We start from the raw sequence: 69,888 nt of genomic DNA, 5'->3' as shown, positions 1-69,888 counted from the left end.
TAAGATCATCAGGTAGGACACAGTCACTATGCCCCTCAGGGCTCACAATCTAAAAAGGAGGGAGAACAGGTATTGACACCCCATTTTACAGATGAGGATGAAGGAACTGAGGCAGCGAGGTAACTGGCCCCAGGTCACTCAGTAGGCAAGTGGTGGAGCCAGGATTAGAACCCAGGTCCCCTTAATCCCAGGTCCGGGCTCTTTCCATGCTGCTTCCCTGCTCTTCTCAGGGAGCAGCCACAGGAATGATCTGGTTCAAGGCATCTAACCCCCGATTCAAACAGTCTCTCCCTGCCCCTTCCTTCACTCCAGATGGCAGAATGTGAGAGGGCCGGCATTCTGTCCTCCATCAGCATGGTAGGGGTAGAGGTAGGGACGGAGTGGCTTGGCTGGCAGGCTGGTGAAGGTGTAGAGGTGAGAGCGGGCATTGACATTGTAGAAGGAGAGCTCCCCAGCTGGGATATCCAAAAAGACACCAACGCGTCGGGGACGTTCCCTCACATGCAGAGTGGTCCAGGGGGAGGTCAACACCATGTACTCATCTCCATTGCGCAGATACGCTGCCCAATAGCCTGTCTTGGGCGAGAGAGTGATTTCTCCCTGACGGCTGGCCGCCTCCAGGCACACACCGATAGCCCAACGTGTCTTCTCGCCCACCTCCACTTCCCAGTAGCTGCGTCCAGCTGAGAAGACCTGGGCCCCCAGCACCATGGAACAGTGGCTGAAGCGGGAGGGACTCGGGGTGACATCCTGTGGTTTGTCGCCACAAGTCACGCTCCGGAGGTCTGGGGAGAGGATTAGGTTGGGATGAGCTGTGGAGGGGTCCAGCGTCACTTCCACTAGGAAGGAAAAGGAAAGACACATCAGCTTTGGCAGCCACATCGTTGTCCAAGGTTAGTCATGCTCGGGTTTCTATTCCTAGTTTCCTTTCCCTTCTCCTGCCTCCCTTCTCCTGCCTGTCTCTGGGCCCCCCACCCTGTTTCTTCCTTTGTAACATGGTAAGGATTGGGGCCAGGGGGAGAGATGAGAATCACTCAAAAGCGCTCTACTGAGCACCTACTTTGTGCAGAGCACTGTACTCAGAGCTTGGGGGAATACAATAAAAAAACCCTTGTGATATAGGAAAGAGTGGAGAGGTGACCCAAAGAGATTTGTCCTCTCCTTCCCTGGAGATGTATACATCGTGCTTAGATATGTCGCTGTCCAGGACAGATGGGGTTCAAAAGAAAACCCTCTCTTGACCCCACCTCACCTTCTAGTTATCGTCCATATCCCTCCTACCATTCCTTTCCAAACTCCTTGAACGAGTTGTCTACACGCGCTGCCTAGAATTCCTCAACAACAACTCTCTCCTCGACCCCCTCCAATCTGGCTTCCGTCCCCTTCATTCCACGGAAACTGCCCTCTCAAAGGTCACCAATGACCTCCTGCTTGCCAAATCCAATGGCTCATACTCTGTCCTAATCCTCCTCGACCTCTCAGCTGCCTTTGACACTGTGGACCACCCCCTTCTCCTCAACACGCTATCTGACCTTGGCTTCACAGACTCCGTCCTCTCCTGGTTCTCCTCTTATCTCTCCGGTCGTTCTTTCTCAGTCTCTTTTGCAGGCTCCTCCTCCCACTCCCATCCTCTTACTGTGGGGGTTCCCCAAGGTTCAGTGCTTTGTCCCCTTCTGTTCTCAATCTACACGCACTCCCTTGGTGACCTCATTCGCTCCCACGGCTTCAATTATCATCTCTACGCTGATGACACCCAGATCTACATCTCTGCCCCTACTCTCTCCCCCTCTCTCCAGGCTCGCATCTCCTCCTGCCTTCAGGACATCTCCATCTGGATGTCTGCCCGCCACCTAAAGTTCAACATGTCGAAGACTGAACTCCTTGTCTTCCCTCCCAAACCTTGTCCTCTCCCTGACTTTCCCATCTCTGTTGACGGCACTACCATCCTTCCCGTCTCACAAGCCCGCAACCTTGGTGTCATCCTCGACTCCGCTCTCTCATTCACCCCTCACATCCAAGCCGTCACCAAAACCTGCCGGTCTCAGCTCCGCAACATTGCCAAGATCCGCCCTTTCCTCTCCATCCAAACTGCTACCCTGCTCATTCAAGCTCTCATCCTATCCCGTCTGGACTACTGCATCAGCCTTCTCTCTGATCTCCCATCCTCGTGTCTCTCCCCACTTCAATCCATACTTCATGCTGCTGCCCGGATTATCTTTGTCCAGAAACGCTCTGGGCATATTACTCCCCTCCTCAAAAACCTCCAATGGCTACCAATCAATCTGCGCATCAGGCAGAAACTCCTCACCCTGGGCTTCAAGGCTCTCCATCACCTCGCCCCCTCCTACCTCACCTCCCTTCTCTCCTTCTACTGCCCAGCCCGCACCCTCTGCTCCTCTGCCGCTAATCTCCTCACCGTACCTCGTTCTCGCCTGTCCCGCCATCGACCCCCGGCCCACGTCATCCCCCGGGCCTGGAATGCCCTCCCTCTGCCCATCCGCCAAGCTAGCTCTCTTCCTCCCTTCAAGGCCCTGCTGAGAGCTCACCCCCTCCAGGAGGCCTTCCCAGACTGAGCCCCTTCCTTCCTCTCCCCCTCGTCCCCCTCTCCATCCGCCCCATCTTACCTCCTTCCCTTCCCCACAGCACCTGTATATATGTATATATGGTTGTACATATTTATTACTCTATTTATTTACTTATTTATTTTACTTGTAATATCTATCCTATTTATTTTATTTTGTTAGTATGTTTGGTTTTGTTCTCTGTCTCCCCCTTTCAGACTGTGAGCCCACTGTTGGGTAGGGACTGTCTCTATATGTTGCCAATTTTTACTTCCCAAGCGCTTAGTACAGTGCTCTGCACATAGTAAGCGCTCAATAAATACGATTGATGATGATGATGATGATGATGATGATGATTGGATGATTTTGACCTTGGTTCCTTCCAAACCTGAGGTTCTGTGGTCTAAGTAGATGGATGGGTCCAATCCTAAAGCGGCTGGGAAATTCAAGGCACAAGGGTCTCTTGACCCTTCTCCTTTCCTTACCTGAATAGGTGCGGGCTCTTTGGAAACCTATGGACAAAGAAACAGGCACAGAGCAGCTCTAAATCCAAAGTCAGTGTCAGGATCAATATCAATGGTATTTATGTGGTTAGGGCACATAAAGAAGCAGTAAAAGACACAGTCCCTGCCTTCCTGGAGTTTACAGTATCAGGGAGGAGACGGCAGACGCAAGTGGATAAATATAATCCAGTTAAGAATAAAAGAAGGGACATAAATCATAGCCCCATTAAATACATTAGTAAATAATAAACAATGCCAAAGTGGCTGATGGGATAGCATAACCAGGAAAATGGATGATTCCTCAGGGAAGGCCTCCTAGAGGAAATGACTTTTGGGAAGGATTTTTAGAAGGGGACAGATGGTCTCCCAGGCACGGAGAAAGAGGAAAGTAATGGGCCAAAGTGAGAGAAATCAATGTAAGGGAAAGTTGGAGGTTGCTTGGGAAGGGAAAAATATAGGAACTCACCCAGCTCTGCCAGCAGCATCCGGGGAAACAAAGAAAAAGAAATTTGTCAACAAGCAGCCATTTTCATTTGACTGCAAATATGTTATTCAGGCATCCCAGCATCATTAAGGGACAGCCCAGAGTCTAAAGCACTGTCCGTCGCAGCCCAATCCTGAAACTTTTCCAGGGCCTGGAGAATGTTTTCTCTAGGCCTTGTGCCCTGGAAACTGTGTCTGATACACTGGGGACTCAGAAGAATCGCAGGGATCAGGAGTTGGTGGAGAACCCAGAGATCTCTGAAGTTTTCTGACCTAGGGAGTCGCAGAGCCCCTCTCTCTGACCTCTCTGCTCCCACTCCCCAAAACAAAACCACAATAGTAGCACCCAGGGAAGGCCTGAGCTCCTGATAGACAATCAAAGATTATTCACTGATGGCGACCCCAAAGAGAAACATGTATATACCTTTCTCTGCCAGAAGTTCCCCTAAGAGAGAAAAAAGACTAACATAAGGGGAGAAGCAGAGAGGATCTCAGACTGTCACAACCCAGGCTTCCCAGTACCCTCTGCCCTGAAGACAACTTCCCCTTAGAGGGAATCTCTTTCATTCCCTTTCTCCTCCCCCATCCCCTTTGCCCACTTAAATTTGCCCACCACTTCTCCCCTGCCAACTCATCTCCTTGACCTTTACAGTACGCACCTCTGTCGGCCAAGAGTTTCTCTGCAACACAAAAACCCAGAGTTAATGAGACAGGAGAGTAGTGTAGATCCACCCCAACCAGCCCATGGTAAGCCTGGGGTTGGCTAGCCCTGGAAACCCTCTGTCACATTAGGATCTTGTTGTGAGGCTGACCATTTCCATGGGCACCAAGATCTTTACTTCTACATCAGCCACCATCTGCCTTGGGAAATCACTGATGCCACTCGGAAAGGCCAGAGGTGACCCAACTAGATCATAATGAACCTAGGGTCGGGGCCCAGGCTTCTAACCCCCTTACTGGGATGCTAATGTATCCTCTAGTCTTCACCCAGGTATTGTCAAAGCAGGCGACCATCACCGAGTCGCCTCAAGGATCCTGGTGCCACCATCAGAGACAGAATACTGGGCTTGGGCTGACCCAATAATGTGGTCTTATTTCAGGTTATATTCAGGATGCTGGGTACAGTACTGAGGAATGGTGAGACCCGTGCGTTGTGAGCCCGTCTCTAGACTGTGAGCCTGTTGTTGGGCAGGAACCGTCTCTATATGTTGCTGACTTGTACTTCCCAAACACTTAGTCCAGTGCTCTAGCACACAGTAAGCACTCAATAAATACAATTGAATGAATGAATGAATGTTAGCAGGGAGAGAGCAGTCAGGGAAATACCTGGCTGAGGCCACACCATTAATACTATCCTCCCTGTCACTGCTCTTGTTGACAATAGTCATTGTGATTCGCCTCCATGCCGAACAGCTTGGAAGGCCCATGGACAAGGAAATCTGTGTCCCAGGGCTTCCTCCCAAGCCAAGGAACAGTTCTCTGGAATTTTGCCAGCCTTCAAAGAGCAGCCCTGATTAACCAACTGCTGGAAAGTGAAGTTTACGTAGCAAGGTGGGGGGTGGGTGAGGTAAGGGAGGATGCTGCGATTGTGTTTTTAACAACAAATCAGAAGGAGAAATGAGAAGCTACAGTGCGCCTGTTGAGTGATTTATTCCTCCGGGCCCATCCCCATAGCGGTAAATGGGTTTCCAGCTTTGTACCCAAACAACCTCTCTCCCCAATCCCTGCAAAGACAGACATGGCACCCAAGAAGGATTCTCAGTAGCAAGGTTTTGGAGAGTAATAATAATAATAACTATTATTATCAATTGCTAATAATAAAGCTGTTGGAGGAATAGAATTCAGGCACCCTGACTTCCCAGCCCTGAGCTTGTTTCCTCTATGTCCTGTTCTCTCAAGAAAACCAGCACTGAGAAGTCTTTTTCCTGAAGAACCATCTTTCAGCACCCACCTCACCACACAGTAATCAGCAACACTCACCATTCTCAAAAACAAGGTTCTCTGCACATAGGTAAAAAGAGGGCGAAAAGAACAGAGAGAAATGTCAGTGTCCTAATCCCACCATCCCCCCTCATACCCCCACCCCAGCTCTTCCAATTCCTAACCCTTCAGAACTTCCATTCCCATAAATTCAGAGTCCTCAGAAAGTGGCTGATGCAAGAGGCTGCTCCACTGTCAATCATTAAGCAGGCAGGAGGAAGCCACGTTTACTGAGCAGGAGGAAGGACTGTGCTACTAAGACCAGACCAAAATTTCAAAAGGCCCACCCCCCCCCCATCCTACTAGAGAAGAGAGGGGGGGGCCTGAAACCCAGAGCCTCACCTGGTTCTCCCCACCCCCAGAAAATAGAATCTCTCTCCTCCAAAAAAAAAAAATATCCTGGTGCAGTTAGTTCCTCCTGGACACTACCCTGGACCTTTGCCCAGGGTACCCAGTAGGTATTTCTCCTCAAATGAGCCAGAGGCTCAGACCTGTAAGAAGTGAGGACCATCATCGAAGTCAGACACCTAAGAGCCCTGGGAAAGGTAATTGAGAACAACAGATCATGGATCTATGAGACGGAATGGCTTAAGTTGTTAAAATCAACTTACGTTTTTCCTCCAAAAGTGTTTCTAAAGGCACAGAAGGATAATAATAATTAATAATTATGGTATTTGTTAAGCCCTTACCATGGGCCAACCACTGTACTAAGCACTGGGGTGAACACAAGCAAATCGGGGTGGACACAGTCTCTGTCCCATGTGGGGCTCACAGTCTCGATCCCCATTTGACAGATGAGGGAACTGAGGCACAGAAAAGTGAAGTGACTTGCCCAAGGTCACACAGCAGACAAGTGGAGGAGCCAGGATTAAATCCCATGACCTTCTGACTCCTAGGCCCGTGCTCGATCCATTACGCCATGCTGCTTCTCTATTATGCATTATTCTTCATCCTGTCCCCAGCTTCCCACCCAACGGGGCACACTCACCTCACTCACATTTTGACCATCCCTCTGAAATCAAGGGTCATTCATGGAGAGCCCACCCCATGGTGAGGAAGAGAGATCAATGGGAAGGAAAATGGAATCAAAGAGGAGAGGAAAACACCAGAGAGAAGGCAAAAATAGGGGAGGGGTAGAAAAGAGAGGAAGGTCATGCACAAGGAGGGTGACAGGGGAAGAAGATGAGGAAAGGAAGGAGAAAAAGGAAGGGAGAGTTGAAGGAGAGGATAAAGAGGGCTAAAGAGGAAGAGTAGGAAGGAAGAGGAGACTGAAGTAGGAGGAGAGGAGGATACATTCCCCATCACTCTGCCCACTTACCCTTTTCTTTCCGGTATGTTTCTGAAAGAAATCAACAAACCGGGTTACTCTCGGGGACCTTTCTTCCCTCCCACTCTCCATGCTGCTCCTCTATCTCTGGGTTACTTACGCTGCTCGGCTGAGAAGGCCTCTGAAACCAAACAGAGAGAAGTGGCTGGTGAGGAGAGGACAGATTTGGGGAACACGGTCTTGAGCCAAGGACAAGCCCAGGGTGAAGACCCAGCTCTCCCTCAATCCCAGCCCCACCCAGCTCCTGCCCACCCCCGACACTCCCTCACCTCGGGATTTCCAGTGCTTCCAGAATAAAATAGCCACCAACAGAGTGAGGGTGAGGAAAATTGCCAGGACGACAGCAAGGGACACCAGACAATAAGAGAACTTGGGGAAAAAGAGACCTGCAAGAGAGAAGGAAGTCAGGAGTCCATCCTAGGAGTGCTGACCCACAGTGTGGGAGAAGAGAGCAGAGAGAGCTCCCCAGGGTGGGCCATGATAAGGAGATCATTGCATCCTACCAGCCCCTACCCCAGGCTCACAACCATCACATGTACATATCTATAATTCTATTTATTTATATTAATGCCTGTTTACTTGTTTTGATGTGTATATATCTATAATTCTATTTACTTATACTGATGCTATTGATGCCTGTTTACTTGTTTTGATGTCTGTCTCCCCTGTTCTAGACTGTAAGCCTGTTATGGGCAGGGATTCTCTCTCTTTGTTGCCGAATTGTACTTTCCAAGCGCTAAGTACAGTGCTCTGCACACAGTAAGCACTCAATAAATACGACTGAATGAATGACAAACTCAGGCTCGGGGTGAGAGCCGATGGAACAGCACTTACAACTGTGTAGCACAAAAGCCAGATACCCCAAAAGACAAACTGATCAGGATGACTTGCCTGGACTTTAGGGCTAAGGCTAGAGCTAGTGATCGAGATTAATTTAGAAATAAGATGAATTTAGGAATAAAGTTACTTGCTAGGGATTAGGGAAACTCTTCTTCACGTAACGTGAGGCTAGTGGTGAAAACTAGGTAACATACGCTTCATTGTTTATTATTTCATCCCCACTGCAAACTGCACCGTGCGGCTGCTCTGGCCCTCCCATTAACCACACGGGCCGTGGCTGAGGAGATGTTAGGGACTACACCCAGCCCCTGCCCCTGCTGTGGCTTCCTCAACACAGCCTTCCATCGCCATCTTCCCCCGCCACCCAGAACAAAGCTTGCTGTCTGCCACTCCCCAAGATGCCCCATCTGCACACTCTTCCCAGTTAAAAATGCCTTTTTTGGATCTTTGGCTTTTGACTATATTATGTTGTAGGTTTACCACTCTTCAGTTCCTGAGGCTTGGCCATCCCTGGATTAGAGGTTGGCACTACATACAGTGCTCTGCACACAGTAGGTGCTTGCTAGATACCACTCATTGATTAGGGTTGAGTTTAGAGTTGGGGAACAGGGCAAAGTTGCAAAATTATCCCTTCATGCCCTCCCCCAGCCATTTTTCCAACGCCTCCTGGGGAAAGTGAAAGAAGGTGTGCTGACAGGGATGGTGACTTGCCTCCCCAGACCTGACCCTTGACAATCCCCTTATCTCCCAGACACACTCCTCTCCCTCAAACAATTGTTCCCACACTGGGCCACTGCCACCACACCTGTTGCTGATTTTTAAAAAAAGGCCACGGTCAGAAGAGGTACTGGTGGCACAAGGAATTTTCCTCTTCCCCCTTGTAACTGCAGGGCTGGGGGCACGGTGACTCAGAGCTTCAGTGGTTTCATATTGCCCCACCTTCACCTCATCTATAATGGGGAGCAATAGGAGATGAGGGAAGAGGAGGTCCATGAAGAAAGAGGCTCAAGGCAGCTGGAGCCACAGCAGCGTGGAGAAGCAGCGTGGCTCAGTGGAAAGAGCCCGGGCTTTGGAGTCAGAGGTCATGGGTTCAAATCCCGGCTCCACCAATTGTCAGCGGTGTGACTTTGGGCAAGTCACTTAACTTCTCTTGGCCTCAGTTACCTCATCTGTAAAATGGGGATTAAGACTGTGAGCCCCCCGTGAGACACCCTGATCACCTTGTAACTTCCCCAGCACTTAGAACAGTGCTTTGCACATAGTAAACGCTTAATAAATGCCTTATAAAAAAAACCCTGTAAAACTCACCTGCTAGGTAGACACGGGATTCAGCACTGAGGTTCCGCTGGGCGATGCTCACATGGCAGGCTACAGTGTAGTTGGCTTCCTCCATGAGAATCAGGGAACTCTGCACCCTGAACAGGCCCCGGCTGACCTGAGGTTGCAACTCCATCTGAGCAGGCAAGACACGGCCCCCTTGCTCCCGCCACTCCAGATTCGGCTTGGGGTACCAGCCTTCTGAGGAGCACATCAGCAGCACCCCGCCGGCCTCATGCCCCGCAACCTGGAGCAAAGGGGCTGGGCCCAAGCCTAAAAAAAGAAAAGAACAATGTCTAGCTCGGGCAAGAACAGCGTCCAAATCCCTCCATGTCTCTGGGACAGTCCCTTCACTTCTCTGTGCCTCTGTTTCTCCATTCTGGAGACTCGGAACCCCGCTCCACCCCACCCAACTGCTACCATCACTAAGAACCATTATTTTTTCACTTGGCATCTCAGCGGAAATCTACTAGATAAAGCCCTGGGTCTCCTGGGATTCCTCTTCCATGTCTTCCACTAATAGAAGAACATAAGCATTGCCACTGCTGGGTGAGATCCATGGTCCATTCAGCTCAGTATCCAGTCTCTGACAACATTGTTGGAGGCACCATATGGTGGGCACCCTTCTAGACCATCTATACCCCTTACTCTTCCAATGGCAACCTATTATGGACTTCTCATCCAGGAACGTAGCCAAACCCCTTGTTAACATCAATTTTATCAGCTGCACAACTTCCTGCCATAACAGATTCAGTGGATTTATTACCCACCGTGTAAAGAAATGCTCCCTTCGGTTTGTTCGGAACCCACTAACTTCAAGCTTCAGTGGATGGCCCCTCTTCCTGGCAGGTAGGATCTGGTGAACAATAATTCTGTGTTCACCCAGATTACTCCCATCATGACTTTTCAGTTCCTCTTCCTATACTGAGAAGTCCTGGTCTTTTCATCCCCATTTTTATAGGGATGTGTCTCTATCCCATTGATCGCTTTGGCTGCTCTTCTCTGCACTTTCTCCAGCTCTGTTATGTCTTCCCTGAGATGCAGCAAGCAGAACTGCACATGGTATTCCAGGTATGGTCACACCAAGCAGCATGGTAGTGTATAGAGCAAAGGCCTGGGAGTCAGAAGGTCATGAGTTCTAATCCCGGCTCTACCACTTGTCTGCTGTGTGACCTTGGGTAAATCACGTCACTTCTCTGTGCCTCAGATACCTCATCTGTAAAATAAGGATTGAGACTGTGAGCCCCACATAGGGCAGGGACTGTGTCCAACCCAATTTGCTTGTATCCACATCAGTGCTCAGTAAAGTGTCTGGCATATAGTAAATGCTTAACAAATATCATTATTATTATTATTATTATTATTATTATATACTGGAAGACCCTGCCTTTGGTTTGGTTTCCTATCTCTTTTCCCATGGTGCCCAACATTCAGTTGGAATTTGGAAACAAACCCGGAAGATCTTCTCTCTGAAGCCCTCTGAGACCATCAAGTTGGAGGCTGCCCAGGTTAATACATCTCTCCTCAGCCCCTGCACTTTTTTTTCTTATAGTATTTGTTAAGCACTCACTCTGTGCCAGGCACTGTACTAAGCACTGGGGTAGATACAAGCCAATCAGGTTGGACACAGCCCATGCCACATGGGGCTTACAGTCTTAAACCCCATTCTACAGTTGAGGTAACTGAGGCCTCTCTGGGCCCAAGGCCACAGAGCAGACAAGTGCCAGAGTCAGATCAGAACCCAGGCCCGTGCTCTATCCACTAAGCCATTCTGCTTGACTCCTATCCTCAGCACTTATGTACCTATGTATATTTTATTTGTTTATTGAAATATTTCAGTACAGTCTAGTGGAAAGAGCATGGGACTGGGAGTCAGGAAATCCAGATTTCACTCTCAGCTCTGCCACCGCACTGACCAGCTGGGTGATCTGGGGCAAGCCACCCAACCACTCCGACCCTCGGTTTCTGCCTCTCAGCACAGGGCTCTCCTCCCTCAGACCCCAATCCCTCAGGCCCTCGACAAGTCCCAACACCCGGGCCCCAGCCTCACCAGTGACACTCAGCTCGACAACAGCTTGCTCATAGAAGTCCCGGGAGCGGAAAAAGCAGGTGTAGTTGCCCTCGTCCTCAGGCCGCAGGTCTCCGAGCTGCAGAGTCACGACGCCATCCCCGTTGTCCCCGGAGAGCAAGTGGCTACGACCCCGGTACTGGGGAAGCTGGGGCCCTGGCTGATCGACCCCTTCCTCCTTCAGCACCACCACGACCTCGTAGCTTCCACGGAACCAGCGCACCTCTAGGTTAGCTAGGTTCTGTGGAGGGGTCAGGAGGCAGGACAGCTTGGCCACATCACCCACCAACCCCGCCACACTGGGAACCTGGGCTCTGGCTGAGAACTGACCTATGGTTTGGGGGAAGAGGAAAGGAAGGATCCTCATCGTCACCACCATTGCCATCATCAGTATCACTCAATCAATCAATCAATCAATCCAGCGTATTTATTGAATGCTTACTGTGTGCAGGGCACTGTGCTAAGCATTTGGGAGTGTATCAATCAATCCATTGTATTTATTGGGTGCTTACTGTGTGCAGAGCACTGTACTAAGAGCTTAGGAGAATCCAGTATAACAAGAGTTGGTAGGCATGTTCCCTGCACACAATGAGCTTACAGTCTAGAGAGGGAGAAATACATTACTATAAATAAATAAATTATGGAAGAAGTGCTGTGGGCCCAAGTGGGGGGTGAATAAAAGGTGCAAATCCAAGCAAGGGTGACACAGAAGGAAGTGGGAGAAGAGGGAAGGCCTCTTGGAGGAGATGTGCTTTTAATAAGATTTTGAAGTTGGGGAGAGTGGTCGTCTGTTGGCTATGAATAGGGAGGGTGTTCCAGGCCAGTATTTATTGATCTTAAGAGCCTCTGGGAGGCAGAGGACCTGGGTTCTTATCCCAGCTCTGCTACTTGTCTGCTGCGTGACCTTAGGCAAGTCACTTAACTTCTCCGGGCCTCAATTTCCTCATCTGATTCTAGGAGAACCCGTCCCAGACTGTGAGCCCCATGTGGAATGGGGACCTGGTTATCTTGTAATAATAACAATAATAATAATGGCATTTATTAAGTGCTTACTATGTGCAAAGCACTGTTCTAAGTGCTGGGGAGTTTACAAGGTGATCAGGTGGTCCCACGTGGGGCTCACAGTCTTAATCCCCATTTTACAGATGAGGTAACTGAGGCACAGAGAAGTTAAGTGACTTGCCCAAAGTCACACAGCTGACAAGAGGCAGAACCGGGATTTGAACTAATAACCTCTGACTCCAAAGCCCATGCTCTTTCCACTGAGCCACGCAGTGCTTGGGCAAGTCCCTTAACTTCTCTGTGCCTCCATTCCCTCATCTGCAAAATGGGGATTCAATACCTGTTCTCCCTCCTACTTAGCCTGTGAACCCCATGTATGACCTGATTATCTTATATCTATTGCTTCATAAGAAGCAGCATGGCATAGTGGATAAAGCACAGGCCTGGGAGTCAGAAGGTCATGGGTTCTAATCCCAGCTCTGCCACTTGTCTGCTGTGTGACCTTGGGCAAGTCACCTCATCTGTAAAGTAAGGATTGAGACTGTGAGCCCCACGTGGGACAGGGCCTGTGTCCAACCGGAGCTTGCATTATACCCCAATGCTTAATCCAGGGCCTGGCACATAGTAAGTGCTTAACAAATACCATTATTATTATTATAATTATTACCCCAGAGCTTCATACAGTGCTTGGTAAATAGTAAGAGTTTAACAAATGCTACAATTATTATTATTATTACCTGGTATCTGGGGGTTTGGGGAGTGAGTTAGGCTTGAGAGCAGGACTGGGATAGTGATCTGGGTAAAAACCATGAAAGTATGGCCAGGAAGAGTAGGGAAAGGATAAGAAGCTAGTGCTAGATGCTTCCATGAAGGCTACAGAGAGCTAAGAGGGGCTGAAAGGCAGACTGCCTTGAATCCATTGTTCTTGAAAATGTGACAAGGCATGAAGACAGTTAAAGGCTGGGTGAATGTAGAGGGAGAGGCAGCAAAGGGGGTACTGTTCTTAGCAGGGTAGACCTGTTTTTGTCTAAGAGGAATCTGCAGCAGTGATAGGAAGAAACAGGCCCTTCCTGGAGGCAAGCTAGTGCTAGAGATGCACAACCCAGAGGCCCCACTTGGGGTCACAACTGACAGCAAAACAGGGGTGATCCCTACCTGAAACGGAGCTCCAAGGAAACAGATGGCTCAGGAGGAACAGGAGGCCTGAGGCTGAAGCACGAATGCAGGGGCCAGGTTGCTGGGACTTCCCAGCCAGAGCTGGAAAGGGGAGAAAGAGAAGGGGACTGAGGATGAGGGGAACTGGGCCCACAGCCTACTTAGGTTGTTGACAGTCTGGGCTATGCCAAGCTTTTCCTGGGCACCTCCATGACACCAGAAGCCAGCTCCAATCCTGAAGGATCGCTGAGGATTCTTTCTGCCCTTGACTCTCAGCTTCACCTTCTTGCCCTTTCCCCTTGGGCTCAAGGAATTCTGAGGTTCCGTGGAAATGGAAACAGGCAGACATAAGTAATGCTTTCAAAACCTTGGAATGGGGAGGATGGAAGATTCAACTTGCATCTCCACCCAACCATGATCTCGCCATCAGTTTTCAAGCAACTTATCTTCACCACTGACATTTCTCAATGTTCCTCAGTTGCCAGCCATGGGAAAGAACAGTTTTCTTTTTAGTCCCTGCCTCGTCCCTCTCCAGGAAGGAAACTGGGGAAGCTGAGGCACAGAGAGAGGAAAGAACTGGCCTCAAGGCACCCAGCAACTGGGGGATGAAAAATGGGAACAGAACCCACAAAATCTGCCCCCCTCCTCCTCATTCTCTCTCCCTCCAGCCTTGTTTCTACAAATTGTCAGATCGCGATGAGTCATTCGGTAGATGTCGCCATCCCCCAACCCCACCCCAGAAGGGAAATTAGAAATTTGAGTGGAGATACAGTGCTGGAGCCCAAGAAACTGAATGATCCAAGGATTTACTCCCAGCTAGAGAGTAGTGCTCCCCAGTAGAGTCACAAGAGCCCATCCCACGAGATAACACATCCAGGTAACAGAGGCACAAAGAAAAGGCTCAAAGAGTAACCAGTGGTATTTAGTGAGCACCCACTGTGTGCACTGGACTAAGCGCTGGGGAGAGAATATAACAGAGTTGGTAGACACATTCCCGGCACGCAGCTGTCTCTCATATGAACTGCTGACACTCACTCACACACACCATCCCATCCCATTTGTCAATCAATTACCCGCCCAGTCCAGATGCCACTCACATGCCATTCCCAGTGATCAGCTCCTGCAGCCCACGACACTCGTCTCCCTCGGCCCCTCCGTGGCTCAGGTACAGTGAGGGAGCTGCTTCTTAGTATGGGCTTCCTGGGCTTTACACTCTGTGCTGTTGTGTAAGAACTGGTTTCCCCAAGAAACCAACACCCTTTGAGGCTGGCAGGAAATCAAGAGTCAAGAAAAAACGCACCCAGAGCAAGAAATGAGTCAGCTCTGGGCTTGATTTCCTTATTGAGAAGAGGAGGAGCCTGGGAGGCAGGACCTTGAAAGCCGGAACTCTGGAATCCCAGTCATCCCTCCCTATGCCTCAGTGTCACCCTCTAGAGCAGCCCCCAGTGGTGAAAATTGAAGGGTCTGCCGGATGAAACTATAGACAGAGAAATGGAGCTTCTCTTGCCGCATTCCGCCTCTCCGTGTGACCCAGAGTTATTCCCTGCGCCGCTCCCGGCTAACGTTTCCTCCTTCGGCACCGCAGAGAAAATGTCTGCCACCCGGGAGAGTTGGAAGAAGCAGCCTGTGCTTTGAGATCCTCATGAGAGCCGGCAGAGTGAAATGGCCCTACCGGGCCACAGGAGGGCGATGCTGTCTCACTTAGGGAATCCCTTCCCTATCTGCTAGGTGCAACAGCACCAGCCTCCTGTGGCTTCTTGGCGCTACTTCACCCTATCAGCTGATTGGCAGGAACTGGCCGTTGACACGTCGTCCACCTTAGAATTTCCCCCACTCATTCATTCAATCGTATTTATTGAGCGCTTACTGTGTGCAGAGCACTGTACTGAGCGCTTGGGAAGTACAAGTTGGCAACATATAGAGACGGTCCCTACCCAACAGCGGGCTCACAGTCTAGAACGTGACAGGGGAGCCTGGTTGGAGGATATTTGGACCTCTGGCTCGCCATCCACCGGAGTTTGGGATTGGAGTTTACGGTCCCTGTGGTAACCACTCCCTACTGAGGCTGTGTGATTAGGGATTAATGAATATTTATGAAGCTGGAGATCCCCACAGCTTCTCCTTCCCCATGGGAAACAGACACTAAAGACAGGCTGGAGAGTTCTTCTAAGGGGAGAAACGTCCCACAGACCTCACCAGCTTTCTCACCCGCTGCCCGTAGGGACTTGCCCCACATACCAGAAACCTGCTGCCCTATCAAATGACACACAACTCATTCCCGTGACAGTGAGTACCCACTTCAGAACATTTCTCAAGGGGCCCCCAGCAGAGGGAATTGCTGAGAGAGCAGCAGGCCGTCTTAGACCTGATCCTGAGGGGCATGCAAGGGAAATAGGAAAAGGCACATGCCGTTCCCTCCAAAACACTTCTGTAGTTTGGCGGAAAAGTGAAATCGTGGCGGAAAGATTGGGGGCAGAACGGAAGATTTGAGCAAGGAAACTCAGAAACACGATTCTGGGAAAATAACAATTTATTGCCATCTCAGCTTCTTCCAAAGGATTTGACTGTCCCCGACTCATCCCTGTAGAGAAAGAGGGAGCCTACTCCTCCAACTGCAAAGGAAAATTGAGGCCCCAAAATGGAAACAGGGCAAGACTACCGAGTGGTGGGCATGTCTGTAACCAAATGGCATAGGTGCCAACTCTATGGGGACAGTGGGGACTTGCCTCCCTAGGTTCCCACTGTGAGGTGGGAAGGCAAAGCCGTTGTTTTAATCCCTCCTCCTAGAGCCATGAGACAAAACGAAAGGACGGAAAATCACGTCTCCCTCAACATTTGCTTCTTTGATGTTAGCTTGCCATTCCCAAGCACCAGCCTGCTTGCTCCCCTTCTAAAAGCCCTCCGCCTTTTTGCTGCTGCATTTAAAATGAAAAGCTGGCAACTATGATCCTGAGGGCACCCCAGTAAGCTCTAGGAAAGAGCTGTGGTTAGAACCCAGCTGCCTTACCCCTTCATCACACTAGCTGGGGCCATGAAGGGAGGAGGTCTCATTGCTATTGTAGTAGGAAACCTATAACACGGATATTGTGATAGCCAAATTGTGGGGATTCCTAAACCCCTTTTCCATCTGTTTAAGATGCCCTGATGGTCTCTTTTCTTAGAGGGCAGTCGCCCCCTTCCAGGTGAAAGAGTAATTGATGGCCCTAGAGAGGAACCTAAGTGTAGGGGAAAGATAGATGGTCCCCCACATAGTGGAATCTTCCCTGAACAGTTCATCTGGGGATTCCATTTCCCCTGCCTGCCCTGAGACAGGCTCAGCAGATCTGTTTCTTCTCACAAATCCAGTTATCAGAGTCACTTGTGCAGCGAAAGTCGTTCCAGCGGCCATGGGTCAGCATCATGACACAATCCTCTACCCCTCGAGAGTCATTGGGCTCCCCAGTGTTCCAGTAACTGCAGGGAGACCCCATAGTTGTGTAAAGAAAGGTGGTCCTGCCACACCGATTGGGGTTCTGGACTTAGGAACACACCACTCAATTTCTAGATTTAGATACATGCAATCCAGAAGAGTTCTGGACTTCACCCTGGGTCAGACCCAAGGACATTCTGCCAACTGAGGCTTTTGATTCAGGGATGTTTGAGAACTTCAATCTGTCAATTTTATGACAGGGCAGGATAGAACAGAAGTTCTGTCCTCTGGGAATTCCCGCCATCCCACCATCCCACCCCTCCCGTTAACTCCACCCATTCTCCAGCCTGCCCATTCAATCTGACTCACTTTTCCACTTGCATTTTACTTTTGAACTTGTTGAGTTGCTTCATACAAGTTGATGGTGTATCTGACTTTCCTCCCCCCTTAAACTTTAAGTGCCACAAGGAAGAGATCTATTCTCTAACCTGAGCTCCAAGAAGCTAGTACAGATCCTACCTGCACATTTCATTCCCTGGTCCTGCCACCATAAGAAGTCTGAGGATAGACCTGCAAAGAGTCCTGCTTTCAGCTGAGACTAGAGCACTAGTGAGAACTCTGGAAAGTCTAATCAATGATATTTATTGAGTACTTGTGTGCAGAGCACTGTACTAAGCAAATGGGCACTGCAGAGTAGAGGAGAAGATAAAATAAAGCTACAGTTGCTGCCACCCACAGCTTGCCAAAGTGTTGAGCTCTGTCAGCCTGAGAGAGATAAGCTCCTTGAGGGCAAGGACTATCTTCTATTTTTAATGTATGGCCCCAGATGCCTAGGACAATGCTGAACATACAATAAGCATTCAATATTGATGATGTGTCTGTAAATGTGCACATCAGCATGTGTGTATGTGGCCCTCATTTCTATGTCTCTCCAAATCTTTCACTCTCTGAATCTGTCTCCTTTCCTTTACTTCCTCCACCTTCCACCTCTCCCCCCACCTGCTTTTGATCATTGACTCCATTTCCTGGAAATCCCATCTTGAATTCCAAAAAATCTGGTTATTTTATATCTGCCTTAGATCCCTTACACGGAGAAACAGAAAGTGATAAAGCAAGAAGATGAGACTGGAAACAGGGGTTACATTTCCACCTGATCCTGAGTTTCAGTTAGCCTACCCAGGTCTCCATAGGGAAACTCAAGCATCAGGGTTGGTCAGCAAAAAACACTCACGTAAAAGTAAGGTCAGTGCCATCAATCCACTTGTGTGTTCCTTCCGACTCCATATCCGTGAGTCCGATCCAGTACCCTTTGCCATCATTCTGGGTCAGGAAATCCTTGGTGGAGAGAAGTTGGATTTTCGAGAAAATCCTCGAAAATCAAAATGCCTCTACCTCCCCATCCCTCACTCTCCTGACCCAGTGGTCTCACCTGTTCGTGTTGATTGTTGATGATGACCAGATGAGCTCCATGTTCAATGCAGTTATCTTTGGCCTGGGGCCAGAGAAGAGTGGTGGAGGAAAAGAAGTAACAGGACCCTTCAAAGTTCCTCCAACCAGGGGGGCAAGGCTTGCAAGAGGAGGCTGGGTGGGGGGGGGGGATGAGGGGTGGGGGGACAGGAGATTATCAGACCCAATAAAAGTTCACCATGGTAATTGGAGATCTCCTTCCCCTGAAGAATCTTGAGCAGACCTCATGTCTTCTGCCCTCCCCTGATGTCATTCAAGGTGGAAGCAAAGGGGACACTTAGCTGCTCAGGGAGAATCAGGATTCACTTATGTACATATCTGTAATTTATTTATATTAATGTCTATCTCCCCATCTAGACTGGGAGCTCATTGTGGTCAGGGAATGAATCTGTTGTTATATTGTACTCTCTCAAGCACTTAGTACAATGCTCTGCACAAAATAAGCACTCAATAGATTTAGAGAGGAGAATGGGTTCTCGGGGATGGGTGGAGGTTTGACCTGAGGAAAGCCGGGTCCTGCCCTATCCCCAACGGGAACACCCAGGGGTGACCACCTTAGAGTCTTAGACGCTGCTCTTTTTGCACCTGAAGATTGGCATCTGTATGTGCCTACCCACCCCCAGTCATGAGTGGGAGCTGCTGACCCCTTCTCAGCTTCTCCACAAAGACTCACCATTGCCACTCTGTGAGGCACCCACGACCCGGAACATCTCGCTGCGGAGGTCCTCTAGGGCTTTCCCAGTCTGATCCAGCTCCTTGGTCACTGGGAGAGAACAGGGTGCTGGGATCTGGGGGGCAGGCTGGGAGGAATGGGGGGCATGGGGAGAACAATGGCAGGGAGATTAAGGTTGAAATAGTCAGTGGTATTCGGGGGTTTACTGTATGCCAAGCACTGTATTAGGTGCTTAAAAATCGATTCTGAGAAGGGGATTTGGGTTAGAAATAAGGTCTAATGGCATAACAATGAGGAAAATAGATATTCTAGGCCTAAGGTGGAGCTCAAGCTCAGATTTGAACAAAGAATGCATACCTCTGGTACTCAACCTGGACTGCTCGTCCTGCAGTCGCCTCAGAGCTTCAGATCTGGTGGAGGCTGGAAAGAGCCAACAGAAAACCCAGTCTTGTCATTGTCCCCTTCTGCAGATGTGGTGGGTAAGTAAAGTTCTCTCTAGGCCCTCACTCTAACCTCACCACCCTTGGGTCCATATCCTTATATTCCTTTGTATTTATTGAGCACTTATTGTGTGCAGAGCACTGTACTAAGTGCTTTGGAGAATACACTACAATAAACAGACCTCTGCAAGTAACCTTGCAGAGAACCTGGTAGGTTTTTATTCCTCACTGATGAATTGAAAGGTCTCATTTCTAAAGTCTTTCTTTCCCACTTCTTGGCTTACCCTGGGATTTGATCTCCAGATGCTGGCTCCCCAGTACCTCCAGTTTCCTCTTGATGGTCTCCAGCTGCTGAGTGCTCAGAGCCTCCAGTTTCTGCTTGGACTCCTGCTGTTGGCTGCCCATTGTCTCCAGTTTCTTCTTGATGGTCTCCAGCTGCTCCAACATCTCAGAACCTGGGAGAAAGAGAAACCTTTGGCCAGGCTGCTGGACAAAGTTCTGTCCTGGAGGTCTGTGTGGGTGCTTTCCCACACCCTCACTCCCACTCTCCTGCTGTGAAACAGCCATGCAGGGCCTGAGCTCTGAGATCCCCACTGAAGGGTGGAGGAGCAGGAGGAAATGACTTCAGGGTGCCTTTTCCAGGAGTTGGGGAGAGCTCTGTGGCCAAATTACTGAGCTCCGTGGAGGAATCTGTTTCTGCCCCCTTCCCATAATTCAATTTCCCATTCTGTTGACCACTTCAGTGCCCAGTTCCTTATGGTTGGTAAGCAGCATGGCCTAATGGATAGAGCACGGGCCTAGGAGTCAGAAGGACCTGGGTTCTAATCCTGGCTCTGCCACTTGTCTGCTGTGTGACCTTGAGCAAGTCACTTCACTGTGCTTCAGTTACCTCATCTGTAAAATGGGAATTAAGACTTTGGGACATGGACTGTGTCCACCCTGATTAGCTTGCATCTACCCTAGCACTTAGGACAGTGTTTGATACATAGTAGGCACTCAACAAATATCATTATTATTGCCCATCACTACTTGTGACTGACTGCTTATGACTGGATTCTTGATGGTGACCAGGAAAAAAAAACTCCATGGGGTGATGGGATTGCCTTACCAGAGAGAAGAATTGGTTGGAGGGGCAAGGGGGAGGACAGAACCCAGATGTGCTATCTCCCAAGTCAGAGTACCCTGAGCGAGGAAACAGGATGTCAAGGGGAGTGGGGGCTGCAGAAGCCATTTAGGGACCCAGGAGCACTGGAGGGGTGTTATGTCATACCATTTGTGCTCAGCCTGTTCTGCTCCTCCTGCAGCAGCCCAAGCTCCACGGATGTTTCAGAGCCTGGGGAGGGAGAGATACAAGCCTATGATCCCACCCTTTCCTCTACTCTGAAGAGGGGCAAAGGGGTTGCATGTCCTCTCTGGGACCCATAGAATACATTTCCCTTTAAGGCACACCATGAAGATGGTCAGAGCCTGAACAGGACCCGAGGCTCAACTTGTTCCAGCTCAGATGCACCTAACTAGGGTGGGGGGAGGGTACTGTTGCTGACTGTAACCCAGTGCTCCAATTAGCTGAGAACTTGGGAATCCAACCACCTCATCAAGTGGAGCTATTGCAAATGGCGACAGACAGGAATATCTTGCTATGACAACTTAGCACAGAAGCAATTTAGACTAATTTGTCAGATCTCGTCCTTAACTAATTCTCTGGTCTGTAGGCTCCTGGGGAGCAGGGATCATGTCTATCTACTGTATTGTACTCTCTCAAGCATTTAGTACAGTGCTCTGTACACAGTAAGTGCCCAATAAATGCCATTGACTGATTCTGTCCCACTCTCTCACTTGTGGCCCTTCTCATTTCATCTCCCACTTCCTGTCCCACCAATCCCTCCTTCTGTCTAATTAACTGGCCTCTCCCAACTGCCCCACCACATACCTCACAACTCTTCCAATCTCCCCCTTTCCCAGCACTCCCCTCTCCTGAACTCCATCAGCTCAGAAAGTGGGGAACCCAGGGACTACCATCCCTCTCCCACTTACCCTTGGTCAGCATGATGCTGAGGAGGCTTCCCCAGAGGATCAAGGTCACGACCATAACCAGGTAGCGGGGTAGTGTGGCCCAGCACCCCATGAGCAGCAGCCTGGACCCTGCTGGGGAGAAATATTGGGGGAAAGCAAAGCAAGTGGGGCTGAGGAAGAGAGGGGGCTGAAGTGAAAGCTTGGTCTTTGATCCTTGACCCTGGAATGGGAGCAGAGGCTAATGGGAAGCACAGGAGGCTAGGGAGCTCACTGTGGGAACTTGAACAAGTCCCATCCTCAACTGGGACATGAGACTCCAGGGGCAGGAGGATCAGAGGAAGTCCCAGAACCAGAGGGGTTGACTGTAACCTCATTATAGGCAGGATACATGTCTGCTAATTCTGTTGCATTGTACTCTCCCAGGTGCATAGAACAATGCTCTGCACATAGTAAGCACTCAACAAATACCACTGATTTATTGATATGAAGAGATGGAGGTTGAGGGCTGAAAGGGAGAGGGGGAACTCATTTTCAGAGGAGGAAAAGCTGTCAAAGAGCGGGGAAGGGAGCTTGCCTAGGATCATGTGGTAGTAGAAGAAATTAGATCTTGGACACTCCAGCCCCCACCCTCATGTAAACACAACTTCTCAGTGCTAAGGACAGAACCCAGTCCTCCCAGGCATCTTGCCTCCCCGCTTACCAGCACTCCAGGACTTGGAGGAGGACTTGGGTTCAGCCAAGGAAAGTTGATCAGTATCTTTCCACTCGCTGTAGCCCACCCGTTCCATGATGGGCTGAGAATGGAGCGTTCTGATCTGGGCAGGGGGTTAGTACAGTTCAGGAGATTCAACTGCGTCACTTGGAAGGAAGTGCACCACAAATACCCCTCCCTCCACTTCAGAATCTCCTTTCCTCCTAGGTTATGATTGCCCTGAATCAGCACAAAATTCTTGTGACTCTGGAAAGTACCAAATCACTGAAAAGGGGAGAGATAAGGGGATCCTTGGGCCAAAAGTTAGGATTCCTGGGTCCTGTTTCTGGGTTTGGGAAAGTCTCAGAAGCTGGTGAAATCACACCTAGGATGCCAGGAGTCTGTTCCCAGCTCAACTCTCTTTGTGCCCCAGGCCCAATCCTAACCCTTCCTGGCCCTCAATTGCCCCCTTCTCTGTGCCTCCATTTCTAAAGCATAGTAGGCCATGGCTGGAGAGGTGGCACTCTCAGATTCAAAGCAGGCAAGGCCCCATCTTACTTACGAAAGCTGTCGCTGTGCTTCAATTCCACCCATGTGCGATTGTTCCAACTTCTCTCTATGTGGATAGGTCTGTGACAAACTACGTGAAGCTAAACCCCTACATTCCAGTATGGGCAAATCAATCACTTAATGCTGAGTAGCTGACAGCCCAATTACCTAAACTACCAATTGTTAGCAGGAGCAGGAGACCACAGTTCAAAAATAGCAATCACTTTGCAAATGCAAAAAGAGATGCAGCGTGGCTTAGTGGCAAGAGCCGGGGCTTGGGACTCAGAGGTCTAATTCCAGCTCCACCACTTTCATCTGGGTGACTTTGGGCAAGTCACTTAGCTTTTCTGTGCCTCATTTCCTTCATCTGTAAAATGGGGATTAAGACTGTAAGCCCCATAAGCCCCAGTGGGACAACCTAATTACCTTGTACCTACCCCAGCACTTAGAACAATGCTTGGCAAATAGTAAGCGCTTAACAAGTACCATTATTATTATTATGAATATCTGGAGTCTCATTCAATGGAGGCCCATTCAAGCCTTATTTCGAATAGTTGGTTGAAGCTCTCTCCTTTCACTTTCTCATCCCTTCCTTTCCCTTTGCTCTTTCTACCCTTTCAGCAGCCCCCACCAACTCTGCTTAAGTTTAAGCTTAAGCTTCAGTCCCAACCTGAAGAACCACAGCCCTTCTCTTTCTCATCCTGGTCTATCCATTTCCTGTGGCGAGCCCACAGCAAGCTGCCTTTTTAATGACTGTTTGTGATCCAGCTAACAACAATGAGGAAGAGAATTTGCAAAGGCACTGATGGGCTCTACCTGAGGCAGATGATTGTTGGCCTGTGGGGGGCGGAGCATGGAGGGAGGCAGGACTTTCCCTGTTCTACCCGGTAATGGGCTTGGACCAATCATTGACTGCCATGTAGAGCCACAGCTGCCATGTCTAAGGCAGGTAAAAGGCGATTGCTTTGGGGGCACACAAGGGGGTATGCTGCGGCGGAAGCATGCAGAGAAGTAAGCAAGCTGTGAGCCGTAGGAGAGCAGCACTGGAAAGCAGCAGCACTTGGAAGCAGAAAGAAGAAGCATTGGCAGAAAGGGCTCCTTTGACCACAGACTGGTATTGGACCCTTGGTGGAGTGAGTAAGTGTGCGTATGTGTCACTCCCTTGCACATCGATAAAACTAAGTAAAAACTTTCCACAGTAACCTTGGTGATCAGAGATGTGGTTTGAACTCTACACTGAGGCTTCCCCAGGTTCAGGAAGGTCCTGGTTTGTACGAACCGGGTGGGTTCATGACATTTCCCTTCTTCTATGTCCATACCTGGGCCTGAGAATCAAGAGGCCTGTGTTCTAATCCTGGCTCTGCCAGTTACCTGCTGGATATCCTTGGCAAATCACTCCACTTCTCTGGGCCTTGATTTCCTCATCTGAAAAATGTTGAAACAGAGGTAAGAGTCCTGGATAGTGGCCACGTTATAGGGGCTTGAGGGACAGGGATGATGGAGTCATTTTCTTCTTCAATCCATCAATAGTATTTATTGATCCCCTTACCCTGTGCAGAGCATTGAACTAAGCACCGGGGAGAGTACAATACAACTGAGTTGGTAGACATGTTCCCTGCCTACAAGGAGCTTACAGTCCAGAGGGGGAGACAGATATTAAAATAAATTATGAATATGTACAGAAGTGGTATAGGGCTAAGAGTGGGGTGAATATCAAGTACTTAAAGGGTACCAATCCAAGTTCAAGGGCAAGCAGAAAGAAAAGACATAGGAGAAATGAGAGCTTAATTAGGGAAGGCCTCTTGAAGGAGATGTGATTTTAATTAGACTTTGAAAATGGGGAGAATGGTGGTTTGTCAGATATGATGGGGGAGGGAGTTCCAAGCAAGAGGGAGGATATGGGCAAGAGGTTGGCGGTGAAATAGATGAGTGGAAAGAACACAGGCCTAGGAATCAGAAGGATCTGGGTTCTAATCCCTGCTCTGCCACTTGTCTGCTGTGTGATCTTGGGCAAGTCACTTCACTTCTCTGTGTCTCAGTTACCTCATCTGCAAAATGGGGATTAAGACTGTGAGCCCCATGTGGGACATGAACTGTGTCCAACCTAATCCTCCTCGACCTCTCAGCTGCCTTCGACACTGTGGACCATCCCCTTCTCCTCAACACGCTATCCAACCTTGGCTTCACAGACTTCATCCTCTCCTGGTTCTCCTCTTATCTCTCTGGTCATTCATTCTCAGTTTCTTTTCAGGCTTCTCCTCCCGCTCCCATCCCCTTACTGTGGGGGTTCCTCAAGGATCAGTTCTTGGTCCCCTTCTGTTCTCGATCTACACTCACTCCCTTGGTGACCTCATTCGCTCCCACAGTTTCAACTATCATCTCTACGCTGATGACACTCAAATCTACATCTCTGCCCCTGCTCTCTCCCCCTCCCTCCAGGCTCGCATCTCCTCCTGCCTTCAGGACATCTCCATCTGGATGTCTGCCTGCCACCTAAAACTCAACATGTCCAAGACTGAACTCCTTGTCTTCCCTCCCAAACCCTGCCCTCTCCCGGACGTTCCCATCACTGTTGATGGCACTACCATCCTTCCCATTTCACAAGCCCGCAACCTTGGTGTCATCTTCAACTCCGCTCTCTCGTTCACCCCTCACATCCAAGCCGTCACCAAAACCTGCCGGTCTCAGCTCCACAACATTGCTAAGATCCGCCCTTTCCTCTCCATCCAAACAGCTACCCTGCTCGTTCAAGCTCTCATCCTATCCCGTCTGGACTACTGTATCAGCCTCCTCTCTGATCTCCCATCCTCTTGTCTCTCCCCACTTCAATCCATACTTCACCCTGCTGCCCGGATTGTCTTTGTCCAGAAACGCTCTGGGCATGTTACTCCCCTCCTCAAAAATCTCCAGTGGCTACCAATCAACCTACGCATCAGGCAGAAACTCCTCACCCTCGGCTTCAAAGCTCTCCATCACCTCGCCCCCTCCTACCTCACCTCCCTTCTCTCCTTCTCCTGCCCAGCCTGCACCCTCTGCTCCTCTGCCGCTAATCTCCTCACCGTGCCTCGTTCTCGCCTGTCCCACCATCGATCCCTGGCCTACGTCATCCCCCTGGCCTGGAATGCCCTCCCTCCCCACATCCGCCAAGCTAGCTCTCTTCCTCCCTTCAAGGCCCTACTGAAAGCTCACCTCCTCCAGGAGGCCTTCCCAGACTGAGCCCCTTCCTTCCTCTCCCCCTCCTCTCCCTCTCCATCCCCCCCGCCTTTCCTCCTTCCCTTCCCCACAGCACCTGTATATATGTTTGTACGTATTTATTACTCTATTTATTTATTTTACTTGTACATATCTATTCTATTTATTTTATTTTGTTAATATGTTTTGTTTTGTTCTCTGTCTCCCCCTTCTAGACTGTGAGCCCACTGTTGGGTAGGGACTGTCTCTATATGTTGCCAACTTGTACTTCCCAAGCGCTTAGTACAGTGCTCTGCACACAGTAAGTGCTCAATAAATATGATTGATTAGCTTGTACCTACTCCAGCACTTAGTACACAGTAAACATTTAACAAATACCATATTTTTTTTGAAGCATGGGGAGGTGTGCACAAATGTCATTTTAGAAGGATGATGCAGGCAGAAGAGTGAAGCATGGAATGAAAAGGAGGGAGGCCAGTAAGGAGGCTGATACAATAATCTGGTCAGGATGTGAAGAAGGCCTGAACCAGAGTTGTGGCCATTACAGTGAAGAGGAAGGGGTGGATTGTGGCGAGGTTGTGGGGGAAGAACCAACTGGATTTGGGAGTTGAAAGAGAGGTAGGAGTCTTGGATAGTGGCAAAGTTATGGGGGCTTGAGGGACAGGGATGATGGAGGTATTTTCAAGAGTGATGGGAAAGTTAAGTGGAGAAGAGGATTTTTGGAGAGCCGATGAGGAGTTCAGCTGTAGATCTACTGAGCTGAAGGTGCTGAAGGGCCAGCCAAGTGGAGATGTCCTAGCGGCAAGGGGAAATGCAAGACTGTAGAGGATATGAATAGATTTGAGTCATTGCACGGAGGTGGTAGCTAAAGCAGTGGGAATGGATAATAATAATGATGGTATTTGTTAAGCACTTACTATGTGCAAAGCACTGTTCTAAGCACTTGGGGGATACATAGTAATCAGGTTGTCCCACGTGGGACTCACAGTCTTAATCCCCATTTTACAGATGAGGGAACTGAGACCCAGAGAAGTTGAATGGCTTGCCCAAGGTCACACAGCTGACAAGTGGTGGAGCCAGGATTCGAACCCATGACTTCTGACTCCCAAGCCCGTGCTCTTTCCACTGAGCCACGCTGAGTATAAAGGGCAAAGCAGAGGAGTCCCAGAAGAGTTAGAGGGCAAGAAGCGGAAAAGGAGCCAGCTGACAACGACTGGGAATTGACTTTGGTGGGAATGTAGGGAGGGTTAGGCTACCAATCCCTGCTGATCTAGGCTCTGCCACTTGTCTGCTGAATGGCCTTGGGCAAATTGCTTCACTTCTCTGTGCCACAGTTACCTCATCTGTAAAATGGGGATTAAATCCTACTCCCTCCTATTTAGACTGTGAGCCCCTTGTGGGACAGGGACTGTGTCCAACCTGATGATTTTGTATCTACTCCAGCAGTTAATACAATGCTGGAACATAGTAAGTACTTAACAAGCATCATAATTGTTATTTCTTCCCAACCAACTCCCTGAAACTGCATGACCATAAAGCAGTGTTCTCATTGGAGGCCAGGGATTCTTGTCCAGATGTGGAACAGATGTGAAAAGGTATGAATGGCATTATTTCCTGGAGCATGGAGGTATGAGTGACTGCTGGCCCAAAACATGTTTCTGTATTCTGTGTTAAGCTTTGAGATCCTGTAGGAACCATTCTTCATTCTCCGGGTGTTTTTTTCTGGTATTTAAGTGCTTACTTTGTGCCAGGCACTGTACAAAATGCTGGGGTAGATACAAGCTAATCAGATAGAACACAGTCCCTGTTCCACATGGGGCTCACAGTCTTAATCCCCATTTTACAGATGAGGGAACAGAGAACTTAAGTGACTTGCCTAAAGTCAAACAGAAGGCAAGTGGCAGAGCCTGGATTAGAAACCAGATCTTTCTGAATCCCAGGCCTGGGCTCTATCCACTAGGGCATGCTGCTTTTGAGGACTGTTCTTCCAGGAGACACAGGGAGAATCCACTAGCTCTTCTAACTCATTCCCATCCTTGGATTGGGGGTGAAGGATGGAGGGGGCTGGGGAGACCATCCGTGGCCCATGGGCACCTGTCTCTATTTGGAAAAATCAATTTTGAAATACGGAAAATGTGACAATGAGGGCCATAAAAATAAGCCCTGACCACTGTGTCCAGGCCCTAAAAGGAAATTATCCAGAGAACCTAAAAGAAATTCATGCCTTCAGTTGCTCCTTTGTGTTCATTTTATTTTATTTATGGAATTTGTTAAGCACTTATTAGGCATCAAGCACTGCTCTAAGTGCTGAGGTAGATATAAGTCAACCAGGTCAAATGCAGTCCCTATCCCATATGGGACTCACTGTGCAAGTAGGAGGGAGAACAGGTTTTGAATCCCCATTTTTCAGATGAGGGAACCGAGGCACAGGGAAGTGAAGTGACTTGCCCAAGTTCACAGCAGGCAACTGGCAAAGCCAGGATTAAAACCCAGGTCCTCTGACTCCCAAATCCATGTTCTTTCCAACTAGGCCATGCTGCTTACTTTTTTGTTTGGTTTTCTTGAAACTCAATGGTGGCAGGAGGTTGGGGGTGCTGGGAGGGTGGTGGAAGAGAGGTAAGGGCATTTGCCATTGGAAGACCCGGGAAACAAGAGAAAGAGATACTAGTGTGGGTGAGGTCACCGCAGATTTTGTGGACCAAGTATAATTTTTGCTGACTAATGATTTTGGAAAATGATTACCAAAGATGGAATCAATATTTTGTATCTCCTAGGAATTGTGTTACTGTGGAATACACTAACAAATGTCTGATGTAGAATTTTCATGATTCCTCCACTGTGGAACAGGGTCATGAATTCTATTCGAGAAGCAGCCAGTTCGGCAAACCCATTTTCCCAAGACTTGGAGGTTCAAACTCAACCCTCAGCCAACGACAGTTTAAGTAGAAAAACAGGAAATCGAGTCCGGAAATTGAGAATGGCCATTCAGCTGGACCTGTATTAGGTTCTCCTTTAGAGATTTCCCCTTGGGGCCCCAGAGCCCGGAAAATTCAGAGATTAAATGAAAAAGGCCAAGGAAACGGAAATGAACTGCAGGAGTGCCCATTCAAAGCTCAGCTGGGATGATGTGAACACGAGTCTTGCCTTTCACCAGCAAGGAGGGGTCTCAGCTGGGTGGGCTCTGTCCCGTTTCGTTGACCCTCCCTATTGGCTATGGACTTGGCCATCTCTTACAGAGCCACTGCTGCTCATCACGGATTTGGTGGAAGGGGGTGATGACCGGGAAATGGAGACCCAGAGAAGAGAAGGGGATAGTACAAAGTCAGCTGGGAAAGCAGCCTGGCCCCCAGCTCTCTCCAATGGCCCTAGCTGCCCCAGTTACCTGGGGAGAAGTGAAGGAGCTGGAAGGCTGTGTTAAGACTGTGTTTAGAGCAAAATCCAGGAACCCCTCAGCCTATTGCTTAAGTCGGCATATGTTCATTCTCTAGCATAAAGCTAGGATCCAAATATGACTACTGTGATGATCCATTCATTGTCATTTATTGAGTGCTTACTGTGTGCAGAGCATTATACTAAGTTCTTGGCAGAGTACAATATAAAATTAAGCAGACACCTTCCCTGCTCACAGTGATCTTATAGTCTACAGGGGAAGACAAACATTCATATAAATAAATAAATTACAGATATGTACATAAGTGCTGTGGGGCTGGAAGGGGGGATGAATAAAAGGAGCAACTTAGGGTGACGCAGAAGGGAGTGGGAGAAGAAGAAAGGAGAGCTTAGTCAGGAAAGGCCTCTTGGAGGAGCTGTGCCTTCAATAAGGCTTTGAAGGGGGGAAGAGTCATTTTTTGTCAGATTTGAGGAGGGAGGGTGTTCCAGGCCAGAGGCAGAATGTGGGCTAGGGGTCAGCGGCAAGATAGATGAGATCAAAGTACAGCGAGAAAGTTGTCGTTAGAGGAGCGAAGTATGTGAGCTGTGTTGTAGTAGGAGAGTAGCAAGGTGAGGTAGGAGGGGGCAAGGTGATTGAGTGCCTTAAAGCCTATGGTAAGGAGTTTTTGTTTGATGCGAAGGTGGATGGGCAACCACTGGAGTTTCTTGAGGAGTGGGGAAACATATCCTGAACATTCTTGTAGGAAAATGAGCCAGGCAGCAGAGTGAAGTATGGACCAGAGTGGGAAAAGACAGAAGGCTGGAAGGTCAGCAAGGAGGCTGTTAAAGTAATCCAGGCAGGATAGGATAGGTAATTGTATTAATGTGGTAGCAGTTTGTATGGAGAGGAAAGGGTGGATTTTAGTGATGTTGTGAAGGTGGAACTGACAGAATTTAGTGATGGACTGAATATAATAATAATAATGGCATTTGTTAAGTGCTCACTACTAAGCACTGGAGTAGATACAAAATAATCCGGTTGGACACAGTCCCTGTCCCACATGAGGCTCACAGTCTTAATCCTCATTTTACAGATGAGGGAACTGAGGCACAGAAAAGTTAAGTGACTTGCCCAAGGTCACACAGCAGAAAACTGGAGGACCAGAGATTAGAACCCATGACCTTCTAGTTCCCAGGCCTGTGCTCTATCAACTAAATGGGTTGAATGAGAGAGAGGAGTCAAGAATAATGCCAACCCCCCCCCCCCCCCAACCACTTCCAGCATTTCTCTTGCCAAACCCAGCCATCCTCCCAGAGCCCAAGAATTCCTCCCCTAAAATTCTAGCCCTTTGCCTAGACAAGGGGGTGGCAAAGAAACAGCAGTGACTTAGTAGCTCACACCAGAGTAGTTCCCTGCCGCATAGGAAGAAACTGAAATGGAGAGAATAGAAGCCTCAGGTCCAGGGCAACAAATTTCTAGAGACTTGGTGACAATCCAGATTCCATTACCTCTTTGTGAGTCCAGACGGCTTTCATGGCAGTGGGACTACTCCCCCTCTTTCCTCTCCCCATCCCCCCGCCTTACCTCCTTCCCTTCCCCACAGCACCTGTATATATGTATATATGTTTGTACGTATTTATTACTCTATTTTACTTGTACATATCTATTCTATTTACTTTATTTTGTTAATATGTTTGGTTTTGTTCTCTGTCTCCCCCTTCTAGACTGTGAGCCCACTGTTGGGTAGGGTCCGTCTCTATATGTTGCCAACTTGTACTTCCCAAGCGCTTAGTACAGTGCTCTGCACACAGTAAGCTCTCAATAAATATGATTGATTGATTGATTGACTCCTGAATCTAATGGAGTGTTGGGAGCAATGACAGGGTGTCCCCAGCAGGTGGCCGCACTAACTCGGGCGACAGCCCCGAAATCACTACGGGTGGCACTGCCCAGCCCTGGACAGCTCTCGTTGCCGGTCATAGTCTACTGGCACGGGAGCTGACTCAGATTTATCTATTGTTTAACAACACGGAAAGAAAAGTCCATGACCAGAGACTTTTCAGTTTCCTCTCCCGATAATCTCCAAGTCCCAATGGTGGCATATGTGGGCGGTCAGGGCAGACAGGAAAAATGCCATGTATGGGAAAGCCTCAGCGTTGCCCTTTTAGAGATGCCAGTAGGAGAAAAATCAGGTGGCAGGGGACCTGGGTGTGGTCCTGGCAGGGCTCGGTTCTAAGGGAATGGTTGTGCAAGCAAGCAACTCCACTCTAATTCCCCCCAAAGGCAAAAGCAGCCCACCAAAACAAAATGGAAAACAAGAGTTGAAGACCAAAAAGCCCCATTCAAACCTTAGCTCCCTCCTCCCCATCTGCCCTGTGCCCCAGAAAAGAGCCTTTAGCTCCTTCAGGGGTGCACAGCTCCCCAGGTGATTAATCAGGTGAGAATTAACCCAGGCCTGAATTAAGGCTCTGGAGAAGGGGGTGGATTTGGGAGACACTGTGAAAGAAGTTGCAGAATTTGGCATGTAAACTGTCCTGGAAGAGTACAGGTTCTGGGGACTTTAAAACTTCTCTGACCTGGTGGCCTTGGCCATTGTGATGAGAAATGGTGGTAGATGAGATGTTCCTGACAAATTTAGTTGACTTCTGCCATAATGACAATGATCCAGGGACTAGCCCAAGGGGGACAGAAGATGCTTCTTCCCTGAAGGCGCCCAAAATGTGATTATTATCTGACTGAACATTTTAACCTGAAAAACAGAGCTCTGGAGTGCGTGTATGCGCATACACAGACACATACACACACTCCATTTTTTACCTGTTCCCGCTGTGTCTTGACATTACTGGGGAGCAAAGTGAATCCCTAAGCTCCTTCTGACTGCCAGTTGTCCTTCAAGATCAACAGAAAGAGGGACCCATCAGATATGGACCAAAGCATTTTTATTTCTTATTAGCACAGCAATTCATTCATTCATTCAATCGTATTTATTGAGCGCTTACTGTGTGCAGAGCATTGTACTAAGTGCTTGGGAAGTACAAGTTTGTAACATATAGAGATGGTCCCTACCCAACAGCGGTCCCACAGTCTAGAAGCAATCACAACCAACTACAGTTTGGTAAGCTTGGACTGGTCACTTTCTGACCAGGTCGGCTGGCTCTTCCATTCCTTGCTCCAGGGATGGGGCTGACCTGGCCTGAGGGGGATCCCTACATCCCCAACTCAGTGCTGGGCCTGCAGAGGCTCCACCTTCAGCCACAGCCCTTTCTCCGCTCGCAGGATCAGCTCCGGCTTCCGTCGGGGTGCGGCCTCTCCGTTGGGCAGCACCCGGAAATGTAAAAGGGTCAGGGCCACCATTACCTTCATCTCAGACATGGCAAACGTCTGGCCGATGCAGTTTCTGCCAAGCAAGGGGAAGGTTTGTTTGGAGTCACCAACACCAGCCTCCTTGAATCTTGGTCTCCAACCAACTTCTGGGGAAACCCAGGAGCCATCCTGGGGTTCTGGGAGCAGCCCTGATATCCCTGGGGCCACCTCAAGGTGGGGGCAGGGGGGAGGACAAGGCAGAGAGTTACCTGGGCCCGGCTGAAAAGGGCACAAACGCCAGTGGTGACCTCTTCTCAGAGTTGTTAGGATCAAAGCGGTATGGATTATACACCTAGAGGGGCAATGGCCAGAGGGTTATGTCCCAGAAGCTAGTAACCATCAACGGTTTTCCTCCTTTGCAAGCCAAGGGCTGGTTTGGGCTAATCTGAAACTTTTGGTTCAGGTAGGGACTGGTCTAGTCCAGTTTCCTGGGGAAAGCTGAACCTGAACACGGCCGATCTCCAGTTCTGAGGACACATGGTAAATGGGTAAGGTCCAAGCCTCCCCTCACCCCTCATCCACCCCCCACCCCCAATCTTGGGTTTAAGTCACACTCAATTAGCTCTCTCCCTTCTACTTGTCAACTGTTTTCTCCTCAACTCTGTTCCTCTCAAGATAACATTTGTTTTTGCTGCTCTCACCACTGACCTCTTGCTCACACTGTCCCCCTTGCCTGGAACTCCCCCCCTGTTCATATCCAACAGACCTCCGAATTCACCATCTCCAAAGCCCTCCTCTGATCACATCTCCTCCAGGAGGCCTTCCCCGATTAATCTCTCATCTCCCCACTTTATAACCCCTAATCACGTCAGCCTTTCCATGCCACCTAAGCAGGTAAGTCCTCATAACCCCCAAGGGACTTATCTAATACACATATCTTATGTACGTATCTTATACATTCCATTGCGTCCTCCTAATTCATTCATTCATTCAATCGTATTTGAGTGCTTACTGTGTGCAGGGCACTGTACTAAGCACTTGGGAAGTACAAATCAGCAACATATAGAGATGGTCCCTACCCAACAAAGGGCTCACAGTCCTAATTTATTTGTGTTGGTGTCTACCCCAACCCCAACCACCAGATTGTAGGATCCTTGAGGGCAAGAATCATTGTCTACTAATTTTATTTTACCCTCCCAAACACATAATACAGTAGGTGCTCTCTAAATACTATTAATTGATGAATTGGTAAATACCAGTCTCTTGCACAGACTGAGAGCCAGGACACCTGGTGAAAAGAGGCTTAAAATAAAGAAGATTTTGGTTGGTTACAAGAAAGAATTTCTTGATGATCAAGATGATCAAATACTGGAAGGGCTACTAATAATAAAAATAATAATTGTGGTCTTTGTTAACCACTTACTATGTACCAAGCACTGGGGTAGATAGAAGATAATCAAGCCAAACACACATGGGGCTCACAGTCTAAGTAGGGGGCAGCATAGGTATTGTATCCCTGTTTTACAGATGAGGAAACAGAGGGCCAAAGCACTGAAGTGACTTGCCCGAGGTCATACAGCAGGCAAGTGGGGAAGGTGGGTTTAGAACCCAGGTCCTCTGACTTCCAGTTCTGTGCTCTTTCCAATAGGCCATGCCACTTGTCATCATTAACAAGGAGGTTGTGGTGGCTCCATCTTTGGAGAGCTTTAGGGAAAGCTTAGCCCCCATTTGTCTTGGAGACAGGGGGCTAGACCTGATGATTTCTCAAGGGGCCTTCCAATTCCCCGATTCTGCTTCTCCTTCTAACCCAGTATGTAATGATGAACCAGCCCCCCTCCTCGCTGAGCTGCCATCTCTCCCTGTGAAAGTGCACAAGGCCAATTAGGGTGGCCAATGATGATGATGATGTTGGTATTCTTTAAGCACTTACTATGTGCTAAGCACTGGGGGGATATAAGGTTATCTGGTTGTCCTATGTGGGGCTTACAGTCTTAATCCCCATTTTACAGATGAGGTAACTGAGGCACAGAGAAGTTAAGTGACTTGCCCAAAGTCACACAGCTGACAAGTGGCAGAGCGGGGATTAGAACCCAAGACCTCTGACTCCCAAGCCCATGCTCTTTCCACTAAGCCACACTGCTTCTCGAACCTCCTCCCCGGCTCCAATCCAGGACAGGGACAGACCAGTTACAAACCAGACAAATGACCATCCTAGCCCCTGTTCTTGGACTCCAGCCCTTGGGAGGGGGACCATGCTCTGCGAATATTTTTAGGGTGTGAAGATTGGAACAGCCATTGCCAAAAGGAAAAAAGGCCTGGTAACCATGGAAATGGAATTAGGACGAACCAAACTTGGATGACAGTTGACTGTCTCTGAAGAAGGAAAGTTGATAAAAGTAGGTTATCTGTGTGACATGGGGAAGGAGGGATCAGTCAGTCAGTCAATTGTATTTATTGAGCACTTACTGTGTGCAGAGCACTATACTAAGTACTTGGTGAGAGTACAATATAACAGGCACATTCCCTGCCCACAATGAGCTTACAGTCTAGAGGATCATCCATCTACAAAAAATGTTCAGGACATGTCACCCTGCTCCTCAAAAATCTCCAAAGGTTGCCTATCCATTCATTCATTCAATCATATTTATTGAGTGCTTACTGTGTGTAGAGCACTGTACTAAGCGCTTGGAAAGTACAATTCAGTAACAGAGACAATCCCTGCCTAACAATGGGCTCATAGTCTAAAAGTGGGGAGACAGACATCAAAACAAGTAATCAGGCATCAATAGCATCAATCTAAATAGTTATAGATATATACACATCATTAATAAAATAAATAGAATAATATGTCCATATATACACAAGTGCTGTGGGGCGGGGAGGGGGATAGAGCAGAGGGAGCGAGTCGGGGCAATGGGGAGGGGAGGAGGAGCAGAGAAAAGGGGGGCCTTAGTCTGGGAAGGTCTCCTACACCCCCATATCAAACAAAAGCTCCTCCCCATTGACTTTATAGCACTCCATCACCTTGCCCCCTCCTACCTCACCTTGCTTCTCTCATTCTGCAACCCAGCCCGCGTACTTCGCTCCTCTAGTGCTAACCTTCTCACTATGCTCCGATCTCTCCTGTCTCGCCACCAACCCCTGACCCAAGCCCTGCCTCTGGCCTGGAATACCCTCCCTCCTCAAATCCGACAATTACTTTCCCCACCTCCCCGTCCCCCACCTCCCGCCTTCAGAGCCTTATTGAATGCACCTCTCCTCCAAGAGGCCTTTCCAGACTAATCCCCACTTTTCCTCATCTCCCACTCCCTTCTGCGTCACCCTGACTTGCTCCCTTTGTGCCCCCCCAGCCCCACAGCACTTATGTATATATCTGTAATTTTATTTATTTGTGTTGATGTTTGTCTCCCTGCCTCTAGAATGTGAGCTCATTGTGGGCAGGTAATGTCACTCTTTATTGTTGTATTGTACTTTCCGAAGCACTTAGGACAGTGCTCTGCACACAATAAGCGCTTAATAAATATGACTGAGTGAATACACACATACATACAAATCCATACCTCTCTCTCTCTTCCTGCCCCCCAACCCTTCAACACAAGATGAGTAGCAGAAAACCAGAAAGGAATTTCCAAGGAGAAGAGAGAGGAAAGACAAGGAGAAAATGGAACTTGTCAGCAGAACAGAGGAAACAGTTCAAGGCCAGTTCAGAAGTGTTGTATTTTGAACAGTCAGGCTCGGCTCAGATAAGGAAATTTAAATGCCCAAGGAAAGCTCACCTTAGAATGCCCCTGTACCACGGAAAGGGACAACCCATCATCCCTGCAAGTGAGGGTGGGGCGTCTGACCCGCTGAGCCCTTAGGGGTGAGCCACTTTGCCAATCTGGTTCTGGACTTTTTGAAGGAGCACAATAATAATAATAACGGCATTTGTTAAGTGCTTACTATTTGCAAAGCACTGTTCTAAATGCTGGGGAGGATACAAGGTGATCAGGTTGTCCCACGGGGGGCTCACAGTCTTCATCCCCATTTTACAGATGAGGTAACTGAGGCACAGAAAAGTTAAGTGACTTGCCCAAGGTCACACAGCTGAAAATTGGTGGAGCCAGGATTTGAACCCATGATCTCTGACTCCCAAGCCCATGCTCTTTCCATTGAGCCATGCTGCTTCTCTGCAACAATGAGTTGCATTCAATATAGCTGCACAATAAATACCATTACTACTACTCAATCTGCCTTCTCCTGACCTCACTAGGGCATGGAGACCAAATGTGATCATATCTGGGCCATGTCATTATAACCTTAGCACCCATGTGCATAACAGTTTATTTATTCTGCTTATTTATTCCTTTCTATAGTATTTATTCATGGTTCCTACCAGTTGTATCCATGGTTTCACTCTTATTCCCACTGAATGTATATAATCTGTAGCAGCCTATCTCTCATTAGATTGTAAAATCCTCAAGGGCAGGGCTATTCCCTCTCCCTTTGTCACCGATGCACTTGGATATGCACCCTTTAAGCGCTTGATATTCACCCCACCCTCAGCCCCACAGCACTTATGTATGCATCCATAATTTATTTTAATATCTGTCTCCTCCTCTTGACTGTAAGCTCCTCCTCGTGGGCAGGGAACGTGTCTACCAACTGTGTTGTACCACACTCTCCCAGGTGCTTAATACAGTGCTCTGCCAACAGTAAATACTCAATAAATACCATTGATGGATTGATTTTGATTGAGTATGCTCCCAAACACCTAGTAGATCAATCCGTCAGTGGTATTTATTAAGTGTTTGCTGTGGGCAGAGCACTGTACTAAGCATTTGGGAGAGTACAATACAATAGAATTGGTAGGTACTAAGTAGGTGCTCCGTAAATCCGGATGATGATCTAGGAAGCATTTTATCTCCTAGATCCAATAAGACAGGGGAGATAGAAGGCAAAGGCAAACTCTATTATATTGTACACTCCCAAGCACTGAGCAACACCAACTCTCTCCTCGACCCCGTCCAGTCTGGCTTCCGTCCCCTACATTCCACGGAAACTGCCCTCTCAAAGGTCACCAATGACCTCCTGCTTGCCAAATCCAACGGCTCATACTCTATTCTAATCCTCCTCCACCTCTCAGCTGCCTTCGACACTGTGGACCACCCCCTACTCCTCAACACGCTATCCAACCTTGGCGCTATCCAACCTTGGCTTCACAGACTCCGTCCTCTCCTGGTTCTCCTCTTATCTCTCCGGTCGTTCATTCTCAGTCTCTTTTGCAGGCTCCTCCTCCCCCTCCCATCCCCTTACTGTGGGGGTTCCCCAAGGTTCAGTGCTTGGTCCCCTTCTGTTCTCGATCTACACTCACTCCCTTGGTGACCTCATTCGCTCCCACGGCTTCAACTATCATCTCTACGCTGATGACACCCAGATCTACATCTCTGCCCCTGCTCTCTCCCCCTCCCTCCAGGCTCGCATCTCCTCCTGCCTTCAGGACATCTCCATCTGGATGTCTGCCCGCCACCTAAAACTCAACATGTCCAAGGCTGAACTCCTTGTCTTCCCTTCCAAACCCTGCCCTCTCCCTAACTTTCCCATCACTGTTGACGGCACTATACCATCCTTCCCGTCTCACAAGCCCGCAACCTTGGTGTCATCCTCGACTCCGCTCTCTCGTTCACCCCTCACATCCAAGCCGTTACCAAAACCTGCCGGTCTCAGCTCTGCAACATTGCCAAGATCCGCCCTTTCCTCTCCATCCAAACCACTACCCAGCTCGTTCAAGCTCTCATTCTATCCCATCTGGACTACTGCATCAGCCTCCTCTCTGATCTCCCATCCTCGTGTCTCTCCCCACTTCAATCCATACTTCATGCCGCTGCCCGGATTGTCTTTGTCCAGAAATGCTCTGGGCATGTTACTCCCCTCCTCAAAAATCTCCAGTGGCTACCAATCAATCTGCGCATCAGGCAGAAACTCCTCACCCTTGGCTTCAAGGCTGTCCATCACCTCGCCCCCTCCTACCTCACCTCCCTTCTCTCCTTCTACAGCCCAGCCCGCACCCTCCGCTCCTCTGCCGCTAATCTCCTCACCATGCCTCGTTCTTGCCTGTCCCGCCGTCGACCCCCGGGGCCCACGTCATCCCCCAGGCCTGGAATGCCCTCCCTCTGCCCATCCGCCAAGCTAGCTCTCTTCCTCCCTTCAAGGCCCTACTGAGAGCTCACCTCCTCCAGGAGGCCTTCCCAGACTGAGCCCCCTCCTTCCTCTCCACCTCGTTCCCCTTTCCATCCCCCCGTCTTACCTCCTTCCCTTCCCCACAGCACCTGTATGTACGTATATATGTTTGTACATATTTATTACTCTATTTATTTATTTTACTTGTACATATCTATTCTATTAATTTTATTTTGTTAATATGTTTGGTTTTGTTCTCTTTCTCCCCCTTCTAGACTGTGAGCCCACTGTTGGGTAGGGACTGTCTCTATATGTTGCCAACTTGTACTTCCCAAGCGCTTAGTACAGTGCTCTGCACACAGTAAGTGTTCAATAAATACGATTGATTGATTGATTGAGTATAGTGCCCTGCACACTGTAATAATGATAATAATAATAATAATGATGATGATGATGATGGCATTTATTAAGCACTTACTATGTGCAAAGCACTTTTCTAAGCGCTGGGGAGGTTACAAGGTGATCAGGTTGTCCCACGGGGGGCTCACAGTCTTAATCCCCATTTTACAGACGAGGTAACTGAGGCACAGAGAAGTTAAGTGACTTGCCCAAAGTCACACAGCTGACAATTGGCAGAGCTGGGGTTTGAACCCATGACCTCTGACTCCAAAGCCCGTGCTCTTTCCACTGAGCCACGCTGCTTCTGTAAGTGTTTAATAAATACAATTCACTGATTGAGGAAGAGGAGGAGCAACAGAATGACCGTCGTACCTCAGGATCTGGCCAGACAGCTGGGTTGTGATGAGTTCCAAAGATGCTGATCATACAGGTATTCCCTTCAGGAGATGAGAAGAGGGTACCATGAAGCTTATCCGACTTATGGGTAGTGAGAGTGGGCAACAGGAACGATGTCTAGAAATAAAGTCTCCTCCTCTTGGTCCAGACCAGAAGGGAGGGACTTCCTAAAATCCTCCTCCCTTCCCACCGCCCCCCCACAATGAAGGGTCCAGTCTCCTAAGCTGGGGGATTCAACAAGTTCTGGGGAACCAAGGAAGCCGGTACCTTTGGGGATGACCCGTCCATCGAGCAGGGTGATGTCCTCGGTGCAGCAGCGGGAGATGACCGTGACTGGGGGGTGGAGCCTCAGGCTCTCCTTGATGCACATGGTGAGGAAGGGCATCTGGGAGAGGTCTTCCCTGGGGACACTTAGCTCTGTCACATCTCTGCCTTCGGGTCCACCGTGGCTCCCCAGGAACAGGCCTGACTCCAGACCTCCCTTCTCCAGACAACAGGGACCTTCCCAAGGGGGAAGGGATCCAGACAGCCTCCCTGGGGCCAGCTCAGGCGCCCCCCAACTTCTGGCCCAGAAACCAGAAAAGGGTTTAAAAGGACACCTGGAGAGAGAAAGCCCAGGGGGCAAAGGGAACCAACACTGACCATTCAATCTCTTCTGTCTCCCTCCCCTTCAGGAGTTCCTGGATCTCCTCCCGGCATTTCTCTTGATATTCTTGGTGTTGTGCCAAGTTATACAGCACCCAGGAGAGGCCACTGGCTGTGGTGTCATGTCCTGCAAAATAATAATAATGATTATGGTGTTGGTTAAGTGCTTATTATATGCCCAGCACTGTACTAAGAGCTGGAGTAGATTCAGTATATGCAGAATGGACAGTCCCTTTCCCACGTGGGGCTCACAAGGGAGAGCAGGTATTGAATCTCCAATTTACAGATGAGAAAACTGAGGTCCAAATAAATCAAGAAACTTGCCCAAAGTCACACAGCAGGCAAGTGGTGGAGCTGGGATTAGAACTCAAATCTCCTGACTCCAGGTCTGGGTTTTTTCCACTAAGCCACATACTGCTTCTAAAGGAAGGGAAACCCTCCCCAACAGTGTCTGGGCCCTCTGGGAAAGAGCAGGATCTGCAGACAAGTAGGCCTGGAGCAGGTGGGGAAGGAACGGAGGTGGGAATGAGGTCCAAGAGGGCGAATCTGGTGGACGTCCACCCGAGCCACCAACTCACCTCAACTCCGCATCCCAGTCCTCTTGCTTCCGCCCTCAGAGGTAAGTATCAACCAGGCTACTGTGCCAGGATTTCCTGTCATCCCTTGCGCCCTCCCTCCCCACCTGGGCTCCAGAGGGATGTGACCCTCACCCTCAAACATGAAGGTGTCCACCTCTGCCCGGACATCTTCATCAGAAAGAGCCTTTCCATCTTCATCCTGTAAATAGTAGTGGTAGAATTATTAGTTGTAGTGGTAGTAGTAGTACTTGCCATTATTTATAATAATATAATATAATAATAATAGTAATGGTATTTGTTAAGCTCTTATTATGTGCCAAGCACTGTTCTAAGCACAGGGGTAGACACAAGGTAATCAGGTTGTCCCACATGGGGTTCACAGACTTAATCCTCATTTTACAGATGAGGTAACTGAGGCACAGAGAAGTTAAGTGACTTGCCCAAAGTCACAACTGATAAGTGGCAGAGCTGGGATTAGAACCCACGACCTCTGACTCCCAAGCCGGGCATTTATTGAGCACCCACTTGAGACAGCGTACCATTCAGAAGCTCCTGCAGGTGGTACCCAGCCTCCTTTATGCTTGGGCAGAGCTCGGCTTAAGGCACAACTTGCTCTTCCCATCTTCCCGGGCCTGGGGCCCATCAGCCCCAAGCCTAAGAAGCAGCCTGGCCTAGTGGAAAGAGCATAAGCCTGGGAGTCGAAAAAAACCTGGGTTCTAATCCCTGATCTGCCACTTACCCCCTGTGTGACCTTGGGCAAGTCACTGAACTTCTCTGGGCCTCAATTCCCTCATCTGCAAAATGGGGGTTCAATGCCTGTGCTCCCTCTTATTTAGACTGTGAATCCCACGTGAGACCTGATGATCTTGTATCTCCCCCAGCGCTTAATACAGTGCTTGACATATAGTAAGCACTTAACAAATACTACAATTATCGTTATTATTGTGAGGTCAGTGTGGGCAGATGGGTGATACCCCTGCTCCTGACCCAGCTGCCCGAGGCCGGCGCTCCTCCCAGGAAGGTGATGGGGCAAGAGAAGGGGAGAGAGGGAAAATGCTCCACCTCATGTCCCCTACACAATCCAAACCATTCACCTTGGCCAGCAGCAGCACATCGATGAAATCCACGGTCTTGCCTTTCTTGGCCTGCAGCCAGAACTCAGGGTCCTGGTGAGCGAGGGTGCGGCGCCGCTTCTGGATGACGTCGTCAGTGAAGTCGTGCACCAGGCGGCAGGCCTGGCGGAAACGGCGCCCTTCGGCCGTCAGCTTGTACAGGAAGTCCATGTGCAAATGCAGCTTCTCGTGCCTCTTCACCACTAGGGTACTCAACTCCAGGATAGCAGCAATGTAGTCGCTCGGCTTCCTGTCCGCAGCACGGGAGTGGGGACAGGGAAGTAGAGTCAGACCCCATTCCCCTCCATCTCCCTGGCTCCTTTCCCGATGTCCTGACCCTACCCACATCTCTCCTGACTCAGCTCACAATCCTCCTGATCCACCACTGCTCCCTTCCCATCCTTGACCCCACTTCCATTCAAATCCAGACTTCCCCGTTTTACAATGTGTGTGCCTCTGGCCCCAGCTGCCCCCGGAGTTCCCCTCCATTGTTATACTCTCCCCAACACTAGGTCACCTCTTGTCTCCCCATCAACCGAGGGCCCCAGCCTCAAAGGTGTGCCTGGGGACTCACTCTTGGCAGTTGCTGTTGTAGCTGAAGACACATTTCTGCAAGCTGTCAAGAGTCATGAGGCTGATGTGCTCAAACATGTCCACACTGATGCTGTTCCCCAGAGCCAGACGTCTCCATTTCGCCTACCAGAGAAAGTCAGTGTCTGCACTGAGCCCACCCTCGATCCAAGGAGTCCGCTACCTGCCCCTGGTCTGGGGCCTTGGGTCACCAGAGAGGAAAGGACACCTGAGTTGTACTTAGCAATAGGATTGATTCCTCCAATACTTAGGCACCCCTCATTCTAGCATCCAGGTCGAAAGTTGTTGTGGACAGGGAAAGTATCTACCAACTTCACTGTAATATACTCTCCCAAGAGTGTGGAGAAGTAGATTGGCCTAGTGGATAGAGCATGGACCTGGGAGGCAGAAGGACCTGGGTTCTAATCCCGGCTCTGTAGGGATTATCTCTATTTGCTGCCGAATTGTACTTTCCAAGCACCTAATACAGTGCTCTGCACACGGTAAGTACTCAATAAATACGATTGAATGAATTGAATGAATGAACTTGTCTGTCATGTGACCTTGGGCAAATCACTCAACTTCTCTATGCCTCAGTTATCTCCTCTGTAAAATGGAGATTAAGACTTTGAACCCCATGTAGGATGAGAACTGTGTCCAATCTAATGATCTTGTATCTACAGGCCCAGGCACACAGTAAATGCTTAACAAATACCATTAAAAAGTGCTTAACTCCGAGCTCCACACACAGTAAGCACTCAGTAAATAACATTGACTAGTGAGAGAGGACACTGAAAGAGAAGGCAAACAGCATGGTTCTGCGATCAGCTTGTTCTTGATTCTCTCTTCCTTAAGGAACCGAGGAGGCAGAAAGTCACTGAGCCCTTACCATGCTTGTCCTTAGCTTCCAGGCTCGCAGAGCCTCAAGTACCAGGTTGAAGACCCCAGCAATCATAATTGTGGCATTTATTAAGTGCTAACTCCTAGCCAAGCACTGTACTAAGTGCTGAAGTAGCTACAAGATAACCAGGTTGGACATAGTCTCTGTCCCACATGGCCCGCAGTCTAAGTCTAAGCAGGAACTTAAGCCCCATTTTACAGATGAGGAAACTGTGGCCCAGAGAAGTTAAATGACTTGTCCAAGGTCACAGAGCAGGCAAGTGGTAGAGCTGGGATTACTACACAGGACCTCTGACTCCCAGGCCCGTGCTCTTTCCACTATTCATTCATTCATTCAATCGTATTTATTAACCACTTACTATGCAGAGCACTGTACAAAGCACTAGGTGCTGTACACTGCTGCTCTGTCACTCCCTTTCTCAAAGGAGTTGTGGAGAAATAAGGCCGTCTCTTTTAGAATGTCGGTGAGGTGAAGGCAGTTGGCAGCTGAACTGCTATATTGAGAAGTCTGTTGAGCACACACACAGCCCCTCTTCCCCTCCCTCTTCCACATCCCTGTTCTTTCCTCCCACCTAAACCTCCCACCTCCCCAAAATCACCTGGCACTTCACTTCTCTCCCTTGTCTTGCCATGCCCTCCCCACTCACTTCCCACCCTCTCCTCCTGAATCTCCTTTCCACTGTGGTCTGCAGAACCCCTGTTCTATACTGTACCAACTCCCCTTCATTCACGACCTGTTCCTGACTCTCTTATTCCTCCTCCTCACCATCACTGAGCCTTGACTCTTGGCTGAAGACACTTTCTCCTTTGTTGCTCTCTCTTGAAGAGGCCACATCTCCACATTTCATGAAGAAAGAGGAAGGAGTCAGCCTGCACCCCCTCCCCCAATGTCCCTTTCCCTCTATCTTACTCACTTTTCTTCACTCTCTTTCTCTTTCTTCAAATCCTACACAGCTACAAGTCGCTGTTATCTATGAAAGGCTTTGGATGCCTTTCTCACCTTCCTGCTCTCTCCCTCTTCTCGACTTTGCTGACCTCCTGCTTCACCTCACCTCAGCCACACATCAGAATAGGATACAGAGAAGAGCTAATCATTTCAAATTGCCACTCCATCTCTAATCTCACAGACTTCCACTGACTACTACCTGACAACAATCTTTTTAACTTGCCCCCTTACCCACACTGCTTCTCCCCAGAAATCAGTCCTCATCCCCTACTCTGATCTCTGTCTTCTAGAGACACATTTCCCAGTGTATCACTCTCCTCCTAGACTCCCTTCTTCCCTCCTAACCTTCCATCAACTCAACTCATTCTACCAATTTCAACTTCCACACTTTCAACCCAGATCAAAATTTTTTTAATGGTACTTGTTTAGTGCTATGTGCCAAGCACTGTACTAAGCTATGGGGTAGATACAAAATCATCAGGTTGGACACAGTCCTAGTCCCACATGGAGCTCACAGTTTAAGTAGGAGGGATTAGGATTTATTCCCCACTTTACAGAGGAGGTAACTGAGGAACAGAGCAGTTAATCTCCACTAATTAATCAGTTAATAATTAACTGATATTAACTAATAATCGTGCCTCGTTCTTGCCTGTCCCACCATTGTCCCCCGGCCCATGTCCTCCCCCAGGCCTGGAATGCCCTCCCTCTGCCCATCCGCCAAGCTAGCTCTCTTCCTCCCTTCAAGGCCCTACTGAGAGCTCATCTCCTCCAGGAGGCCTTCCCAGACTGAGCCCCTTCCTTCCTCTCCCCCTTGTCCCCCTCTCCTTCCCCCCAATCTTACCTCCTTCCCTTCCCCACAGCACCTGTATATATGTATATATGTTTGTACATGTTTATTACTCTATTTATTTATTTATTTATTTTACTTGTACCTATCTATTCTATTTATTTTATTTTGTTAGTATGTTTGATTTTGTTCTCTGTCTCCCCCTTCTAGACTGTGAGCCCACTGTTGGGTAGGGACTGTCTCTATATGTTGCCAGCTTGTGCTTCCCAAGCACTTAGTACAGTGCTCTGCACACAGTAAGCGCTCAATAAATACGATTGATTGATTGATTAAGTGGCTTCCCCAAGGTCATTCGGCAGACAAGTGGTGGAGTAGGAATTAGAACTCAGGTCCTCTGACTCCTAGACCCATGCTCTTTCCACTAGGCCATGGTGCTTCCTATTTCCAACCTTTAACTCCCTCCTGAAGCCACCAATGTACCCACCATCTCCCTCTCTAACCTATGATGACCTTACCAACTACTTTGTTGGTAAAATCAAGCAAAAATCCCCCGCAAAAAGCCCAATCATTCATTCATCACTCTACTATCTCTTCTTCTTTCTCCTGCTTCCCTGCTGTTTCTCAGGAAGACATCTCAACACTACTCTCTAAATCTCCCTCCACCTGCGCCTCAGGCTCCATCCCTTATAATATTTGTGGTATTTGTTGAGCACGTACTATGTGCCATCATCATCAGTCGTATTTATTGAGCACTTACTGTGTGCAGAGCACTGTACTAAGCACTTGGGAAGTACAAATTGGCAACATATAGAGACAGTCCCAACCCAACAGTGGGCTCACAGTCTAAAAGGGGGAGACAGAGAACAAAACCAAACATACTAACAAAATAAAATAAATAGAATAGATATGTACAAGTAAAATAAATAAATAGAGTAATAAATATGTACAAACATATATACATATATACAGGTGCTGTGGGGAAGGGAAGGAGGTAAGATGGGGAGATGGAGAGGGGGACGAGGGGGAGAGGAAGGAAGGGGCTCAGTCTGGGAAGGCCTCCTGGAGGGGGTGAGCTCTCAGTAGGGCCTTGAAGGGAGGAAGAGAGCTAGCTTGGCGGATGGGCAGAGGGAGGGCATTCCAGGCCCGGGGGATGACGTGGGCCGGGGGTCGATGGCGGGACAGGCGAGAACGAGGTACAGTGAGGAGATTAGCGGCGGAGGAGTGGAGGGTGCGGGCTGGGCTGTAGAAGGAGAGAAGGGAGGTGAGGTAGGAGGGGGCGAGGTGATGGAGAGCCTTGAAGGCCAGGGTGAGGAGTTTCTGCCTGATGCGCAGATTCATTGGTAGCCACTGGAGATTTTTGAGGAGGGGAGTAATATGCCCAGAGCGTTTCTGGACAAAGATAACCCGGGCAGCAGCATGAAGTATGGATTGAAGTGGAGAGAGACACGAGGATGGGAGATCAGAGAGAAGGCTGATGCAGTAGTCCAGACAGGATAGGATGAGAGCTTGAATGAGCAGGGTAGCGGTATGGATGGAGAGGAAAGGGCGGATCTTGGCAATGTTGCGGAGCTGAGACCGGCAGGTTTTGGTGACAGCTTGGATGTGAGGGGTGAATGAGAGAGCAGAGTTGAGGATGTCACCAAGGTTGCGGGCTTGTGAGCCGGGAAGGATGGTAGTGCCGTCAACAGAGATGGTAAAGTCAGGGAGAGGGCAAGGTTTGGGAGGGAAGACAAGGAGTTCAGTCTTCGACATGTTGAGCTTTAGGTGGCGGGCAGACATCCAGATGGAGATGTCCTGAAGGCAGGAGGAGATGCGAGCCTGGAGAGAGGGGGAGAGAGCAGGGGCAGAGATGTAGATCTGGGTGTCATCAGCGTAGAGATGATAGTTGAAGCCGTGGGAGCAAATGAGGTCACCAAGGGAGTGCGTGTAGATCGAGAACAGAAGGGGACAAAGCACTGAACCTTGGGGAACCCCCACAGTAAGAGGATGGGAGGGGGAGAAGGAGTCTGCAAAAGAGACTGAGAATGAATGACCGGAGAGGTAAGAGGAGAACCAGGAGAGGACGGAGTCTGTGAAGCCAAGGTCAGAAAGTGTGTTGAGGAGAAGGGGGTGGTCCACAGTGTCGAAGGCAGCTGAGAGGTCGAGGAGGATTAGGACAGAGTATGAGCCGTTGGATTTGGCAAGCAGGAGGTCATTGGTGACCTTTGAGAGGGCAGTTTCCGTGGAATGTAGGGGACGGAAGCCAGACTGGAGGGGGTCGAGGAGAGAGTTGTTGTTGAGGAATTCTAGGCAGCGCGTGTAGACAACTCGTTCAACTGTACAAAGTGCTGAGGTGGATAGAAACAAATCAGGTTGGACACAGTCCCTGTCCCATGTGGGGCTCACAGTCTCAATCCCCATTTTACAGGTGAGGTTACTGAGACACAGAGAATAACAATAATAATGATGGTATTTGTTAAGCGTTTACTATGTGCCAAGCACTGTTCTAAGCACTGGGGTGGATACAAGATTATCAGGTTGTCCCACGTGGGGCTCACAGTCTTAATCCCCTTTCTACAGATAAGATAACTAAGGCACAGTTAAGTGATTTGCCCAGAGTCACACAGCTGACAAGTGGCAGAGCCGGGATTAGAACCCATGACCTTCTGACTCCCAGGACTGTGCTCTATCCACTACGCCATGCTACCTCTCACCTCCTCTCACTGCCATCTTCAACCTCTCACTCTGATGGCTCTTTCCCTTCTGCCTTCAAAAGACTCAAGTCTCCCCTCTCTCTATCTCAGCCCCCTCCAGCATCGCCTCACCTTCCTGCTCCCATTCTGACCTCAACTCTTGGAATAGATCATATACAACCTCAGCCTTAATTTCCTTTCCAACAGCAATCTTCTGAACCCACCACAATCGGGTTTTCGACCCCTTCACACCACCAAGTTTACACTTTTTGACGTCAACGAAGACCTCCTCATAGCCAGATCCAATGGGCTCGGCTTTGTCCTCGTCCTCCTTGACCTCTCAGCTGCCTCTGACACTATGGCCCACCCCTTCCTCCTCGACACACTATCAAGCCTCAATTTTGCTGACACAATACTGATCTGATTCTACTTCCCTGACAGTTGCTCCTCAGTTTCCTTCACTGACTCTCCTTTCTTAAACCTAACCTCTCAGCCCCTGTCACTGTCCCTCAGAATTCTGGTCTGGGCCTCCTACTCTTCTCACTCTATCCCCACTTTCTCGGGGAGCTCATCCACTGTCACCACTTCAGCTCCCACCTCTATAATAATTATGGTATCTGTTAAGCGCTTACTGTGTGTCAGGCACTGTGGTGGATAAAAGCAAATCAGGTTGGACACGGTCTCTGTCTGGCACAGGGCTCACAGTCCTCATCCCATTTTACAGATGAGATAACTGAGGCACAGAGGAAGTGAAGTGACTTGCCCAAGGTCACACGGCAGACAAGTGGCAGAGCCGGGATTAGGACCCATGACCTTCTGACTGCCAGGCCCTTGCTCTATCCACTGAGCCATGCTGCTTCTCAAGTCTCAAGCTCTCCCAGAATCCCATCTCTTCCCACAAGCCTCCTCCAATTAACTCCCAACACCCTGAATGTATTAACCCATTGACCATTTCTAGCAGCGTCCATTTCTAGAGAAGCAGCATGGCTCAGTGGAAAGAGCACGGGCCTGGGAGCCAGAGGTCATGAGTTCTAATCCCAGCTCCGCCGCTTTTCAGCTGTGTGACTTTGGGCAAGTCACTTCACTTCTCTGTGCCTCAGTTACCTCATCTGTAAAATGGGGATTAAGACTGTGAGCCCCACGTGGGACAACATGATCACCTTGTATCCCCTCGAGCACTTAGAACAGTGCTTCGCACATAGTAAGTGCTTAACAAATGCCATTATTATTATTATTATTCTAGCATTACTTCTAGCACTAACATCCTTATTTATCCCTCTCTCTGGCACTTGTTTATAATATGTATAATCAGCTGTACAGTCAGCAACTGATGATGGGCAGGTTGGCCTAGTGGATAAAGTACAAACCTGGGAGTTAGAGGTCCTGGGTTCTAATCTCAGCACTGTCACTTGCTTGCTGTGTGACCTTGTGCTGTAGGGGATAGAGCATGGGCCTGGGAGTCAGAAGGTCATGGGCTCTAACCCTGGCTCTGCCACTTGTCTGCTGCGTGACCTTAGGCAAGTCACTTCACTTCTCTGTACCTCAGTTGCCTCATCTGTAAAATGGGGAATAAGACTGAGCCTTATGCAGGACAGGAACTCTGTCCAACCCAATTTGCTTGTATCTACCCCAGTGCTTAGTACACGGCCTGGCTTACATAGTAAGCACTTAACAAATGTCATTATTACTATTATTATTCTCTGAACCTCAATTTCCTCAGCTATAAAATAGGATTCAATACCTGTTCTCCCTCCTACTTAAACTGTGATCCTCATGTGGAACAGGGACCGTGGCCTACCTGATTGTCTGTATCTATCCTAGTGCTTAGTGCAATGTTTGGCCCAGAGTAAATGCTTAACAAATGCCACAATTATTATTATTCTGATTACCCTATCTGTAGATACTTTTGTGTCCATCTATCCTGTTGAATTATAATAATGATAATTGTGGTAAGTTTGTCCTCTAGACTAAAAGCTTGTTATGGGCAGGGAATGTGTCTGCTAATTCTGTTGTATTCTACTCTCCCGAGCACTTAGTATAGTGCTCTGTAATAATAATAATAATAATAATAATAATAATAATAATAATGGCATTTGTTAAGCGCTTACTATGTGCAAAGCACTGTTCTAAGCGCTGGGGGGGATACAAGGTGATCAGGTTGTCCCACATGGGGCTCACAATCTTAATCCCCATTTTACAGATGAGGTAACTGAGGCTTAGAGAAGTGAAGTGACTTGCCCAAGATCACACAGCAGACATGTGGCAGAGCCGGGATTCGAATCCATGGCCTCTGACTCCCAAGCCTGGGCTCTTTCCACTGAACCACGCTGCTTCTATGTACATAGTAAGCTCTCAATAAATACCATTGATTGATTGATTGATTGGTATTTCTTTAGTGCTAACTCTATTCAGGTGCTGTACTAAATGCTGGGGTAGATATCATATGAGCAGGTTGGACACAGTCCTTGCCCCATATGAGTCTCACAGTCAAAGAGGCAGGAAGAACAGGGATTTTATCCCCATTTTACAGATGAGGTAACTGAGGCACAGAAAAGGGAAGTGACTCCCCAAGGTGACACAGCAGGCAAGTGGCAATTGAGAGTCCAGGTCCTCTGACTCTCAGGCCTATACTCTTCCATGAAACATGCCTCATGTTTCTGTTCTACTTTCTCAAGTGCTTAGTACAGCCCATTGCATGCAGGAGGTGCTCAGTTAATACCGATTCTACTACTGTTACCATGGGGTACTAGGCCAAACCAGAAGGCACCTAAATAAATCTCTAACCAGCTGATCTGACAATCATTTTGCTCTGTGGGACACAAGGTGAGGAAGTGATGCCCTGCCAACCCTCACAACTACCCATAAGCTTTTGGAGAGACCTGTCTGAGAGACAAAGCTGCTGTAGAGTGAGTAATCCAGGAAGAATATGGAGAGTCAGCTCCAGGGATCCCCCCACCTTCCCTCCATGGACTGGACCATGGCCATGGCCATGCCCACACCCTCACTCCCTGCTCCCTCACATGCAGGATATTCGTGCTCTGGTTGAAGATCTTCATGTAGGGCTTGAGGATGTCGAAGTGGAAGGCTGGGGTCAGCATGCGGCGGTGACGGCCCCATTTGTCCCCTCTGCTCAGCAGCAGCCCATCTCCTGGAAGGTACAAAGCCAGTGTAAGCAGAATTGACCAGACTACCCCTTCCATTGTAGAAACATGGCCTAGTGGGAAGGCCATCTGAAACCAGTAGTGGTTCCAACTGAGGGCTTGTCTCTCTCTCTCCCTCCCTCCCTCCCCACCTTTGGTTGCCACAGTGATACTATTCCATTGGGCCCTCCACCCTAAAATCCCAGTGTGGTGCCTTCATCTCCTCCCTCCAGTCCTGTCTCACCACACCCCAGTACTCACCCAGCCAGGGTTTCAGAAAACCATAGAAGAGTTCATCCTTAGGTGCAATGGCAGCTGGGGGTAAGAGACAAGAGAGGTGACCACTCAGTACAGGGGATGGAGCTCCCAAAGTGACAGACAGCACTAGTGCCAGGCACAACACCCAAGCTCACAGGACCCAGGAATTGAGGCAACAAAGCAGGTAGATGAGCCTGAGGAACTGCATATTGAACTGTGACTTTGAATTTGTTTTCCTCAAATTGTTGAATTTAACCTGTCATTTGTTTTTCCCTGAATGTCCATCCTCCCACCTCTTTAGATCATGAGCCACTCATGGGCCAGGGCCCAAGTCTGAATCAATGGCCATGGATTCTTCCCAGTGCTCAGAACACTGCTTTGCACATCAAAAACACTTTGCAAATGTTAGTATTGATTGAGTGATTGATTAACAGAAACCCCTTCCCCTCAGTCATAGCTGACTTAGCTTACACAGGACAAAGAGAGAGGGAGAGGAGAAGAGAAGAGAGAGGAGAGGAGAGGAGAAGAGAGGAGAAGAGAGGAGGGGTGTGGAGGGGAGGGGAGAGAGAGAGAGAGAGAGAGGAGAGGAGAGGAGAGGAGAGGAGAGGAGAGGAGAGGAAAGGAGAGGAAAGGAGAGGAAAGGAGAGGAAAGGAGAGGAAAAGAGAGAAGAGGAAAGAAAAGAAGAAAAGAGAAGAGCTACAGAGGACGACCCAGGCTAAGCAGGCTCTGAAAGAGAGAAGTAGCTAAAAGTAGTCAGAGAGGATCAGCTAAACTCCCTATCCCCCCAACGCAAAGGCAGAGCAAGGCTGGGGCCTCTGAAGAGGCAGTAGCTTGGCTGGGCCACGGCCACAGGCGAGGCATGGCATGGCAAGGCAAGGCAAGGCTAAGCTGTCGTCAGCTCCATCTCTCACTGGGGCTCAGTCCATTCCTGGCCTTGACGTCGGTTCTGGGCACTCCCTGCTCCCTCGCTGGGCTGGTAGCATGGAGACATTGGCCAAGCAGGGAGCAGCAGGTGGCCAGGAATGGGGCATCTACCTGAGGCCAGGAGGACGGGTTTAATGCAACGGGGGTGGAAGAGCCGAACCACAGGGTTCCAGAGCCCAACCCACCAGCAGCATGCGTCCACATAGGTCTGGGCCAGACCCTGCGTGTACAGCAGTCCCTCCTCTGAGCTCTCGATCTGAGGAAGAACAGAACTCCATCTGAGGCAGGACAGAGAGGACCCCCCTGAACCCTCACCCCCAGAGGTGGATGGGACAATACAGGAGTGTTGCTCCGCTTTCTTCTTGTTCCTTTAGTGAGGCGAATGGGCAGGGGATGTGGCTTGGGAAATGGGTGCTGAGTGGACAGCAAAGGGGATGGGAGAAGCTCTGCCTTGGCTCTTCCTGGGCCTCAGCTTTCTCAGCCAGCACACAGGGTCCTTGGCCTTTACCTCCTTCCCCAGGAGAAGCTCAGACCTTCAGCTCAGCCTTGCCTACATGTAGTGTTCCCATAGGACTGAAGGAAGAGAAGGTAGCCTAGTCTCCCTCTCTGCCCTGGGAAAACACACCGGGCTCAGGGCCAAAACTCTAGACTTCCAGTCAAAAGACCCCAGCCGCTCTGCCAGACCCCTTCGCCCTCAGCCTTCTACAGCCCCTCCACCCCATACCGGTTGGCCTCGGGCCACTACCTGATGCCCGCAGGACAGGGGAGATATCATCAGGGTGGATAAGCCTCAGGATGGGATAGAAGGGCCCCAGCCACCAGATGTGGGCATAACAATAACGCCGTGAGAGCTCCTCAGCAAACCGCATTCCCTCCTCTGAACTCTGAGCCTATGGACAACGAGGCACAGGTTAGTCGTCTGGATTCTTGGGCCCCAGGATGGGTGGGCCGGGGGGAGGCACTGCCACTGCATGACTCCCTGGCCCCCTCCTCATTCATTCAATCATATTTATTGAGTGCTTACTGTGTGTAGAGCACTGTACTAAGTGCTTGGGAAGTACAAGTTGGCAACATATAGAGATGGTCCCTACCCAACAACGGGCCCTCCTCCCCAACTACCATGCTCCAGCTCCTGTTCTCTGCCTGGGGAGGAGTGGGACCTCTCCGGGTGTGTGGTGCCAAATAAGAGTTTAGAGTAGGAAGCAACCACTCATAAGAAGTAACTAGGCTAGGGCACCAGAGAAAGGTACGAAGGATAGAAGAACATTTAAAAGCCTTGCTTCAAAGCCAATGGCATTAGCCAGAAAGGAATCCCATGGAAAAGGCTGCCAGGACTCAGAATCTGGGCCCAAGGCTGGATTGTTTCCCACAGTGCACCTCCCAGTTCCGCTCTGGAGGTTCATGCTACCTATGTAGGGATTTCCAGGTATCCAGGTCCCCATAGTGCCCTGCTTCTCCCGGGTAGGCCAACCTAGATTGAAGCTCCCTCTGCCTCTACTAGGGCAGAACTCCTTGCTCTTTCTGTTCACCTGCACCTTCCCCTGCTTCCTGACCAGTGAAATTCCTGGCAGCACAAGGAGTCACAGTGGGCATATTCAGCCAACGCCTAGGTCAGGGCTAGGTACCCTGGGGACACTAAGTAGATAGAACAGTGCTTTGCCAATAGTAAGCGCTTAATAAATGCCATTATTATTATTATTATTATTGTTATACTTGTTGACTGCCAGATTGAGTAACCAGGGCTTAATGCATTATTATCCATTTCACATCTGTAATTTATTCATTTATATTAATGTCTGTCTCCCCCTCTAGACTGTAAGCTCCTTGTGGGCAGGGAATGTGTCTACCAACTCTGAACCCAGTAAAGCACTCAATAAATACAATTAAATGATTGATTGAAGTGCCACATGACACTTAGGTCTGGTTCTCCTTCTTCCCACTCCCCCCACCTCCAAATTTCTTTTCACTGGCCTCAGTTGAGCAGAGGCTTGCCATCATACAAATTAGAAATTCTCTCGGCTTGTGAAGACAGCTAAGGGACGCTTGATTTCCTTCATAGGTCAGTATAGATGGAGCCAGGCAAACCCAGCTCAGAGTGGTGGGAATTTAGCCCTTATACACAAGCACTATGTTTCTGCCAAGTCCTGGTCCCCATCGCCCAACTGCTTCCCATATCCACCATCCTCCTCCTCAGGCCGGGCTCTGCCTCAAAGCAAACTAGGCAACCACCTAGAGTGCTTTTTGGCTGGGGCATCTCCCTTCACTTCATGGTTCCCCTCCTTTCACTTCCCCTAGGGTATCAGAATGTCTTAAACTGGCCCTGCCAATCCCTCCTGTCCCTTATCCATAATCTTTCTTCCACCATCAGGGGGTGGGTGGAGACTGAGGGAGAGCGATAAACAGGAAATTCATCCACAGAAACTCATGGCCATCAGAGACCTCACCACACTGCATCTCCCTAGCACCCTATCCCCTCAGTCCACCCCCAAAGGAAAAAAAGACCTTGCGCAAGACCATTACTACATCCCACCCAGGGACCATCCAGTCCAAAATTCTGTCTCCAACATCTACAGCAGGATGTTTGGAGGAACTGGGTGAAACATGCCCAACTTGACATTCAACCTAATGGATATGCACGGACCATCAAGCATCCCTACCCTTCCCTCCTGTAATCCATTATGGACCCCTCATCCATGAATTAATCCAAACTGCTCTTGTGCTTGGCTGATATTTTCCATCTGTACAGCTTCCTGGGGTAACTGATGCCATACACTTACAACCCACTGTATGAAGAAGTGTTTACTTTTGCTTGTTTTGAACCTCCCATAATAATAATAATAATAGTGGCATTTGTTAAGCGCTTACTATATGCCAAGCACTCCTCTAAGTGCTGGTGTAGATACAAGGTAATCAGGTTGTCCCACATGGGGCTCACAGTTTTAATCCCCATTTTACAGATGAGGTAACTGAGGCACAGAGACGTTAAGTGACATGCCCAAAGTCACACAGCTGACAAGTGGCAGAGGAGGGATTAGAACCCATGACCTCTGACTCCCAAGCCCATGTTCTTTCCACTAAGCCATGCTGCTTCCTCCAGCTTCCATGGGTGCCCCTTCCTCCTGAGCCTGTTGGATCTGGTGAACAACAAAGAGGTTTGGGGAGAGGAGATTGTCCAGGAAAGAACCTAGGGAGTCAAGACTCTCTTTATCCAAAATCCCATTTTAAACCATTGCAACAGGAAATCTTTCTCTTCTTCCCTTATTTCTCTTTCCCCATGTTCCTTCCCTTGTCTTCTCACCCTCCCTCTTCCTCCATCTTGTCTCTGGCCCTAGCTCTACATGCTGCCATCTATGACCCCAGGCAACTTCATGGTGAATCAGGGGGAAGTCAGGAAAGAAGGCCAAGGTGAGAGCAGAAAAGATAGAAGGTGGAAGAAAGAGAATGGAAGAAAGATGAAAGAGGGTGAAAAAGTGGAGGGTGAAACCTTGTGCTATAGGAGGTCTAGAATGTGAAGAAATTAAAGGCAAAATGTAAGGGAGGCAAGCACATAAGCCACTTCCCATTGGAGAGGACTGAAGAAAGGATGGAGATAACCGGTCCATGATCAGGGATGCATGCTGGAGGGGCTGGGGGTCAGGAGGGGCAGTGGGCAGCAAGGAGAGTGACGCAGAGGGATTACTCTTCTTTCTTATAAGCATAACGAAACTCCCACCACCACCGTCGCCATCACCAATGTTTCTGAGATTACTGTACCTGATGCGGTGACAATAGACTTGTTGAGGTCAGGGTGGCAGAAATGGAGGACAGGAAGTAAGGGCCCCAACCAAGTATTAAAAACCCTGGGGTATATGGCAACCAGCTCACTCAACTGAACCAGACCCTCCTCCGTGGGTCTGATCTGCAAGCAAGGGAGCAAGGTAGAGTTACTACCACCAGTTGGCCAGAAAGGCAGTGGAGAACGAGAGGAGGTCAGGAAGGGCCATGGCCTCAGAAACACCTCCTTAGGCATAGTCTCACACCCTCCCACAGAGGATGGTATCTGCAGAGTTAGTTAGAAAAGTATTCTCTCCTCCCATTCTTGGAGCCAACTCCCTCGCTGTCAGCAGAGTGGGTCCTAGGAGCCCCTCCACGCAAACACACTCAATCACCTTGCCCCATCCTATCTTACCTCACTGATTTCCTTCTACAACCCAACACACTCACTTCACTCCTCTAATGCCAAACTCTTCTCTGTTCCTCGATCCCGTCTCACAGCCGACCCCTCTCCCACATCTTGCCTCCGGCCTGGAACTCCCTCTCCCTTCATATCGACAGTCCACCACTCTCCCCACCTTCAAAGCTTCATGAAGATCACATCTCCTCCAAGAGGCCATCTCTGACTAAGCCCTTATTTCCCCTATTCCTGCTCCCTTCTGCGTCACCCTCACGCTTAGATTTGTACCCTTTATTCGCCCCACCTGCAGCCCCACAGCACTTCTGTACATATCCACAATATATTGTAAAGGCTGCTTCTGTGACAATAAACTTCCATAAATGCCCCCTCTAGACTGTAAGCTCCTTGTGGGCAGGGAACGTGTCTACCAACTCTGTTATACTGAACTCTCCCAAGTGCTTAGTTCAGTGTTCTGCACACAGTAAGTGCTCAATGATTATGATTGACTGAAAAGCACTCCCAAGATCCAGAGAGAACCTTCAACCTTCTGGCAGCAGGTCTCCCTGAAGAACTATGAGTCTTCTTGTGCTAATAATAATAATAATAATGAGCTATTTGTTAAGTGCTTACTATGTGCCAAGCACTGTTCCTAAGCTCTGGGATAGAAACAAGGTTATCAGGTTGTCCCACATGGGGCTCACAGTCTTAATCCCCATTTTGCAGATGAGGTAACTGAGGCACAGAGAAGTTAAGTGACTGGCCCAAAGTCACACAGCTGACAAGTGGCAGAGTCAGGATTAGAACTCACCACCTCTGACTCCCAAGACCGAGCTCTTTCCACTAAGCCACGCTGCTGAACCATCTTCCAGGATGGTGGGAGACCACTGGCTCCAGATTAAGCAATCATCCCAGAGTTCAGAGGGTCAGTTGTTACACCCAAATGAACAAGAAAGGGGAAGGCTTCCCAAAGGTTTAGGCAATGGTTACCTATTGGGACATATCCGTCCGAGGGGCCCAAATCTGCAAAGTCAGCTAGTTCCCATCACCAGCTCCACTGCCCATTCCCACTAGAGGAAGGGCACAAAGCAACTCTTGGGCCACTCAGTGCCAAGGCACGTGACAGTCATTGCCCAAGGGTGCTGATGGCTCGATCAATCAATGGTATTTATTGAGTGCCTTCTGTGTGCAGAGCCCTGTACTAAACACTTAGGCGAGAACAATAGAATTATTAAACATGAGCCCTGCCCTTGGTGCCCTCAGCCTGCCACCGCCACTTGCCCCTTTCCAGCCTTCGCCACCCTGGTTCTGTGGCCCCCATCTGCATCTCTGCTCAGGTCTTCCTGCTGCTTGGATCTCCCTCTGTACTGCCTTGAGGTCCCCATTAGCCAATTGCTAGGGCTCCTGGCAACCCTGCCCTCCTCTCATAGTCAGCATGCACAGCCAAGTGGCATTAAGACTGTGAAGAGGTCCAGGGGTCACCTTGCCAGCACCATAATAATCATGGTATTTGTTAAGCGCTTACTATGTGCCAGTCACTGCTCTAAGTCCTGGGGTAGATACAAGATAATCAGGTTGGACACAGTCCCTGTCCCACATAGGGCTCATAGTCTTCATCCCCATTTTACAGATGAGGGAACTGAGGTACAGAGAAGTGAAGTGACTTGTCCAAGGTCACAAAGCAGGCAAGTGGTGAAGACGGGATTAGAACCCATGACCTTCTGACTCCAAAGCCCGAGCTCTATCCACTAGGCCATGCTGCTTCTTCAGCACCATGGCCTGCGCTAGCCTCCGGAGCGCTCCAACCCCTGCCTTGGGGACCTCATGAGCCTTGTTCCATGTCAGCTCACAGATAGATGCCTGTGAGTCGAGTGGAATTACCTTGGAGAGCTTCGGTGATGAGGCCACCGTAAAACTGATGTCATCAGAGAAGGGACATGGAGCGAGAACAAGAGAGGCTGAGGGAGAGGACAAACACGCAACGGGAGGATTGGGTCTCTCTGGGGATCCTTATGGGGAGGTCACAAGTGGCTGTAGGGAGGTAGTAGCCAATAATAATAATAATCGAGGTATGTGTTAAGCACTTGCTATATGCCAAGCACTGTACTAAGCGCTGGGGTAGATACAAGATAATCAGGTTGGATGGAGTCTCTGTCCCACATGGGGGCTCTCACAGTCAGAGGCAGGGAGAACAGAAATTGAATCCCCATTTGACAGATGAGTAAATTGAGGAGCCCAGAGAAGTGAAGCAACTTGCCCAAGGTCACACAGTAGGAGAGTGGTGGAGTTGAGATTAGAACCCAGGTCCTCAGGTTCCTGATCCTCTAGGCCAGCCAAGCAGGCCCCTGTTGATACTGGGGTAGGATGGGGACAAGTGAGACTCCCAGTGCAGCAGGGAAAGCCTGTGCCTCAGCCCAGCCTCTCTTTGCCACCCGCTCTTTGTGAGACAAAGCCTCCTGCCCTCCTTCTCCTGGCCCTTCTCTGTCTGAGCCTGGTGATTCCTTCATGCTTTTTTTATCCTTAATGGCATTTGTTAAGCACTTACTATGTGTGGGGCACTATACTAAGCTCTGGGGTAGATACAAGCCAATCAGTTTGGACACAGTCCCTGTCCCACATGGGGCCCACAGTCTTAACCCCCATTTTATAGATGAGGTAACTGAGGCACAGAGAAGTGAAATGACTTGTCCAAGGTCACACAGCAGGCAAGTGGCAGAGCCGGGATTAGAATCCAGGTCCTTCTGACTCCCAGGCCTGTGCTCTATCCACTAGGCTATGCTGCTTCTCAGAGAAGCCATTGGGGCTCTCTAACTGGCAACCCAAGCCCAGTTCCCTGAGACAAACCCACTCCTCCAGCCAACCTTCCCCCGATCCGAATCTCCCCACTGGTTTGCCATGAAGCCCAGTGACCTGTCTGCCCCTCCTTCTCCTACCAATTCTCCAGCTCAGGTGAAGGCCCAGGTTGTTTCTTCCTCTGGTTCGCTCAGATTACTGGGAATATCAGGTTGGGTGTCATAGTCACTCTAGCATCCTAGGGTTTCCAAGGGCTAAGCTTGTCATTATTTGGCTTTACCCTACCTCAATTCACATTTACCGAGTGCCTCCAGAGGTCCTGGCACCATTTGAATCCTATTACCGTAGAACTGAAAAATGGACATAATCTCTGCTCAACTCAGCCTGAGAAGCTGTGACATCTCTGCCCTTTGCCAAACTGCATCAGAGAATGAAGAGAGGGAAAAGGCTTTGAGAGCAGCTGGCAGCGGCCCCAGGCAGTCCTGGACACTTCCCTTCCTTCTCACAGGATAGGGGCTTGGGAGACCAGGTGAGAGATCGTCTTCGTTCAAGGGGATCAGGCTTCTTCGGATGCTGAGACATCTGGCCTGGCTGGCTCTTTCCAGCTGCACTTCATTACAACTGATTCCCTTCTTCTTTGGCAGCCTCATTAAGCCCACCAGTAGAGCCCTGGGGCAGCTCCAGAAGCTGCCCTCCACACCTGGCCTTCTTCCCTCTCCAAGGCCCAGTGAGAGGTTGTGGAAGTCTCCCAGCCAAGGCCTGCAGCTTCTGGCTGAGTGAGGTCCGTGTCCACAGGGAGGCTCTGGGCCAGTGGAGGTTGGTGGGAAATACCAGTCATGTAATCCTACCAGCCTAAGATTGAGAAGATGGACAGTTCCTTCCTCCTAACCCACCTCCCCCGCTGGTCCCTCAGACCCACCTGTGCCACACCCCAGTGGGCTAATAATAATTGGGGTATTTGTCGAGTGCTTACTATATGCCAAACACCGCACTAAGGCCCGAAGTAGATACAAGATAATCAGGTTCCACATGGGGCTCGCAGTCTAAGTAGAAGGGAGAACAGGTATTGAATCCCCATTTTGCAGATGAGGGAACTGAGGCACGGAGAAGTTTAGTGACTTGCCTAAGGTCACACAGCAGACAAGTGATGGAGCCGGGATAAGAACCCAGGTCTTCCAACTCCCAGGCTCATAATCCTTCCACTAAGCCATGTTGCTTCCCAATTCAGAGGGCTAATTCATAGGGGCAGGGCCACCTGCCCTGGAAGAACAGTTCAGGCTTCAATGAGTTCCCAGAGTACCCCTGGCCAGTCTCTAAAGCACATATTGGGTTTCTCCCACTCCCCACTAACAGTTTGAAGAAGTCAAGGTGGGCAGGGCCCTCCCCTGACCTTCACCCTCCCCACCAATTCCATCAAGGGATTTCCCCCTCCCATCCCCCCCAGCCCCATTCTTACCATCCCCAGATGTCCCAGCAGCCAATTCCTCCGGGGTGGCTGGGGGAAACAGCGGAGCCGCTGGCAGTTGACATAGTAGCGATGAGCACTGCCCAGTAGCCGGCTGAGGAACCAGGAGAAGGCGAGGAGGAAGACGAGGAGCAGGACAGATGAAGTACTGATGTGGAATGAGGTCTTGTCAAGCCCTAGGAGCCGCAGTATGTGGTCCGGGCTGGGAAGCATCCTGTAGGGAATGAGTGAGGGCACACAGTGAACAGAGGACACAATGACCACAGAGAATTATGCCCTTATCCAGAGAATCAGGCCAGGGGCTGGGCTGGACTCAACTCAGAAGAAGCTCAAAGGAGGGGAGACTAGCCTGTTGGAAAATTTGTGTTGCTTAGAGAGTAGAAACAGGATCTCAGGCCAGAGTTCCTGGCCCATTACCACTCCCCTGCCCCTGCTGGGCCTCAGTCACCCCTTATGTAACTCCCAGCTCTCAAAGCCCCAACTAATTTCAGAAGGCATCCATCATCCTTCCTTCTCCCATTTCCCAAATGGGGAAACTGATGCCCAGGGTAGGGAAGGAATTTATGTAGCCAGGGTAGAACTACCACCCCAGAGCCTTGACTTCCAGGCCCAATATACTCTATCCATCAAGCCAAGCCACCATCCCTCCCCACTGCTCCCCCAGATCTTCTCCCTTTCACACAGTCATCAACCAGGCCCCATCCTGCTAGCCATTGGCTGTTATCAGGATTTTACTCTCTCAGTCTTCAGACTCCCTTCTCTCCTCTCCAGGGCCTGCTCTGTGTTCTCTGTGACCAGGAGCCCGGAGCAGGGCTGTCTAGGGGAAGTCAACCCCTCTCTGCCTGGGAAAAAAGACGCCTTTGTGTCTAAACACAATAACGGGGATTGGTTTTGCTACCAGATCACGTTAAACACAATAACAGGGATTGGTTTTGCTACCAGATCACGTTACTCCATGTCTCTGCCCCTGCTCTCCCCAAGGAAGTGACTGATTGGTTCATTTCCTGTCCCTCCCCAGAGAGCTCTGAGAGGGCATTGATTTTTCTCCAAGTGCAGAAGCTGGTGCAAGTGCCAAGCTGAGTCCAGTCCTTCTTCCAATTCCTCCTTGCATGGGAGGCTTGCAGAGGAGAACAAGGGGTGGGCAGTCAGAATGTCGGAATTCTCTTCCTGGCTCCTGTTCCAGAAAGGGCCGGAAAGGGCTCTCCCCTTTCTCTGGGCCTCTAGTTCCAGTAGGTAAAAGCTGGGAAGCCCTATAGGAAGCTCTCTTGAGAAATCAGTTACCAGTAGAAGCACCCAAGAGGCTGAGGAGGTGGAGACCCAGCATTCTAAGGAGGAGGGCAGGGGCAACGCTGCTTCTAGTGAGAGAGGGAAAAAAAAGGAGCAGCATTCTTTCTTTCCCTTTGTTCTTTCTTCTTCCCCACTCTTTTTCCGGGCTCCAGGGAATCAGATCCCCATAAGAAACAGCAGCAGGTGGGAGAGGCAGAGAGTATTGGAGAGATCATTCAGGGACCATAACTGGAATCAAGGGTGGTCCTCTCCTCCCACCTCTCCTACCCTCTGGCTGACCCAAACAGAGCCCAGAAGTGAAGGGATTAACCCCTCTAACCCTTGATTAGGACATCTGTCCCACGGCCAGACAGGGCCTCGTTTCCAGAGCTGGACCTCTAAGAGAGGATCATCCCAAGGGAAGACTGCCAAGTAAGTCCTGTGATCCCATCCTGCTGCTGCTGTTACCCTCCTCACCCAACCCAGAAATACTACTGTGACATTCCAGGAACAGGACTGGGTTGGGAGTCTAGAAGCCTCCCAGAGCCCAAGGAGTCTCCCAGACCAGTTTAGAGCTTAGCGGAAGATGGTGGGATTGGGGAGAATAATAGTAATAATTATAATAATATTTAAGTGCTTATTACGTGCCAGGCACTGTACTAAAGTGCTAGGGTGGATACAAGTAAATCAGGTTCAGCACAGTCCCTGTCCCACATAGGGCTCATAGTCTTAATCCCCATTTTCCAGATGAGGTAACTGAGGCCCAGAGAAGTTCAGTGACTTGCCCAAGGTCACACAGCAGACAAGTGGCAGAGCCGGGATTAGAATTCAGTACCTTCTGACTCCCAGGCCTGTGCCCTATCCGCTAGACAATGCTGAAGAGTTGTTCCCCCAGGAACCTGGGCCTGCTTTGCCCATTCCAACATTCCTCCAGTCCAGTCCTTCTCCCTAGGCTCACCCATTCCTATTTGGGCTCTGTAGCCTTTCCCCCTCAAGCCTCCACCTCAATCAATCACTAATATTTATTAAGCTCTTACTGTGTGCAGAACACCGTACTAAGCACTTGGGACCTCTCTCTGCCATTAATTCACTGGCCCAGGGTCATCCAACAACCCGATGGGGGAGCCTCAACAGGAAGTTGGTCCCCACAACCCAGTCCAGTGCTCTTCTCCATCAGGACATCAGCATCCTTTCTGATCTCCCAACCTCCTGTCTTTCCCCATTTCAGTCTATATTTCACTCTGCCACCAGATTATCTTTCTACAGAAACATTCAGTACATGTCACCCCACTCCTCACAAATCTCCAGTGGTTGCCTATCAACCTCTATATCAAGCAAAAACTCCTCACTATTGGCTTCAAAGCTCTCCCTCACCTTGCCCCCTCCTACCTCACCTCCCTTCTCTTCTACAGCCCAGCTCGCACACTCCACTCCTCTGCTGCTAACCTTCTCAATGTGCCTCGTTCTCACCTGTCCTGCTGTCGACCCCTGGCCCAGGTCCTACCTCTGGCCTGGAATGCCCTCCCTCCTCAAATCTGCCAATCACACATCCCGCCTTCAAAGCCCTACTGAAGGCACACCTCCTCCAAGAGGCCTTCCCAGACTAAGCCCCCTTTTCCTCAGCTCTCCCTCCCCTCCCCATCGCTCCAATTCATCCCCTTTGCTCTACCCCCTTTCCCCGCCCCACAGCACTTGTGTATATATGTACATATCTATAATTCTATTTCTATACTGTGAGCCCGCTGTTGGGTAGGGACTGTCTCTATATGTTGCCAGCTTGTACTTCCCAAGCACTTAGTACAGTGCTCTGCACACAGTAAGCGCTCAATAAATACAATTGAATGAATGAATGAATTGTATTTATTTATATTAATGCCTGTTTACATGCTCTGATGTGTGTATAATACATATATAATTCTATTTATTTATATTGATGCTATTGATGCCTGTTTACTTGTTTTGATGCCTGTCTCCCCCCCTCTAGACTGTGAGCCCATTGTGAGCAGGGATTGTCTCTCTTTGTTGCTGAATTGTATTTTCCAAGCACTTAAGTATAGTGCTCTGCACACAGTAAGCGCTCAATAAATACGATTGAATGAATGAATGTAGGATATGCCGTGTCCTAGGCATTCCTAGCCCCAGTGCTCCCCAATCTCCACCCCACCCCCCTTCACTATCACCATCACTACCAACAAACTTCTGGTCATTTCAAACAATCAATCAATGGCACTTATTGAGCACTTCCTTTGTGCAGATCACTATACTAAGCCTTGGGAGAGTAGAGTAGGCACAATCCCAGTCCACAGGGAGCTTACAGACTAGATGATCTACTGATAATCGACCTGATGCCATCATACCTGTAGGACAGCACACACTTGGAGATGTGGAGTCAGAGGCGGGGTTGCAATCCCAGGAAGGTAGGTGGCCCAGGCTCAGAGGCGAACTCTGTGGAACAGGGCTCCTTCCTGGGCTTTAATGCATCAGCCAGGACCAGGTGGTGCAGCACTTCCTGCTTTGTCACTGACCTGAGAGAGCTATTAGCCATTTGGCCAGCAGAGACAAAGCAAAAGGAGGCCAGAGATTGGCCAAGCTTTCCAAAGGGAGTGACTAAACGTCATGAATGTGGAGAGGAAAAAGTGAGAGGAGGTTATGTGCAGGAAGCTCCCAGGCACTTCAACCCCAAGACCATCTAATACTAGCAATAATAATTGTGGTGTATAACTCTTCGCTCAGCTTCCCCACTGCCTGTACAGTCTTCAAGGAGGGACTCTGAGGATGCAGAATTCAGGGTAGCCCAGCTGCAAGGACTGTAAACTCCTTGTGGGAAGAGAATCAATCGATCGATCAATGATATTTATTGAGCGAGCGCCTTCTCTGTGCAGAACACTGTCCTGAGAACTTGTATAATAGAGTCCGTAGACACGATCTCATCTCTCCCTCAAGGAGTGTACAATCTAGTGGGGAAGACAGACATGAAAATCAATTACAAATAAGAGGAAGAAGGAAAAGAGGGTGTATTCATATGGGTTAGTTTTTAATAGGGTGTGTAAGATATGCCCATTATGTCCAACCTAATTAACCTATACCTACCCCAGTGCTTAGAACAGTATTTGACACATAGTAAGTGCTTAAACACCATAAAAAAGTGCTATGGGAGGTTGCAAATACTTAAATGCTTAATTAGTGCAGAAGAGCTGAAAGGGCAATTGGGGGATATAAAGTGCAGAGATGTGAAATTAATCAGGGAGGGCCTCCTGGAGATATGATTTCAGAAGGGCTTTGAAAAGGAGAAGAGCTGTGGTGTGCTGAATGTGAAGGGGAGGGATTTCCAGGCAGTGGGGAGGATGTGAGCAAGAAGTCAATGATGAGAGACGAGAATGAGACATAGTAAGTTAGCTTGAGAGGAATGAAGAGTATGTGCTGGGATGTAAATAAGAGGGATTGCTTAAGGGAGAGAACTGGTCAGCGGTTTCTGCTTGAGAGGAATAAGTAACCATTTGAGGTTTTCGGGGAGTGTGGAGATGTGTTAAGAACTGTGTTTTATAGAAATGACCTGGGTAGCAGAGCGAAGTATGGACTGGAGAGGGGAGGAACTGGAGGCAAGGAGGTCTGTGAGGAGGCTGATGCTGTAGTTGAGTCAGGATATGACCAGTGCCTGGCCCAGCGTAGTGGCCATTTGGATGGAGAGCAAGGGGCAGATTCTGGTGATATAGAGGAAGGGCTGACAGGATTTGATGACAAACTGAATATGGGAGTTGAAAGGGAGAGAGGAATCAAGGGAAAAAGCCAAGGTTATGAACTTGAGAGATGGAGAAGACGGTAGCGGTGTCAAACCGCGATGGGAGAATCAGGTGGAGGAGAGTTGGGAGGGAAGGTGAGGTCAGTTTCAGGAGTTCAGAAAATGTATCTTTTACTTTTATTATACTTTCCCAAGAGCCTAGGACAGTGTGTCTCACTAAGTAGGCACTTGATAAATACCACTACTACCCAGTGTGCCGTAGTGGAAAAAGCACAGGCCTCAGAGTCAGAGGACCTGAGTTCTAATCCCGGCTCCTCCACTTGCCAGCTATGTGACCTTAACTTCTCTGTGCCTCCCTTTCCACATCTGCCAAATAGGGATTGAATAACTGTTTTCCCTCTCCTCTAGACTATGAGCCCCATGTGGGACAGGGTCTGTGTCCAACCTGGATTAACTTGAATCTACCCCAGTGGCCTAATCGATAGAGCATGGGCCTGGGAGTCAGAAGGACTGGATTCTAATCACAACTCTGCCACTTGTATACTGTGTGACCTTGGGCAAGTCATTTCACTTCTCTGTGCCTCAGTAACTTCAGCTGTAAAATGGGAATTAAGACTGTGAGCCCCATGTGGGACAGGGACTGTGTTCAAACTGATTTGCTTTTAGTAATAATAATAATAATAATGGCATTTGTTAAGCACTTACTATGTGAAAAGCACTGTTCTAAGCGCTGGGGGGATACAAGGTGATCAGGTTGTCCCACGTGGGGCTCACAATCTTAATCCCCATTTTACAGATGAGGTAGCTGAGGCACAGAGAAGTGAAGTGACTTGCCCAAAGTCACATAGCTGACAATTGGCGGAACCGGGATTTGAACCCATGACCTCTGACTCCAAAGCCCGGGCTCTTTCCATGGAGCCATGCTTAGCGCCTGGCACTTAATAAGCACTTAAATGCCACAGCTATAATTATTACAGTGCTTGGCCCTTAGTAAGCACTTAACAAATATCACAATTATTATTTGTTACCTCAGTTGATGAAATCTCCAGGAGGGACCCTCGGCTCCTCCGTCCTGGACTCCATCTTTGCAAGATTCCACTGCTCTCAGTGCAGTAATCCCCATGTCTGCTAGTGACGTTTTGATTCTCCCCCTTTCTTCAATACCATTTCTCCCTTCTCCTTAGACTGTGAGCCCCATATGGAAGGGGGACTGGATCCAAACTGATTAACTTGCACCTTCCCCAATGCTTAGTACAGTGCTTGGCACATAGTAAGTGTTTAACAAATATCCATAATTATTTATGCACTTATTTATTCCCATGTCTGATCCTGCATGTCTCTGCCTTATTTGTCTGGTTGTAATGCCTGCCACCACCTCCAACTCGACCATGTTAGCCAAAACCCTAGTCTTCCTCCCCTCTCAAGTTCCCTGCCCTTGATGTGAGTGCCACCATTTCCCCTGCCCCAAATCACATTATGTCAGTGTTGGTTAGGACTCGTCTTTCTTCTCTAGAATAATTACAGTATTTATTAACAGCTAACTGTGCAGAGCACTAGGTAGATAAAAACCCACATGGGGCTCGCAGTCTAAAAAGGAGGGGGAACAGGTATTTTATCCCCTTTTTACAGATGAGGAAACAAAAGCCCAGAGAGGTTAAGGGTCAGTGATTGAGTCAGGACTAGAACCCGAGTTTCTCAACCCCAAGCCGCATGTACTTTCCACCAGGTTATGCTGCCTCACAAAAGTTGCCCAATCCTGGTGCTGTTTTCCTCCTCAACATGCTGTCTCCAGCTCTCCCTTCCTAAACGCTTCCTCCATACTCTGGTCTTCGTCTGTGCTGATGACTGCCCCGCATCTCTAGTGCTAACCTTCTCACTGTACCTCCATCTCGTCTCTCTCGCCACTGACCCCTCACCCATATCCTACCTTTGGCCTGGAAAGCCCTCCCTCCTCATATCAGACAGAAAATTGCTCTCTCCCAGTTCAAAACCTTACTGAAGGCACATCTCCTTCAAGAAGCCTTCCCTAAGCCCTCCTCTCTTCTCCCACTCCCTTTTGCGGCGCTCTTAGTTGCTCCTTCATTCATCCTACCTCCCATCCCCACAGCACATATGTATATATCTGTAATTTATTTATATTAATATCTGTCCCCCCTCTAAACTGTGAGCTCGTTGTGGGCAGGAATGTGTCTGTTTGTTGTTATATTGTATTGTCCCAAGTGCTTAATACAGTGCTTTGCACTCCGTAAGCGTTCAATAAGTACAATCAAATGAATGAATGAACATTCTCCAACCCTCACCACATCCCTCTCTAGCCATCACAAAGTGTTTATGTTAAAATCATCATGTCACCCACTGGGGCCACCTTAAGACTTGGACCACCCCTCTCAAAGGCCTCCACCAAGGTCATCCTAAAAACATTTTCCACCCCCATTTCTTAATTCTGCCAAAGCCCTGGAGAGGCCTTGTCAGAAAGGGAGTTAACTGCATGTCTGTGTGTGAGACTTCTGTGGGAGGCGAGGAGCCCAGTGGACAAAGTCCAACCCCTCCTGTGCTCCTTGGAGCACCCATCCCTTAATCTGGCCCTGTCTCCCACTGCTACCTCTCTCCTCTTTTCACAGAGAGAAGATAGGTAGGGTTCTGGTGAACAGGGGAGTTAGTTTTCATATTAAGCCAAAGAGGAGTTTAAATCAACCCTTACCACTGACCAAGCCAGCACTTGCCAAGACAAATGTCCTTTTTGCTTTGCCCTGCCCAATCCAAGTCACGTTCTTCTTAATGGAGGGGGGAAGGAAGAGGGGAGAAGACCTGCAGCCTTGTTTTCATGGCAAGGCCTGGGAGATTGGCAAAGATGAGTTTTGTCATGGTTTATTCAAAGTAGATAATACCTAAATGGGGGAGGCCATTCCAAGTTCTTTTGATCTTGAGCCTGAGTCCTTTGACCTGCCTCCTGCCTGCTCAGGAGTCCACACGAGTGGCAGGTGTTGCCCAATGGTGCTGAGAGCTCTGTGCAGCTCCCCTCACCCCACCATCAACCTGCCTGGCTCCCGGACTGCCCCATGGCCTGCTGTGGTGATGGTCGGGTGGGAGGAAAAGGTTGGAAACTAGAAAAGTCCAAATATCTATTTGTCTATGAGGAGGACACACAGGGGGCCATGGGAGGTGCTACAGAAGGTGCAGGGCTCCAAAATCATTTGTTCCCTCTATTCGGGAATCGTTTAGCATCTGAGGTATGTTGGGCCCTAAGTGGATTTTGGAAAATATGATTTTCAGCGGCAAAAATATCCAAAAAAAATTTGAGGAGGTAGTGGAGCCTTGCGAAAAAAATCTGGAACCTGTTGAAAGAGTCAGGAGGCCCAGGTTCTAATCCCAGCCCTCCCACTGGCCTGCCATGTGACCTTGGGCAAATCACTTAATCGGTCTGTGGCTCAGTTTCCTCATCTGTAAAATGGGGCTGAGGGACCACTCCCCCTGCCTTTTGGATTGTGAGCCCTGAATGGACAGGGATTGGCATCTGATCCGATCATCTGTCTCTATCCCAGCGCACAACAGCTAGTAAGGACTCAATGGCTTCCAGAATTCTGATTAGACATTTTTCCTGTGAAGCTGGTCACTGGGGAGGTTGGGTGGTTACAGCGAGCAATGAGCTCAGGAGTTTATAGCAGAGAAGGTAAGTCATCGCTGGGCTTTAGAATCTGCAGCCAAGCTCTGTTCTCTGAATGCTCTGCAAACAGAAAGGCTGTGGGAGCTGAGGTCCCTGCAGAGTCCTCACAAGGCATGTGGCCGAAGGGAAAGGCCAGCTCAAGCGTGATCCCTGCCCCCTGCTCCACCCGCTCAACCTCCCTACTCCAGTTGCCCTCTCTGGGGGGTTTAGATCCAGAATTAAAACACTCAGGGCTTGGCTCTCCAGAGCAGGGGCTATGTGGTTGTAGGAACTTGGCTCAGACTTTTCTGATCACCAAAGGTCCTTGACATCTGCACTGGCTCTGGACAACTACAGAATCTCCATTTCCAGAACTCTCAGTTCTCCCCTGCACACTCGGATTCTCGATCTTCGCCCCAGCCCCTTTCCCCTTACTGGTTCCCTACCACCTTGCACCACACATGCAAATTCATCACTTCCCTTCCCACTCACTCCCTTCTAATCATCTATCCCCTCCCCACCCCCATCCACCCCTCTCCTTTTAACGTCTGTTTTTTTTATCATTTCCCTTTGTCCTGTACCTGCTGGGGCAGTAGTGGTGGTGGTTGTGGCTCTTAGGAGAAAACTCTGTGAGTGAAGACAAGAAATCAGCCTGTTCTGTGCTCCAAACTGCAAGTTCTAAACACCCTGTAGCTGGTTCAGAGGACACTCAAACATGAGGTTAAAGTTCCATGGGCCTCCCCCTCCTTCTCCCCCTCCCTCCCTCCTGACTCCTCCTCCAAAGCTCCATCCACAGCAGTAAAAAAACAAACAGGAACCAGAGCTGGGACAGGAGTTGTTTATTTCTGTCCATATTCAGCTTTCTGAAATAATCAAACAATCCCAATAGCCATGAAATTGAGCTGCCTAACCTCCGGCATGTAAAATAAGAGTAGTATTCGTTAAACACTTACACTCTGTTGGACTAAGCACTGGGATGGATTCAAGACGATCATGTCAGAC

General features: G+C 49.3%; 3 protein-coding genes across 7 annotated transcripts; all 3 read right to left on the bottom strand.

Annotated features, from left to right (window-relative positions):
- Window positions 1–149: 149 nt before the first annotated feature.
- On the bottom strand, window positions 150–14,545 carry LOC119950523 (butyrophilin-like protein 9). The gene is made up of 14 exons (XM_038772993.1): window positions 14,334–14,545; window positions 13,237–13,338; window positions 11,062–11,409; window positions 9,003–9,284; window positions 7,124–7,240; window positions 6,955–6,975; window positions 6,846–6,866; window positions 6,139–6,159; window positions 5,528–5,548; window positions 4,207–4,227; window positions 3,972–3,992; window positions 3,531–3,536; window positions 3,047–3,073; window positions 150–839 (listed from the first exon to the last, which is right to left on the bottom strand). The coding sequence occupies exons 1-14, from the start codon at window positions 14,338–14,340 to the stop codon at window positions 304–306; spliced, it is 1,551 nt and encodes a 516-aa protein (XP_038628921.1). The 5' UTR covers window positions 14,341–14,545; the 3' UTR covers window positions 150–303.
- A 1,203-nt stretch (window positions 14,546–15,748) lies between these two features.
- LOC119950524 (C-type lectin domain family 4 member G-like) lies at window positions 15,749–22,084 on the bottom strand. Of its 2 annotated transcripts, none has more exons than XM_038772994.1 (9): window positions 21,939–22,084; window positions 21,260–21,370; window positions 20,496–20,558; window positions 19,510–19,680; window positions 19,143–19,205; window positions 18,786–18,875; window positions 18,075–18,226; window positions 17,877–17,980; window positions 15,749–16,689 (listed from the first exon to the last, which is right to left on the bottom strand). In XM_038772994.1, exons 1-9 carry the CDS (start codon window positions 22,024–22,026, stop codon window positions 16,551–16,553), a joined length of 981 nt encoding a protein of 326 aa, XP_038628922.1. In that variant the 5' UTR covers window positions 22,027–22,084; the 3' UTR covers window positions 15,749–16,550. The 2 variants fall into 2 exon arrangements, with proteins under 2 accessions (XP_038628922.1, XP_038628923.1); XM_038772995.1 differs by having other exon boundaries at window positions 21,260–21,367.
- Window positions 22,085–32,060: 9,976 nt separating this feature from the next.
- LOC119950536 (cytochrome P450 4F3-like) lies at window positions 32,061–69,569 on the bottom strand. Of its 4 annotated transcripts, none has more exons than XM_038773030.1 (13): window positions 69,468–69,569; window positions 60,230–60,452; window positions 55,584–55,728; window positions 50,909–50,962; window positions 50,528–50,655; window positions 42,207–42,328; window positions 41,615–41,882; window positions 40,653–40,719; window positions 39,940–40,069; window positions 39,565–39,698; window positions 39,274–39,338; window positions 32,613–32,695; window positions 32,061–32,437 (listed from the first exon to the last, which is right to left on the bottom strand). In XM_038773030.1, exons 2-13 carry the CDS (start codon window positions 60,449–60,451, stop codon window positions 32,260–32,262), a joined length of 1,596 nt encoding a protein of 531 aa, XP_038628958.1. In that variant the 5' UTR covers window position 60,452; window positions 69,468–69,569; the 3' UTR covers window positions 32,061–32,259. The 4 variants fall into 4 exon arrangements, with proteins under 4 accessions (XP_038628958.1, XP_038628960.1, XP_038628959.1 ...); XM_038773032.1 differs by lacking the exon at window positions 55,584–55,728 and adding an exon at window positions 52,576–52,720; XM_038773031.1 differs by lacking the exon at window positions 69,468–69,569 and adding an exon at window positions 63,862–64,027.
- Window positions 69,570–69,888: the final 319 nt, after the last annotated feature.

This window comes from Tachyglossus aculeatus, chromosome X1, assembly GCF_015852505.1.
Source record: "Tachyglossus aculeatus isolate mTacAcu1 chromosome X1, mTacAcu1.pri, whole genome shotgun sequence".
NCBI classification, from domain to species: domain Eukaryota; kingdom Metazoa; phylum Chordata; class Mammalia; order Monotremata; family Tachyglossidae; genus Tachyglossus; species Tachyglossus aculeatus.
This window is presented reverse-complemented; position numbering and strand designations above follow the sequence as displayed.

Excerpts from the sequence above, each read along its gene's own strand:
- LOC119950536 (XM_038773030.1), bottom strand. The coding sequence starts at position 60,451 with ATGCTTCCCAGCCCGGACCACATACTGCGGCTCCTAGGGCTTGACAAG. Across the intron at positions 40,070-40,652 it reads GGACACCTTCATGTTTGAGG|GACATGACACCACAGCCAGT; the intron begins GTGAGGGTCACA and ends ATTATTTTGCAG. Across the intron at positions 39,339-39,564 it reads TGGACGGGTCATCCCCAAAG|GGAATACCTGTATGATCAGC; the intron begins GTACCGGCTTCC and ends CATCTCCTGAAG.
- LOC119950524 (XM_038772994.1), bottom strand. The coding sequence starts at position 22,026 with ATGGAACGGGTGGGCTACAGCGAGTGGAAAGATACTGATCAACTTTCC. Across the intron at positions 18,876-19,142 it reads GTCCAGGTTGAGTACCAGAG|TGACCAAGGAGCTGGATCAG; the intron begins GTATGCATTCTT and ends GTTCTCTCCCAG. Across the intron at positions 16,690-17,876 it reads GGCACTGACCTTACTTTTAC|TTACTGGAACACTGGGGAGC; the intron begins GTGAGTGTTTTT and ends GTCTCCCTGCAG.
- LOC119950523 (XM_038772993.1), bottom strand. Across the intron at positions 6,976-7,123 it reads GAAGCACTGGAAATCCCGAG|AGGCCTTCTCAGCCGAGCAG; the intron begins GTGAGGGAGTGT and ends GTTTGGTTTCAG. Across the intron at positions 6,160-6,845 it reads AACATACCGGAAAGAAAAGG|AAACACTTTTGGAGGAAAAA; the intron begins GTAAGTGGGCAG and ends CTGTGCCTTTAG.